This window comes from Perca fluviatilis, chromosome 13 (genome assembly GCF_010015445.1).
Source record: "Perca fluviatilis chromosome 13, GENO_Pfluv_1.0, whole genome shotgun sequence".
NCBI classification, from domain to species: Eukaryota; Metazoa; Chordata; class Actinopteri; order Perciformes; family Percidae; genus Perca; species Perca fluviatilis.
This window is the reverse complement of record NC_053124.1, coordinates 37763647-37835735: the sequence shown is the minus strand read 5'-3', so window position 1 is coordinate 37835735 and position 72089 is coordinate 37763647. Positions and strand designations below refer to the sequence as shown.

Here is a 72089-nt window from a genome sequence, read left to right as displayed (position 1 = left end):
TGGCAGGCTTATCATTATAGAAATAGAGTGTTTTTGGAACTTTAGTGTGAAAGATTATAATGTTTTTAACTTTTGGAAATTCCTGCAGCCTTACCTTTGAAGCTTAGTGCGAGGAACTGCACGGAGAAGGAGACGCTTGTGCTCCAGGCTGCTGCATGTCCGCTGCTGTGAGGTTGAGGAGTGTTGATTGGCTGTTAGCAGCGGGGTTGAGTGTTGATTGGCTGTTAGCTGCGGGGTTGAGTGTTGATTTGCTATTACTCGTACAATATCTATCCAGTTAGACGGTGTTGTGGGCGGGACATTAAGTCAGACTCAGGGGAAGAGAGAAGCCGGAGCAGAGGGACAGACACAGAGCTGTAGCCGACCCAACGTAGAACACTTTTTAATTCATTAACTTTATCGGTTATCAGGCAAATAAAACGTTGATACAGATAATCTGCAAACTGCCAAAAAACAGGGCCGATAATCAGTCAGTCACTAGTTTTCAGTAAGATTTGTTATGGGTTAAATAAATTGGCTTTAATTTAATCCTTAATTCTGTGGTGTCCCTTCTTTTGTCTTGAATTTGAGCTGGTTCATGACACAGTTAGGTTTGGGTATTGTTTGGATTTTTACGATTGCAATGCCTAACCGGTACTTTTAAAGCGATTCCGATTCCTAAACCGATTCTTGTAAGTAATCTGTTTACTAGCGATCACATGCAGTGAACGGTTAATATGCTTTTACGTCCATTTTGGTGAGCCCAGAGGGAGAACATGGCATTTTGAAAGTAGCCTACATTGATGGTAGCTAGCTAACGGTAGACTACAGAGAAAGTGTGATATTTTTACAAACGTTTCAGAGCGACAGAGGGAAAATATTTCAGTCGACACATTAAGTGGAACCGAAATGATCAACCGAAATTTGCGTTATAATCCAGTCCGATTCCTGCTGGTTGCGTAGGAACCGGTTCCATAGTGGAACCGGGTTTCGGTACCCATCCCTAGACACAGTCATGTCTAAAAAGCTTGTATTGTGGCTAGTCCTGATGTCAGCGGTAGTTGTATAAACCAGGGGTGTCACACAGGAAATGAGAATCACATCAAGAACCAGACATGCATAGTTTATTAACAAGTTATCGCATGTCTCATATAGTCTTCTCACTTACAGCTTGGTCGACCTAATGCCCTAAAAAAGTCAGCAAAAAAGTTTCTTAGCCATTGTAGAATTTAGCTAATCAAACAAAACAAAGATTTCATTTTTATAAGCAATTACCACAAAGCTGAATCCCAGCAGCCTGTTTCACAGCCTGAATATGAGACTCTTTGCTTCTGGGGGAATTTATCAGAGTCTCAAAGTCGGCAAATCTGCCTAAATCTGCTCTGAGTGTTGTGTAATTACAGTATGAAAAACAGTTTCCTGTCTTTTTGGTTTGGCGCACAACTAGTTGGCCCGTCCTTATCACAGTGAAATCAGCTAATTAGCAAAGTATTGTTGAGACTCCAATTAACGGCTGTCTGTCTGTGTTTCAGCTTTACCTCCAGACGTTCTTAAAGTGATTGTTGGTGAAGAGGAGCAGCATGGGTGTAGCTCCAGTGTGGACCAGCAGGAGCCAGAGCCCCCCCCACACATTAAAGAGGAACAGGAGGAACTGTGGTGCAGTCAGGAGGGAGAGCAGCTTCAAGGGCTGGAGGAGGCTGATATCACCAAGTTCCCATTCACTCCTGTCCCTGTGAAGAGTGAAGATGATGAAGAGGAAGCTCAGTCCTCACAGCTTCATCAGAGACAAACTCAACACATGGAAACAGAAGCTGATGGAGAGGACTGTGGAGGACCAGAACCAGCCAGGAACTCACATCCACTTTTACAACCAGAGACTGATGACAGTGTTGATAGTGATTTTTGGAAGGAGACAAGCCAGCGATCATTTAGCTGCTCTAACTGTGGGAAAACATTTGCCTGCAAGGCAGATCTGAAGACACACATGAAATGTCACACAGGAGAAAAAGCTTACAGCTGCTCAGTCTGTAAGAAATCTTTTACGCAGAGTGGAGGTTTACAGAAACACGTGAGAGTTCACACAGGAGAGAAACAATTCAGCTGCTCGTCTTGTGGTAAAATATATAGTCTGAAGGGACAACTGTCAGAACACATGAGAACTCACACAGGAGAAAGACCTTACAGCTGTTCAGTGTGTCAGAAAGCTTTTGCACGGAGACGATGTTTAAAGAAACACATGATGATCCACACGGGAGAGAAACCATTCAGCTGCTCAGTTTGTAAGAAATCTTTTAGGCAGAGTTGGAGTTTACAGAAACACATGAGAGTTCACACAGGAGAGAAACCATTCAGCTGCTCTGAGTGTGGTAAAGATTTTTCACAGAAACTAAGTTTACGGATACACATGACCCACCACACAGGAGAGAAACAATACAGCTGCGTTGTTTGTGAGCAAAGATTCCTCTGGTCCAGCAGCCTTAAAGTTCATCATTGTGTTGGTCGTCAGTCCTCACAGCTTCATCAGAGACAGACTCAACACATGGAAACAGAAGCTGATGGAGAGGACTGTGGAGGACCAGAACCAGCCAGGAACTCACATCCACATTCACTTTTACAACCAGAGACTGAAGACCAGACTGGAGACTCTTCTGAACCTGAGACTGATGACAGTGCTGATTGGAAGGAGACCAGAGAACCTCAGTCAGCTTTAAACTCTCTGAAACATGATTCAAGATGTAAGAAAACATTCAGCTGCTCTGAGTGTGGGAGAAGATTTGGCTTCAAGTCACATCTGAAGAAACACATGATGACTCACACAGGAGAGCAACCTTTCAGCTGCTCTGTCTGTAAGAAATATTTTATACAGAAAGGAGATTTGCGGAACCACATGAGAACTCACACAGGAGAAAGACCTTTCAGCTGCTCAGTTTGTAAGAAAGCTTTTTCATTGCATGGAAACGTACGGTCACATATGAGAATCCACACAGGAGAGAAACCTTTCAGCTGCTCTGAGTGTGGTAAAGCTTTCACTGAAAATGGAACCCTGAAGAAACACATGATAACTCACACAGGAGAAAAACCTTTCAGCTGCTCAGTTTGTTCTAAGCGATTTGGCTACAACTCAGCGCTGAAGGAACATATGAAAATCCACACAGGAGACAAACCTTTTAGCTGCTCTGTCTGTAAGAAATCTTTTACACACAGTGGAGCTTTAAAGATGCACATTAGAATCCACACAGGAGAAAAACCTTTCAGCTGCTCAGTTTGTAATAAATCTTTTATGCAGGGTCGAGATTTACAGAAACACATGAGAATCCACACAGGAGAGAAACCTTTTAGCTGCTCAGTCTGTAAAAAATCTTTTACACAGAGTGAAAATTTACGGTCACACATGAAGAGAAGAACTCACACAGGAGAGAAAAGATTCAGTTGCAGTGTTTGTGACAAAAGATTTGCCTGGCGTTCTGATGTCAAAACGCATAAATGTGTTGGTCCGATGGAAATAGAAGCTGATGGAGAGGACTGTGGAGGACCAGAACCAGTCAGGAACTCACATCCACTTTTACAACCAGAGACTGAAGACCAGACTGGAGACTCTTCTGAACCTGAGACTGATGACAGTGCTGATTGGAAGGAGACCAGAGAACCTCAGTCAGCTTTAAACTCTCTAAAACATGATTCAACATGTAAGAAAACATTCAGCTGCTCTGAGTTAGTGGCTTGTGGCGGAGTCGCCATGGGGGGACACAATACTTTACCCCTGACTGGATAACATAACAACCCAGTATGGCTACTCAGAAGCACCTTACCGCTTGACAGAGTAAGATACATAAAAAAAAACTGAGCCGTATTGGGTCAGATTGTCTGTACATTATAAGTGACGGGACAAACGAGCCATTAATGTCTAAACAGCTGGCAACTAAAGTCAGTCCACCCCTATGTTAAATTCCCATAGAGGCAGGCAGATGTTTATTATGAAAGGCCAGTTATTTCATGGATCCAGGATACTATGCATCCTGATAAAGTTCCCTTGGCCTTTGGAATTAAAATAGCCCCCCCACATCATCACATTCCCTTCACCATACCTAGAGATTGGCATGGGGTACTTTCCATAAAATCATCTCTTAATGCAAATCAAACCAGCTATTAGGCTAACCAACATAAAACCATGCAAATCTCCATGTATGGTGAAGGGTATGTGATGATGTGGGGGGGGGGGGCTATTTTAATTCCAAAGGCCGAGGGAACTTTATCAGGATGCATTGTATCCTGGATCCATGAAATAACTGGCCTTTCAAAATAAAAGTCTTCCTGCCTCTATTGGAATTTAACATAGGGGTGGACTGACTTTTGTTGCCAGCGGTTTAGACATTAATGGCTGTGTGTTGAGTTATTTTGAGGGGACAGCACATTTACACTGTTATACCAGCTGTACACAGTGTAATTTCTTCAGTGTTGTCCCATTAAAAGATACAATGAAATATTTACAAACGTGAGGGGTGTACTCACTTTTGTGAGATAGTGTGTTTGTGCTCATCATCATATGTACATTTTATGTACTGGTGTTATTGTTGAATACATTGTGAATACATATTTCTAAAATGGTATGATGTGTTTGTTGAGTTATTGTTACACAATATTTTTTTATGACCTTTTTCAATCTTGCCCCAACAAATAACCCATATTACAAAAAAAACTGAACGAAAACAAAACTAGCAAACCCGCTTTAAAAACTAATTAAAACTAAGCTGACTAAACTATAATAACCTTGACGTGCACTCTACCAGGTGAGCTACCCAGGTGCCCAACGTAATTTTACAATTTTCTTAGAAATGGGTGTTTACATTCTTAACTTATTTGTATATAATACTTTTATAAAAGAAATTCCAGTTATGCATGCATACTGCTGTCTTTCTTATTTTCATTTGATTGTATTTGTGTTTGATATTTCACTCTGTACTCCGGTATCTCTTGTAAATGAGAGCTTGATCTCAATGTGATTTACTGATCAAATAAAAAAAAAACGTACTTATTTATGATCGTACCGTCCGTTATGTTCACATTGCACAACGATAGCATTTGTACAATCCATTGTTTTAGAAACATAATCCTTTTAACCTAATCTCACTTTTTGAATTTCTGATAAAGAAAAGTTTTGAAAATGGGTCAAATTTGAGCCGAGTACAACAGGAGGGTTAAAAAACCCTTGTGTTGTCCTCTGGTCAAACAGCCAACTACATAAGTGGATTTAAAAAAATCTAAATTTACCTGGTCACCTGCCAGAGTGGCTGGACTGACTACAAATTAAAACTATGAATAAATATTGAATACATATGCTTTGATTAAATATACTAAAAACATGTTAAACGTGCTTAAAGTCATACTTCTCAAAAGTAGACTGAAGCACTTTACAAGTGTATTTTGGTATGCATTAAAGAACAAAGTAGAGTGAATATAATAACACTAAAAGTTTACTTATTTGACAACAGTGTACTTATACAACATAAAACTAAATAGCAATATAAGAGAGTATTATATATTTGTGTTAATACACTAAAATAATGCAAATAACATGCTTACATTTGATCATATTTTGTAAAAGCATAATTACCCAAGTATTCAAAGTATACTTTTGACTAGTACATTGCTCCTTCGGTTTTAATAAATCCTCCTGTTGTCCTCCTGGGTAAAAAAAAAACCACTTCAAAATAAATTCAGACATTTTTTGATGCTTTTTTCCACATTTTTTTTTTTTTTTTTTTTTTGCTTTTTAAAACATTGTTACCTTGTTGTTTGTTGCTTTTTTTCAAAGCTTTATTCTGCTGTTTTCTAGGCTTTCAATGCCTTTAGTCGCTTTTTTCAATGTTTTTGACAATTTTAATGGTGAAGAGCGCTGCGTTGCACCATCCATGTTATTTTTCGGCAATTTTGTTGAAAGAAACCCACATTTCTGATATAGAAAACTTTGAAAAGGGGTCAGAGTCGACCCGAGGACAACAGGAGGGTTAAATATCTGATTCTAGCAGCATTACAGCTGTAACATTATTCATTTTTACACAGAAGTTTTAGTTTTTAGGTAAGGAAGTGCTAAATACTGGCCTACAGATGGCGCCCTTGTCTTATTTTGTGTGCTCCTGTACCTCTTGGCTTGCCGTAATAAAGATTAAAAGACAAAGTGGTAGAAATAGGGAGGGAATGGAGTATCGGGGGAATATTTGAAATAGGAGAAAGTAAAACTGAGACGAAAAGGTCATTATTTAAATGTTTAAACGTCCCGTGATATGGTGGTCTTTGGATGCTTTTATATAGACCTTAGTGGTCCCCTAATACTGTATCTGAAGTCTCTTTTATATAGACCTTAGTGGTCCCCTAATACTGTATCTGAAGTCTCTTTTATATAGACCTTAGTGGTCCCCTAATACTGTATCTGCAGTCTCTTTTATATAGACCTTAGTGGTCCCCTAATACTGTATCTGAAGTCTCTTTTATATAGACCTTAGTGGTCCCCTAATACTGTATCTGAAGTCTCTTTTATATAGACCTTAGTGGTCCCCTAATACTGTATCTGAAGTCTCTTTTATATAGACCTTAGTGGTCCCCTAATACTGTATCTGAAGTCTCTTTTATATAGACCTTAGTGGTCCCCTAATACTGTATCTGAAGTCTCTTTTATATAGACCTTAGTGGTCCCCTAATACTGTATCTGAAGTCTTTTTTATATAGACCTTAGTGGTCCCCTAATACTGTATCTGAAGTCTCTTTTATATAGACCTTAGTGGTCCCCTAATACTGTATCTGCAGTCTCTTTTATATAGACCTTAGTGGTCCCCTAATACTGTATCTGAAGTCTCTTTTATATAGACCTTAGTGGTCCCCTAATACTGTATCTGAAGTCTCTTTTATATAGACCTTAGTGGTCCCCTAATACTGTATCTGAAGTCTCTTTTATATGGACCTTAGTGGTCCCCTAATACTGTATCTGAAGTCTCTTTTATATGGACCTTAGTGGTCCCCTAATACTGTATCTGAAGTCTCTTTTATATAGACCTTAGTGGTCCCCTAATACTGTATCTGAAGTCTCTTTCCCGAAATTCAGCCTTGGTGCAGAATTCCAGCCACTAGAGCCAGTCCCACTATGACCTTTCCTTAGGATGTGCCATTTCTGTGTCTGTAGCTATTGAGGAGGAGAGAGAGAGAGGGGGGGCAAGGTGGAGGGTGGGGGTGTGGCCTTTCACCAACTGCCACTTTGCTCGTTTGAAAGCCATGATGTCTCTCTCTCTCATGGGTGGGCCAAATTCTCTGGGCGGGCAAAGCAGAGAAAGGGGAGGTAACCTTGCTCCTTATGACCTCATAAGGAGAAGATTCCTGATTGGTCCATCTGAGCTTTCATTTTCTCAAAGGCAGAGCAGGATACCCAGGGCTCAGACTGATCTCATGAAGTGGCGTATGTACGACACGCCAATTCGTATGCCATTTAGGCGTGTTATCAAGACGCATAATCGCTTTTTAGCGTGTTTATCAACGCAATTCGCCCGCAATTGACCTACATTACGAGTGAATATTTGCCATAGCGAGTAGTATAAAGAGACGTAGGTCCGTGTAGGGAGGTTGGTTGGGGTGGTGGATGGGTAAAACACAGGACTTTCACCCAAGAGAGCCGGGTTCGCGTGTGGCCATTTTTTTGTTTTTGTTTTTAAGCGTTCCCTAATGTTTCTTTCCTAAACCCAACCGTTTAGTGTTTACTTAAGCGGGTTTTTGTCGTTATTTTCCGTGTTTTTGTCGCTTTTTTGTGTTACTAAAGCCTTTCCCAATGTTCTTTTCCTAAACCCTATGTTTACATCTGCTGTATACAGCGTAGACATACACGTGGATAGCTCAAAATGCGTACAGATAACACGCCATTTGGCTTTAGGAAAGTGGTGTGTATGTTTAGGCAAAGTCATGATGCCATGTTGCAGGGCTCTGTTTACACCTATCACCATTTCTAGCCACTGGGGGACCATAGGCAGTCTGGGGGAACTCATATTAATGTTAAAAAACCTCATAAAGTAACATTTTCATGCCATGGGACCTTTAATGTTGTTAGAGTAGTTGGCGGCATACACCTTAAAACATGGTGTGTAGCCTGCCATTAACCCCCCTGTTCACCCTCCCACATTCAAAAAGCTTCTATATCAGAAATTTAGATTTTCTTTCAACCAAATTGTCAAAAAATAACGTGGATGGTTCCCTACAACCATTACTCTTCACAAGTAAAATAAAAGATCAGCTCAGTGCTTTTATTGGATTTGGGTGTTTTATTCAGTTTTATAGCATTTGAAGAGAAAAATATGATAAAAGAACGTTAAAAAAGTGACAAATGTTGGAAGTAGCTTCAAAAACGTGGGGAAAAAACAAGATAAAAAAGCGCAGGAAAAATGTGACAAAAACATCGGTAAGAAGTGACAAAAAAACTTATAATTAACTTTGCGGAAAAGCGACAGAAGTGTCAAAAAAGACGACCACGCATTGTTTATCAGATCACCGCAACAATTTGTAGTTAGCTGGATCATCATTTTCCATAATAGACCATATACTGACCTACCCAGGACAGCATCGTAGCTCTGCTCGGGTCCTGCAGGTCACACAATGTGTACAGTAACGTACAGTAGGTTAAAGATAGCAGTTAGATAACATTAAATGCTAACTTACACAGCTTTACTTAACGCAACGATACAACAAACGTCTAGTAACCATGCTAGTAGTCTAACTAGTATGTCCAGACCTTCCTCCACAGCGCTGCGCAGGAAGATCTGGCCAGTTCACACAGCATTCCTGGATGGGAGAAAAACGTGCTCAGGTTTATTGGCATTTCTTCAAACCAATCACAATCGTCTTGGGCGGTGCTAAGCGTCGGACGGAGCCACTGTGCCTCTGTAAAATAGCGTCCGGAAGGAAGTTGTTTTAGTGGAACATGTTTACGTTCAAGAGTTGTTTTAACATTAATTAGAAAAAAAAATACTTTTTTAGATAAACGACCTAGCCTCTGTCTCCCTCAAACTGTAGGTGCATCCCATAGCCCTTTAATTGCCTCCTCGACTCATCCACTTGCCTCCCTTCCTCGCTTCTTAGTCCCTCCTACCGAGGAGGCACGGGAGGGACGAGATGAAATCATGGGAGGAGAGAGGCAAAGGGAAATGAGACGTCCTTTCCTCTGAAACCTTCGTCAGCTGTTTGGGCGGAGTAAGCAACATAAATAAAACTAAATACATAATATTTGGACATCGGAATTTCACGAATTTTAGACATATTATGTTAGATAATATTGAAATTGAAACAGATTTCTGTGAGTTGTCACAGATCACAAAATATGCTGGAAACCACATGTTAATCATATTAAAACTAAAATACCAAAGTCCATTGCAATTCTAAGCAAAACCAAAGGTATTCTTAATACAAATTCATTATATTTATCATGTCAATCTCTCATACTGCCATATGTAACTTATGGTCTGGAAGTTTGGGGGAAAACATATAAAACAATCACAAATCCAATTGACTAATTACTTCAAAAGAGACCAATCATAAATGAGGCAAATTATCGTGAACCGACAAATCAGTCAATAAATCGATTATTCGCATGATAAATACAAATGAGCTCGATAATTTTTCCGGCCGTGATAATTTCCATTTGCATGCTTGTTTTTTTTTTCCTCTTCCGCCAAGGTATCAAAAATATAGGGCAGACGCACAACAGGGTTTCTGCTATGTACATGTAGGGCGAACGCTGCTCCTTCAGCTGTTTATGAAAAGTCATAAAGTCTACCTGATGTCATCACTGGTCTCATCTCTACTTGATGTCATCACTGGTCTCATCTCTACCTGATGTCATCACTGGTCTCATCTCTACTTGATGTCATCACTGGTCTCATCTCTACCTGATGTCATCACTGGTCTCATCTCTACCTGATGTCATCGCTGACCTCATGTCTGTCTCATTCACTCCTTGCCTGTGTTCTTCTCCACTAAGACATATTGTCAAACAAACATTATGTAATAGATTTTCCATATTGGTTTTTCCATATTAATAATACAGAATGAATGAAGAAATGAATCTGTATATACAAATATGGAGAGCCACTTAGCACAGACCTTTAAAGAGAGAGAGAGAGAGAGAGAGATGTGACCCTGTAATTACAGCTTCCATGTCATCCAACAGATGTAACTATAGGCCTAGCCTGTATGTCTGACAGCTAATGGTAAAATAAAATCTATTAATGATTCCATGGTAAACCAGAGTTATAGCATTAGTTATGTTTCCCAGATTATTGTCATTTATTGAACATGCTACCCTATATTTTCCAGTTTTCAGCTCAGCAATTCTAAGCTAGCTGTAAACCCCCATTTGGCTGCTACATTCCCAGTGTTAGCAAACGCTAGCTAGTCTGCTAACATGAATATTTACAAGCCTCCAAGCACAGACGTCACACTTTAAATCCTACCTGTTGCCTTTCACCATCCACTTATTTAAATGCTGTTGCATCCCTTGACATATCTCCTTTTCCCTCTTTCTTTTTCTATTTTTAGCCCCCGACAGCTTTTTTGCTTTATAAGAAATGATTTTATTTAGAAATGATTTAGAAACGCACAAAAGCAGCTACATATAGAAAACACCAAAACAAATTATATATTTATCTTTTTTTTTTACCATCGCTTTGGCGCCCCCACGGTGCTGCCCTATGCGCCGCATATAGCACATACCCACTTTTTGCGCCACTGTGTAAAAGCAATGTTTTGTTTTGTATGTTGCTTGTTATCGGTGCATTGACTGTTGTGAGTTACAGCCGGCTAAAAAAAACTAAACAATAAATAAATGTTCACCTTCAGACAAACAACATAATCAGATGAAATTACACTGCAAGACCAAAACTTGTATCTTCTGTTTGACACATTAAAAGGAAAGGGTTCATTGTTTTCTCAGAGCTCTGGGAATTTAATAAAGTATTTGTCTTTCTTCAAAAGTGTGTTTTAATCATTTATATTCCTGCGTGTTTTCCAGAGGAAGTCTGGAACACTTCCGGACTTTTATTTTGAAGCTCAGCAACTAATCTGCACCGGAAGCTGTAGTCTTTGCTGCGGCTGCCTTCACATTTTAAACAAGATGGCGTCTAGTAGAAACGTGTGTTAGCAGAGTGTCTTTGTTGTGTAGAGAAAGAGGTAACGTGTAAAGTCCAGATGCTGAGAGCGTTGGTGGAGCAGCGACTAACTGCGGCTGCTGAAGAGATATTTGGGCTGTTTGAAAGAACGATAGCAGAGTACGAGGAGGAACTTTGTCGTTCAAAAGAGGAGAACGAGCGACAACGGGAGCTACTGGACGCTGTTTACAACCCTCAGCTTCGGCTACACAGAGCAGGTTTGGTCATTAAACCTTCAGTTGATCTTTCTCTCCTTCCTGTGATCTCTTCTCTCAGCAACGATATGACGATAGGACGTATGGAAATAAACATTTGTTCATAAGCTCTATTAGAATCTTCGCTCTTTAACAGGCCGTTGCCAAACCCACCAGACTCCATGTAAATAATCAGGACTTTTATCATCGTAAAACACACTGCATTCAAAGTGGACAGAAACACAATAAAACTATCAAAAGCCGTCTTGGTTTGTCTTTCTAAGGTTCCAACAATCACCACTCTGGTTTGGTTGAAATTAATCCTTAATTCACCGATTTACATGTGGAGATATGCTGGCTCCATACACGCTAAAAGTGCTGATTATTTACATGGAGTCTGGTGGGTTTGGTGATGATGATTTCGGGGCTGTTTTCTAGATAAACAAAGGTTCTTATTTAATAGGTATTCCCTTAGGACTGTATAGGTGATTGTTACATAGTAGTGATGTTCACCTTGGAACACAACAGCACAATATTGTAAACCACTGAGGCTTAGAGTGGGTGTGTGTGTGTGTGTGTGTGTGTGTGTGTGTGTGTGTGTGTGTGTGTGTGTGTGTGTGTGTGTGTTGTGTAAAAGCGTGTGTGTGTGTGTCTAAAACAAGAACAAATACAAGATACAAAAACATAATGACAATTCAAGTCATCTTAACCGGTACTTGGACATAGTCTGTCTAAATCTCCAGTTAGCTTGTATCACTGACTTCATGTAGGGCCCTATGAAGTCTTATAGCTTTTTTAGAATCTCATTTTCATACTGGCCACCGAGCTAAACAACTTTTCTGGGGGGAACCCTGTAATCTCTAAGCTTTAGTTTACATTAACTTCTGTCTGTGTTTCAGCTTTGCCTCCAGACGACAAAAGCCAGATTGTTATTAAAGAGGAGCAGCAGGAGTGTAGCTCCAGTGTAGACCAGCAGGAGCCAGAGCCCCCCCCACACATTAAAGAGGACCAGGAGGAAATGTGGAGCAGTCAGGAGGGAGAGCAGCTTCAAGGGCTGGAGGAGGCTGATATCACCAAGTTCCCATTCACTCCTGTCCCTGTGAAGAGTGAAGATGATGAAGAGGAAGGTAGGAACAAAGTTAACAGGGTTTTTTAGGGGAAATAAAGGAGGAAAAAATCTGCAGAAGTCAAGAGCATAGAAGTTCAAAAGCCGTCTTGTTTCGTCTTTCCACGGTTGCAACAATCACCACTGTGGTTTGGTTGAAATAAACCCTTAATTCACCGATTTACATGTGGAGATATGCTATGCTTAATTCTAGAGGTGGACCGATATGGGTTTTTCTCTGGCTGATGCCGATCTTTAGAAATCAGGGTCAGCCGATAAATGCTGCTGATTTATTTTGGCCGATATGTACTTGTTTTTAAACCTCTATTTGAAAGATAAAATGTAATACTAATATACACAAAATTTCTTAACAAAAACATTTATTGAACACTTCACCAATCTGCACTTGTATACTTAAATTAAAAATGTATAATGTAAAAACATATATTGTATAAATTATGTATAAAAATATATTAAATGAACGAAACAGGTAAGAAGAAAATACTTTGTTAAATAAACTTTTCAACGAAACAAAATAAAGTTTAGTGCGCTTAGCAGCATTTATCAAACTTCTGAGAACACAAAGCTGGAAACTTTCATAAATAAAATAAAAGTATTGCAGTATTATTATTACAAATATATTATATTATTAAAAATGGTTTGATCCATACAGAAAGTGACCTCTTATTAACCTCAACACTGTTTCCTCCTAACTCCTGTTGAATCACATAAGACTAGGGCTATCTAAAGTAAATTCTTGTTCACTTTGTTAGATCATTGTTCATTTGTTGAAGTGTTTTATCTGTGTTTTGGGGATCCTGCTGTTACATGTCATGTTGCACTCATTTAGATCTCTAAGTTATAATTTAAAACTCGTCCAGCCAATTTAATAAAATGAAGGGTTTTATTCGTTGCTCGAGTCCGTAAATGCAGTTAATGGATACAGGCACGGAGAGCTGAAGGCTCTGTTAGCAACGGTTAGCTGCGTTAGCGGTTAGCTCCAGTCAGCTCCGGTTAGCTCCGTTATAAAGATATGGAGTGAAGGACACTGCCACGGATAGGGGTAACAACCGAACTCTGACGTTCGGGGAGCTTTCACAGCGGTGTGGCCGCGGTGTTTCTACGGTTTTATAAGTACAGTTAATCCCAAGGCTGGAACACCAGCAACATGCTACTACTAACGATAGCCTCTGAGCCTGAAGTGCATTGCTGTTGAGGCTGTCATGCATGCAGCGCATGACTTCACAAGGGGAGGGGCTGGAGGCAGCTGGTCTGGGTGCGCTGTAAAAAATGTTGCCTATTCATGTTTTTAACTCTAGGCTGCCCGCAGCTGCGCCTGCCTATTAATTGGCTTGATATACTCGGATATCGGCCGATGCCGATTATGTAAAAAATGATTAATAATCGGTCGACGTCTACTTAATTCACCCATTTACATGTGGAAATATGCTGTTTCTATACACGTTAAAAGTACTGATTATTTACATGGGGTCTGGTGGGTTTGCTGAAGGTGATTTCGGGGCTGTTTTCTAGATAAACAAAGGTTCTTATTTAATAGGTATTCCCTTAGGACTGTATAGGTGATGGTTACATAGTAATGATGTTTGCCTTGGAGCACAACAGCACAGTATTGTAACCACTGAGGCTTAGTGTGTGTGTGTGTGTGTGTGTCTGTGTGTGTGCATTTGTGTGTGTGTCCATAACAAGAACAAATACAAGATACAAAAACATGATGACAAGGGAGAAACACGTGACCAGCACCCGCTATGGTTGCAAGCGACTGAGCTCCGGCACTCACCTCTGTATTTCATTAAATAACCAGGTCTATTACTTTTTCTTCGGCGCCAAATTGTTTTGTCTGTTATCACGGTGACTCTGTGAAACGCCTACAGGCACGAAAATGCAGGTCTCGTTGTCGCCTAAACTATCTACTCGTTCAGAGAAATTTGCTAGCGTGTCGGCAGCTAATGGAGTAGTGGCTAACGGAGCAACTGATGTGAAAACGTTCTCTAATATGGGGGAATTAATCAACCGGGTCTTGGAGAAGCAGCTAAGTGTGCTTAAATCAGTGATCTACAGCGCAGTGAAGGGAGTGCTGGCCGAAATTAATGCCTCCCAGCAACACATCTGGGCAGAACCAGAGATGCAGGAAATCATGGTATGTGAACCGGACCAATCTGACTGCGTCACATTTAAGTTTTGGAACCAACCGTTGAAGGGACGTCTAACCAGACTGTAAGAAATGATGAATGCTGGTTACTCAGTCTACAATCTATACTTTTGAGGACACTTAATCGGGCTGAAAAAAAGGGAACATGATGAATCCTGAGGATGCGCTATGTAAGTTTCGTAACTAAGCTTTAAAGGGACACTTAACCAGACTGAAAATACATGATAAATACTGGTTGGTGATCCTAAGGATACTGTATGTAAATTTCGGAGCCGAGCTTTAAAGGGACACTTAACCAGACAGAAAATACATGATAAATGCTGGCTGGTCAGTTTACAGTCCGTTTGTTAACATTTAAGCTAGACTGAAAGAACATGAGGGACAAGGTCTGTTCAGCTCATAGTCTGCTTATTGCTCCAACTAGATTGGTCTGTTTTTCACATAGCTTAGTCCAGAAATTGTTCGAAGGGGTTTATAATATTGTTCATGTTTAACATAAGAATTCACTAGACCTGTTTCAATTAACCTGTGACTTAAGACAGGAGGTGTAGTTTTGAGATGGAGTTTTGCGCAAACTGCATTTGATGTGGTCACGCAAATAGGGGAGGGGGTCTACGGTCTCAGAGGGTTAGGGGAATTATTTAACTTTTTATATTTTTGCCACACCTTGCACAGAGCTAACAGTTCACCCTTTGCTACAGATTTGCCATCAAAATCCAGTAGGGTACTACTCACTAGTGACGACACCAAAACCAAGGGCTCCATCGTGTTGCTGTCGCGGAAATGCACACTTACCATAGACAAAAGCAGTAAAGACTTTTCAGGCAGGATATCTTATATATGTACCACGACAAGGAGTAGGGAAATAGCATTTGTCTCGGTATATGCACCGGCTACATGTGATGAAAGTTTCTTCCCATGCCTAACCAATGAATTGCTTTATCTCAATGAATATTCACTAATTATAGGGGGAGACACGAATGCAGTACTAGATTTAAATCAGGATAGATCAGGGGTCAACCACACAAAAGCCCAAAAACGCATATCGGACATGTTTAAAGCAGTTGTGGAATCCCACCATCTTAAAGATATATGGAAGATGCACAATCGTACTAGAAAGGATTACACCTTCTTTTGCACACATCACCTCACCCACTCCCGCATTGACTATATTTTGTGCTCCAGTGAGCTTAAGGCAATGTTCCACACGATAGCAATAGAACCAGCAATTCTGTCTGATCACAATGTGCTGATAACCACATTCCGTTGTGATATGTTAGGAGAAAGATGTAGGAGATGGCAATTTAATAATTCCCTTCTCCAAAACACAGATTTTGATGGAGAGTTTAGAGCCAAGCTGGCGGAGTTTATATCAATCAATACTGACTCAGTTTTGGACTCTGCGTACATTTGGCAAGCCACTAATAGATTTATTAGAGATTTCACATCTTCCTTTGCGGTCAATTTGAAGAAAAAGAGAGCGGCAAGGATTGCGGAGTTGGAAGAACGTTGCAAATCATTAGAGCAGTCTCTAAATACGTGTTTTTCTAAATCTACGCATACTCTTTTAGTCACAAATCGAGCAGAGCTAAATGATTTGCTAAGGAGAGCTGAATTCATAATGCCCAGAGTGAGGCAAGATACTATTTTAATGGTTGCAAACCAAGCAAATTGCTTGCTCTGAAATTTTAAAACAAAGCAAATGCAGAGCTGCTATCAACAGCATCCTCACAGGCAGAGGTATCTCAACCAATCCTAAAGATACCACCGCTACTTTCCAGTCCTTTTATTCAAAGTTGCATGAATCCTCCTGCAATCCGGATCCGACACAGTGCCAAAAGTTCCTGAAAGAGCTAAACCTGCCTCTTCTTGACCCAGAGAAGGCAGAAGAACTGGGTCAACCTATAACATTAGAGGAACTTAAATCGGTGTTAAAAACAGCTAAGAAAGGGAAAACACGGGGGTTGGACGGAATTCCATCAGAACTTCTTCTACAGTACTTTGACCTACTAGGACCTACCATTTTACAAACTTTAACCTCGGCCATAGAGAGGGGCACCTTTCATCAACAAACCAACACTGCATTAATTCCGGTCATACAGACATATAGTTATGCCTGAGCTCTCTACAGCAAGGATTAACAAAGCCAAGTCATTGACTATAGACCTATGGAGAAACGCAGCAGCACAGGTGTCGGTCCTGGTGACCTCAACACCACAATAATTAGAAGAGAGCAACTAGGCAAGGTGTGATTTTTGTTTTCTTGTATTTTGGTTTGTTTTGTTTTCCTCAAGACCGCAGAGGGTGGGTGGTGGGTGAGGGTTTTGGTTCCTGTTCAGTTGTATTTGTTTGTTCTGTATGGTGTGTGTGTGTGTTCAAAGACATACAAATAAAAAAATGTATCATAAAAAAATAACATGACAATTCAAGTCATCTTAACCGGTACTTAGACGTAGTCATATATTAAAATCTCCAATTAGCTTGTAGCACTGACTTCATGTAGGGCCCTATGGAGTCTTCTAGCTTTTTTAGAGTCTCATTTTCACACTGGCCACTGAGCTAAACAACTTTTCTGGAGGAACCCCTGCAATCTCTAAACCTTAGCTGACATTAACTTCTGTCTGTGTTTCAGCTTTGCCTCCAGACGACAAAAGCCAGATTGTTATTAAAGAGGAGCAGCAGGAGTGTAGCTCCAGTGTGGACCAGCAGGAGCCAGAGCCCCCCCCACACATTAAAGAGGAACAGGAGGAACTGTGGAGCAGTCAGGAGGGAGAGCAGCTTCAAGGGCTGGAGGAGGCTGATATCACCAAGTTCCCATTCACTCCTGTCCCTGTGAAGAGTGAAGATGATGAAGAGAGAGGTAGGAATAACGTTAACAGGATTTTTAGGGGAAATAAAGGGGGGGGGAAATCTGCAGAAGTCAAGAGCATAGAAGTTCAAGAGAACCTGGTTCATTTTATTTTAGAAGTAGGGATCCTTTCACACTAGTCTTGCACGTCCAGACCTTCCTCCACAGCGCTGCAGAGGAAGGTCTGGCTAGTCCACACAGCATTCCTGGATGGGAGAAAAAAGTGCTCTGGTTTATTGGCATTTCTTTAAACCAATCACAATAGTCTTGGGCGGCACGAAGAGCCACGGTGCCTCTGTTAAATAGTCTCGTGAAGGAACTTGTTTTCGTGTGTGTGTGTGTGTGTGTGTGTGTGTGTGTGTGTGTGTGTGTGTGTGTGTGTGTGTGTGTGTGTGTGTGTGTGTGTGTGTGTGTGTGTGTGTGTGTGTGTGTGTGTGTGTGTGTGTGTGTGTGTCAGGAAAAACATCAACAAAGGGATACAAAAGTTTAAAAAATGTCAGAAGAAAACTAAATGTCAAAGAAGCGACATACATTTGAGGGTCGGGGGGGGGGAAGCGACAAGATTTGAAAAATCAACATACTGTCACTAAAATGTTAGAGATTATTGATCCAGGAGATCTAAAAACTGCACAAATGATGTTTGAAGCACGCAGCCTAACGATAGATGAATTACGACAAGAACGCCAAAGAAAGCGACACAAATTTATAAAAGCGACAAAACCATTGTAGCCTCAGAAACTTGAACTCACTTCCACCCTGAAAGAAACATTTGTAAAACCAGAAAGGCGGTTTTCTTCCAGCTCTCACAGGTCTAAAGCTGCAACTATTATTTAAACTGAGCCCGCAGTGGATCAGAGTGTTTCCCTGGAGACAACTACTGCACATTCTCGCTTCATAAATCTCCAATGTTCATGAAAATAAAACCGATTTAAATTGTTGATCTCTTTGAAGAAACAGCGTGGTAAATATTTAAATGCTTTATGTGAGCTGTTGCAGTCGGTGCGAATAGAGAAACTTTAAACATCAGTTGTATCACATCAATCTGTGTAAAAATAAACCACAGTTTCAGATAAAGTACACGCTGGAGACGGTCCGATACCATTTCATACCCTAGGGGTTTTGCATCAAGGATACCTTAAACTTCAGCAAGAAAACATCCTGAGCACTTCGTCACTCACTGTTTCAGAGCCAATGATGGTGTACAGAGCAGATATGATGGAACAAATTTCTCGCCCCCACACGCACCGGCGCCATGAGGGGTATTGTTTACATGTCTTTTGACATGTTAGAAGCTAGAGCAAGCTAGATCTGGACATGAGTGATGGAGAATCAGATCAGGGACAGATCAATGACCTGTCCTCTACATCTGAGGACGAGGAGGGCGCAGCTTGCCCGTATCATCGCAGCTCGCCCGTATCCTCGCTGACGGTTGACAGTTACAGTCCAGCGATACACATCCTACTTAGACGTAACTCGTGTTAACGTTAGCAGTTTCTGGCGTAAGCTTACTGCACTAGCTAAACACTATAACTATTTTATTCTTTAGTGTCGGCTTAACCATTAAGGGACGTAAATGTCTTACTGGGAACACGCACTGAGAGCGCAGTCACAGCCTGTATGAGTGTGTATGAAATAGCCTAAAGCTGATAAACTGAATTTGAAATAGTTACTTTGTCAAGTCGTATTTATTATTTTCAAAAACGGATAAAAATGGACAACTCAACTGTTTTAAGAAATGCCACATTTGCGAGTGCTGACCCTGTTGCGACAGTGGGTAAAGCCTATGTAATTTGGCTATTTTTAGCCTACTTTATGAAAATTAATCACCCCCTCGCAAATTACAATTTACTTGCACCCTTAGTCATTTTAAGTTGGCAGGATGTGGAATGAAGCAATCTGAGGACCGTGGTTGAATCGGATCAAAGGGTGATTTTCTCCACCTTCAAGGTCAGTTGGTCAGAGCAGCTTCATGAGCTGAGCCCAGTTAGCGCTGCGACAGTTCTAATCAGGAAAATGGATAACTTCTTTGTCGGGACTATGCATGACAGGGCTGCAGCACTTTGCAGTTAAGGCGGCCGCCTAAGCAACGCACACCTGCCAACTTAACTACGTTGTCAAAAAAAGAAACATTTATTTGAGCGATATCCGCTGTGTTACTCTGTCCTGTTTTCTCCCTTTCGTTCCAAACCACACAGTTGACAACCTGCAGGTGGAGGCGGTGGAGACAGGTTCCGACATACACGCCGCTGTGGACTTGTGTCAGTCTCGCAACCGTTTCAGGAAATACGACGCACAGAACATTAACCGGTAAAAGCCTACAGCTGTCCGTGGACACGGAGTGCGGAAAGTGCGTTAGAGCCTCCCGGACGGTGAACTGAGACTCCGTTTCCTGCTTGTCGGTCAATGGTTGGTGATCGGTTAACATTTAATTTCATTGTGCTTTCTTTTGGAAGCTTGGCTGCCAAAAATCGGCACTTACTAGCTAATTAATTAGCCTAAGGTAAACGCTGTCTAACAGTTAACAGAAGTGACGTGGTGGCTGGCGTCTGGTGTGTGCGCCAGTGTTTGTGTGTGTGTCGGCCAGCCCCCCGCTAAGCTCCGACATGCAGAAAGCAGAGGAACAGAATAAAGTAGTTGCACCTTTGCCAAAATGAAGACTGAAAAACAGAACTATTTTGGTACAAACATTTACTCGCCATGTGGCAGATAGCCATATAGATAGATATAATTTATTAATTATATATTATTTAAATGTAATATTTTATGTTAAATAAATAATTGTTAAATGTAGTACAGTCTGTAGTCTATCGCACAAACAAGGTACTATCAGTTTTTAATTTTTTAATGGCTTTTAACTGCTCTTTGATGTTTTATGTAAAGCACTTTGAATTGCCCTGTTACTGAAATGTGCTATACAAAAAAAGCTGCCTTGCCTATCTGACTTAATGGGTTGGAGGAAAGCATACTGTGCTGTGTGAAGTTAACTAGTTATAATGGCTTGCCTGTGACCGATAAAACTCATTTCATAGTCTCTAAGGTGGAGGATGTTGTAACTGCCGCTTTAGACGTGTTGATTCTGGTAAGGTCCCACTGTATGTGACACTACGCTGCATCCTGAGATCTGGGGAAAACTTTACTTCCGGCTCGAAGGACCAATTATTGAATAGGTATTCACTTAGGACTGTATAGGTGATGGTTACATATAGGGATGTACTGTTTGGGGAAAGAAATAACACAGATTGCCCCATTAAGTTGCAATAAAAACAGCCATCCATGTCATTTACATAGGAGAATGTCAAAATTGTCCAAATACAACAGTCTTACTAGAAATAGAAAGGTACAGCTAAACTAGCATTAGCATTAGGAAGCCACATGGTGATTAGATTAGCTCTGCATCAACAAAAGTCTCACCAAAACACAGTGAAAGACTCAAATAATGTCCAGATCAGACAATAATGACAGGTTTTACTCACTGTTCATCAGAGACGCACACAACTTGAACCATTTGAATGCAGTAAAGTCCATTTTGCACTCTGTTATTCTGACAAGTCTCTTGTTATGCGTCTTAATGTTGCTATATGTACCTTTCAGTTTGTGTTAATTCTAGCTGACGCTTTGGACACAAGTGGTAGTGTTTTTACCACATCTGCTGTCGTAAAGGTCTTTTCTTCACAGTGCTTTATTGCCCACTGTATTACTGAGTTAGCGTTACCAGGAGGTCATATAGTCACGATGAAGGTTTTTGCTCAGAGAGAAAATCATTAATTTACCATAAGAGAATACGTTACAGATGCATTGCTTACAGTAACTTAGCCTACTTATCTGATATCCTATTCGGGGTGGGTTTGGAATCCTATACAATACCGTAATTGTCTCCATCTGTTCAAAGCCCCACCGAAGTTGACTCGCCTTTCGTCACTTTCATTAAGATAAGATACAGTTCCACAACATTTCTCTGTATGTGTTTCCTGCAGATGTTGAGCAGCTGTTGGTGGTTAAAGAAGAGGTTCCCCCTGAGCAGCAGGAGTGTAGCTCCAGTGTGGACCAGCAGGAGCCAGAGCCCCCCCCACACATTAAAGAGGAACAGGAGGAACTGTGTATTACTCAGGAGGGAGAGCAGCTTCAAGGGCTGGAGGAGGCTGATATCACCAAGTTCCCATTCACTCCTGTCCCTGTGAAGAGTGAAGATGATGAAGAGGAAGCTCAGTCCTCACAGCTTCATCAGAGACAAACTCAACACATGGAAACAGAAGCTGATGGAGAGGACTGTGGAGGACCAGAACCAGTCAGGAACTCACATCCACATCCACTTTTACAACCAGAGACTGAAGACCAGACTGGAGACTCTTCTGATCCTGAGACTGATGACAGTGCTGATTGGAAGGAGACCAGAGAACCTCAGTCAGCTTTAAACTCTCTGAAACATGATTCAAGATGTAAGAAACCATTCAGCTGCTCGGAGTGTGGGACAAGATTTGGCCAAAAAGGAAATCTGAATAGACACATGATTACTCACACAGGAGAGAAACCTTTTAGCTGCTCAGTTTGTAATGAATCTTTTACACGGAGTGAAAATGTACGGTCACACATGAGAACTCACACAGGAGAAAAACCTTTTAGCTGCTCAGTTTGTAAAAAATCATTTACACAGAGTGGAGATTTAATAAAACACATGAGAACTCACACAGGAGAAAAACCTTTCAGCTGCTCAGTCTGTAAAAAATCTTTTACAGAAAGAGGAAGTTTACGGTCACACATGGTAGTCCACACAGGAGAAAAACTTTTCAGCTGCTCAGTCTGTAAGAAATCTTTCACAGAAAGAGGAAGTTTACGGTCACACATGGTAGTCCACACAGGAGAAAAACCTTTCAGCTGCTCAGTCTGTAAGAAATCTTTTACACAGAGAGGAAGTTTACAGTCACACATGGTAGTCCACACAGGAGAAAAACCTTTCAGCTGCTCAGTTTGTAAGAAATCTTTTACACAGAGAGGAAGTTTACGGTCACACATGGCAGTAGTCCACATAGGAGAGAAAAGATTCAGCTGCAGTGTTTGTAACAAAACATTTTCCCGGCGTTCTCGTGTCAAAACACATAAATGTGTTGGTCCGATGGAAACAGAAGCTGATGGAGTGGACTGTGGAAGACCAGAACCAGCCAGGAACTCACATCCACATCCAGTTTTACAACCAGAGACTGAAGACCAGACTGGAGACTCTTCTGATCCTGAGACTGGTGACATGGAATAACGTTTGTGCCTTTTAAGTCCAGGCAAGACTTCTCAAGTGTCAAACAAAAATCTTTTTGTATCAACATCTAGATAGAAGACATTAGATTGTGTGGTAGGAAAAAAAGTACACTCTTATTTTAACCCTCCTGTTTTCATCGTGTCAAATTTTCAAAAAGTTTCGATATGGGAAATTTGGCTTTCTTTCAACCAAATTTATAAAAACAAATAACGTGGGTGGTTAGGGTGACAACGCTCTTCACAAGTAAAATAAATTATTAGTTTACTACTTTCATTGAATTTGGGTGTTATATTAAATTTTATAGCATTTGAAAAAGAAATTATAAAAGAATGTTGAAAAAAGTGACAAAAACACCATTGGAAAAAAGGTTTCAATTTAAAATTTTGACCCAGAAAAAGTTGCGGGAAGACAACACAAGGGTTAAATATTTTATAAGCTTTTGTTTTGTAATGTCTGTCATATAATCAATTATAATCAAGAAATCAGACAAATGTAACCACCCGATATTTTATATGACACATACATATATTCACTTCTTTCTAAGTAACGCATGTTTAGCAAGATTCACTATTAATCATGTATCAATAAATAAAGTAAAGAAATATAATTGTTTGATATGACCGGTGTGGTACACCAGGACATGCTGAGTACCCTTCAGGATGAAATAAAGTGAAATCATTTGAAGTAAACCATCTGTTGACTAGCATGTACGTTAGTCGTTATTGTCTGGGTCACAACGACTTAACTGTTCTTAAGAAAAGGAAGATGAGGACAGCTGGTAGTAAAAATATCACCAGTTCAGGTCCATCTAAAGATGTAACGAACATGAGGTAACCGAGACCCGGTGCTAATACGGCACCAGTGCCTTAACGACCGTTATCTACCGGACCGAATGGAAACTCTGATTTCGGTGCCTTATTTAGACGCCTCCACTTCTCTCTGATGCTCCGAAAACTGACGTTAGAGTCAACTGAAACATCGCCGCACGGGCTGCTAGTTACAGTAACACTACACTCGACAGCAGGTAACGTTAGCCTACCGTTAGCTACCAGTAAACACGGTTAAAATGCTGACCGCTAAACTGTGTAAAAGTGTGTCTGTATTTCACTGTAGAGGATTCCAAAAACAGTCTATAGCTGCCGTTGTCTGAAAATCAGCACGGATGTTGTGTTGACTTGAAATTTGCCTCGCCAGCCTTGTGCTGCATTTGAAGTTGTTGTAAAATACCCTTTTCCCATCCAGTGGTTGTTTTTGTCGTTAAACAGGAATTTACTGGTGAAATAAGTTATTGTTATAAGTTACTGTTATTATATTTCTAATAAATCATTTAATTTTGAGCCAACTGTTGTTTTGGGCTCCTTTAGATCAACTATCATATATATATATATATATATATATATATATATATATATATATATATATATATATATATATATATATATATATATATATATATATATATATATAATGTATATGATAGTGGGGGGAATGACCTTTTTCAGCCCTTCTCAGTTTGCAGGTATGAATTGTATTGACATGGCTTTAGTTAAAAACATTGTACATAGTATAGTGAAACCCCTGACTCATATATTTAATCAGTCATTTCTAAATCAAATGAAAGTTGCGAAGGTCATTCCAATCTACAAAAATGGAGATAAGCACTCTTTCTCAAACTACAGACCAACGTCTCTCCTTCCACAGACCTCAAAAATATTAGAAAAGCTTTTTATCCATAGATTTGATCATTTTATAGAAAAACACAATCTACTGAGTGAACATCAATATGGCTTCAGATCAAACCGGTCCACTACAATGGCAGTGATGGAGCTAATAGAACAAATATCTACAGCTATGGATAATAAGGAATTCACTGTAGGCGTTTTCGTAGATCTAAAAAAAAAAAACCTTTGACACAATTAATCATAAATTGTTAATGACCAAAGTGGAAAAATGTGGGATTAAATTAAACAAGAAGTCTGATTTATTGAGGGTTACATGTGGGGTCCCACAAGGCTCAGTTCTGGGTCCAAAATTGTTTCTTTTGTACATAAATGACATTTGCAATGTGTCTAAAATATTAAATTTGGTTTTGTTTGCTGATGACACCAACTTGTTTTGTTCTGGCAAAAACCTTGAGCAACTTTTGGATGCATTGGAAACTGAACTAGACTCTTTAAAACGATGGTTTAATCTTAACAAGTTGTCACTGAAAATAAATAAAATTAAATATATAATATTTGGACATCGGAATTTCAAGAATTTTAGACCTATTATGTTAGATAATACTGAAATAGAAAGAGTATATGAAAACAGATTTCTGGGACTTGTCATAGATGACAAAATATGCTGGAAACCACATGTTAATCAAATTAAAAGTAAAATAAAGTCCATAGCAATTCTGAACAAATCCAAAGACATTCTTAATACAAATTCATTACATTTATTAAATCAATCTTTCATACTGCCATATTTAATTTATGGAAGTTTGAGGGAAAACATAAACGATCACAAATCCAATTTTCTTACTTCAAAAGAGAGCAATCAGAATAATAAATGGGTCAAATTATCGTGAACCGACAAATCAGTTATTTATAAACTTACAGGTACTTCAATTTAGGTAACTTGTCAACCTTACAATCGTACGTACCACTAATGTACAAAGTAGTGGTGTCACGATTCTCCAAATTCTCGCCATTTTTAGACTAGACTTGTATGTAACATAATATCTGATCTAATATCTTTGTTCGCAATGTACCACATTACATTGTCAAATTTAAAACATTTATTAACAACATAATGTAACAACATATATTCAGTCAATTGGAAACTTGACAATTTGTCAATAACAAAAAAGTTCACCGACAATCCTGAGGGCAGACGCTTCGCACCACAGAGTTTGGTGTTTGAAACCCCCAACGTCGTCTTCCAGGCAGCGCTGCCTGGCACTAGGATTAGGCAATTGTTATGGTTGAAGACGACGGTCGCAGCGCTGCCTTGAAGGCTTATTTGGGGGCATACAAATATCATTGTATGCTATTTGTACCCCTGTGCATTTACCTTGGCATATATTTACACACAGTTATCCATACTACTCATGTATTATACCTTTTTGGAATATTATCGTTATCATTATTTCGCATACTTCAGAGACGCTGATACACTTGCGCGGGCCGGGATATTTTTTTTACAGTGTGGTATGGGAAGATTCATGGAAATTCATTAGGGAACTCATCACTGATTGGCTCGCCCTGACACTCTTACCCTAACCATAACCAGTCCCACTCCTCTTGCCTAAACCTAACCAACCCAACCAGAGCAGGCAACGATTAGCCTACTAGCCATTCAGGGATGATTCCCCTAATGAATATTCATGAGTCTTCCCCTACCACCCTGCAAAAAAAACTATTTGCGTTTGCGGGCCCTGACTTGCGCAATGGCATGCAAATTATACAATACAAAATTAAAAAAACAAGATTAGCTCAGACCATAGCTCAGTGTTCTAATCACTCACCTAGCAGTTCTTGTGGAATGTTGTACAACTATTTACAATTTGGTGTCTTCAAGCCTCAGTTGCTAGGTAACCATACTGTATACAAAAAATAGGACGTCGGCACAAAAAAAGTCTAATAAAGCGATATTAACAGCCAACAGCAGGGGGCGCAAATATAATCACTTACTGTATATGCTACGTCTAAAAGAAACTGAGGAAGAAGAGTAGGCCTACTAGTCTGGCTATCACCAATCCACAGCCTGGTCATGATGAGGGACAGGCAGCAGCAGAGTTAATTTCACATCAGCAATAGGTACTGGTAAGTGCCAGGAGCAGGACACATTATAATAGGCTGCCTTTATCCCTACCTCATTTCTGTTTAATTTGAAACATTAAACGCATTAGAAATTAATCGCGGGTTGACCGCGATTTCACTTGGTTGTATATGAGAGGTTGTAGTGAGCTCACTTTTTCTGCTAGGATGAAGATTATGGTATTGAATTAAACGGGAAAACATCAGGCATGCATTGGTACCACTCTAAACGTGCTAACAAACAGGGAAGGGGGCTAAATAATTCACCAAATGTAACCAAAAGTTTAAAGCGCCCATATTATGCTCATTTTCAGGTTCATAACTGTATTTTAAGGTTGTACCAGAATAGGTTTACATGCAGGGTTCTAAATTAGCACCGTTTACCAGCCAAATGCTGGTGAAATATGCAAGTGGCTGGTAGATTTCCTTCACTCACCAGCCAAAAAACCCAATGGTAATCTATTGAATGGCTGGTAATATTTGAACATTCATTAGCCATTTGGCTGGTAGACAAAAATATTAATTTTGAAGCCTGTTTACATGGTTTAATTTTCCAAAAACACCATATTTTTGTTGTACTGCACAGCTCTCTCTCACTGCTGCAGATCCTCTTTTCACCTGGTTTCTGTTTTAGCTACAGAGTGAGACCTCTTTTCATCTTCTTCTTCACTACTATCTTTGATTGCACTCGCACATGCTCAGTAGCTCAGATGTAGAGCATGTCAGCTAGCTAACTCTAGAGACAGTAAAAGAAAGCCTGTTTCTCCAACTTTGGTCAGTTACAAGGCAGGATTAGCTGGGAGACTTCTAAATGAGGGAGCACATGGAAGTAGTTCTTTTGTAGATTATGGTGAACTTGTGTGTGTTGTAGCGGTGCTTTGCTATTGAGAACGACGTAGCATGCTAGCGTTAGCATTAGCGTTAGCATGCTAATGCTAACGGTTAGCATGCTAACGAGCTAACGGTTGTGGTTAGCCAGCTCATTTCGGACTGTGACGTCACAGCCGATTTTGAACACCTCACTAGGAGACTGAAGGCAGGACACATTCAGAAACCGTATCTCACTCAAAACACCATGGATGGATTTTTTTCAAAGTTTGTATGTGTGTGGAAGCACCAGAGACACAAAAGAACACCCCAAATCACAGAAAAAGTGATTTTTTCATAATATGGGCACTTTAACCAAAAAAATCCTAGCTTGCACTTTCTGTCTGTCTTCCATCAGAGTGCAGTTTTTCCTCGTCTTTCATATTGGCTATTGTGGAACTGGCAAAGACCTGGTGGTTGTTTGTGAAAGCATCACAGACAAAATTGATGGGGCCTGGTCATTTTCATCATTTCACAGCCTTAATATGAATCAAAAGTGTAATATGACATTGACAAAATATTAAATAGGTTATTCAATGCTAATTGAATAACCACTGTTTTTTTTTGCCACTGTTCATCACATCCCTAACCGGCCCGTCAGACACCGCCTACCAAGAGTCTGGGTCTGCCGAGGTTTCTTCCTAAAAGGGAGTTTTTCCTCCCCACTGTCGCGATAGCCACTGCTAATGCTTGCTCTTGAGGGAATTACTGGAATTGTTGGGGCTTTGGAAATTATAAAGTGTGGTCTAGATCTACTCTATCTTTAAAGTGTCTCGAGATAACTCTTGTTAAGATTTGATACTATAAATAAAATTGAATTGAATTGAATTGTTTAACACATATCAACACATGTTATATCAATAATAGCTAATAACCTATCTTTAAAATCATTTGTTTATTCAGGTTGAAGATAGTTGCAGCATAAAAGATGAGAGTGAGAGATGAGAGGTCAGGGAAGTGCCAGGATGTCCCAGGGTGCTCTACATCACAATATTTCACACGGCCCAAGTCAGATAGTCACAGCCTGGAACTATTTTTTACTTACCACCCTCAGCAAAAGCCTAAACACCTGTCTCTACAGAGAGTGTTTAGTTGTTAAGATGGTACCAACAGCAAATGGCTAATAAACACAACCCTAATTATCATCATTGGTTTTGAGATGTTACTTGCTGTGAATACCTTGTCTGATAGGCTACAGTAGTGTGGCATAGTATCAGGACTTCCTGGCTAGTGTCTGTCGCACACGGCTAGGGGCGAATGGCCGGAGGATGGGCCTATTTGGGAGAAAGTCCAGGGCTATTTTGTAGCTCCAGTCCGTCCCTGTACCGGGGGTGCAAATAGACACTCCGTATTTATTTTTTCTCTAAGGGATGCCAGGAAAAGCTGGCCTCCTTTGAGCGTTCGTAGCATTTTACTGGCCTCTAGACAGAGTACAGACAGGACTGCACCATGCACGCAGTGTGACAGAGGGGCGCTGTTTTGCTCTACCAGCAGAAGAAAATTATAATGGTATGTTTTGATAAGGGAAATTGCAAAATCAGTAAAAGACACAACTGTAAATTTATAATTCCTGCAGTTAAAAATATAAAACACAATTTAAAATATAAAAATATATTTTAAATTATAACATTTATTATAAAATGTATTTTTGAAATTTTATTTGAAAATAAAAATGTATTATATATTTTAAATTATGTTTTATATTTTTATGGGGAGGCCAGGCTTCCTTTGGCCTCCTAGAAAAAACTCTGAAAATGTAATGAAGTGTTTGTCTTTTCTTCAGAAGTGTGTTTTAACCCTTGTGTTGTCCTTCGGGTCCCAGTGACCCAAAGGACAACACAAGGATTATGTACTTCCATTTACTTTGTTGAGAATTGCTCTCTAAACAAGGGTCAATACAGCACCTTAGTTCTTGTTTGTACAGCATTTTGGTCAGCTTAAACTGTGTTTAAATGTGTTCTAGAAATAAACTTTACTTACTTAACAAGAAACAGGGTTTAGAGAGCAATTCTCAACAAAGTAAAGGGAAGTACATAATCCTTGTGTTGTCCTTCGGGTCACTGGGACCCGAAGGACCACACAAGGGTTAATCATTTATACTCCTGTGTGTTTTTCAGAGGAAATCTGGTAACACTTACGGACTTTTATTTTGAAGCTCAGCCAGTGATATGGACCGGAAGCTTTAGTCTTCACTGCGACTAACTTCACACTTTGAACAAGATGGCGTCTAGCAGAAAGGTGTGTTAGCAGAGTGTCTTTGTTGTGTAGAGAAAGAGGTAAAATGTGTAAAGTCCAGATGCTGAGAGCGTTGGTGGAGCAGCGACTAACTGCGGCTGCTGAAGAGATATTTGGGCTGTTTGAAAGAACGATAGCAGAGTACGAGGAGGAACTTTGTCGTTCAAAAGAGGAGAACGAGCGACAACGGGAGCTACTGGACGCTGTTTACAACCCTCAGCTTCGGCTACACAGAGCAGGTTTGTTCATTAAACCTTCAGTTGATCTTTCTCTCCTTCCTGGGATCTCTTCTCTCAGCAACCATATGATGATAGGACGTATGGAAATAAGCATTTTTTCATAAGCTCTATTGTAATCTTCGCTCTTTAATAGGCCTTCGCCAAACTCCACCAGACTCCATGTAAATAATCAGTACTTTTATCATCGTAAAACACACTGTATTCAAAGTGGACAGAAACACAATAAAACTATCAAAAGCCGTCTTGGTTCATCTTTCCACTGTTCCAACAATCACCACTCTGGTTTGGTTGAAATTAATCCTTAATTCACCGATTTACATGTGAAGATATGCTGGCTCTATACACGCTAAAAGTGCTGATTATTTACATGGAGTCTGGTGGGTTTGGTGATGGTGATTTCGGGGCTGTTTTCTAGATAAACAAAGGTTCTTATTTAATAGGTGTTCCCTTAGGACTGTATAGGTGATGGTTACATAGTAGTGATGTTCACCTTGGAACACAACAGCACAGTATTGTAACCACTGAGGCTTAGAGAGAGAGAGAGCGTGTGTGCGTGTGCGTGTGTGTGTGTGTGTGTGTGTGTGTGTGTGTGTGTGTGTGTGTGTGTGTGTGTGTGTGTGTGTGTGTGTGTGTGTGTGTGTGTGAGAGACCGGGAAAAATGCCGATTTGGTTGTCTGTGGAGAGCGAGTTCCCCCAGATCTCCACTAAGGCTATGAAAGTCCTGATCCCCTCCACCTGCTTTTGTGAGTGTGGGTTTTCCGCACTGACCCTGATTAAAAACAAATACAGATCAAGGCTGCAGGTGGAGGACGACTTGCGTTTATTTCTCTCTGCAGCGCAGCACCGCATCGAACACCTCTGCGCATCAAAAGCCTCATTGTTCCACTTATATGGATGATTAAATTGAAACTCAAAATTGTGTTGTCTTGAATGCATGAATTGGTTGGGCCATAGGGTTGATGCCGCTCTTGTAGCGCAAATTACTTGAATGCCGCATTTTGTTTGTTTAAATCTGACGTTTTATGTGGCTAAAATCGTTAAAAAAATGTGGTGAAAATATGTGAATCTGTTCGATCTGATAACATGCCTTCAATGCAGTTGACTGTTAAATGCAAATGCGGCGTCAGCTGATTTGGGGCTTCAGCCCTGAATGTTTTGAGTGTAGCCCCAAATGTATTTTGAAAAGTTGACTGTCTGTGCGTCGCTTTTAGTGTCCACTCTCTCTGTACAAGTAGAGATGAGCGCCGCGGCTTCCGTGGTGTGCGCAGCTTCAAGTTTATAAAGGAGGCGCTGTGGGCATGCTGCGGCAGATGTGACGCGTTTGTGCTCCTTGTATTTCTGCCGTAGTTTCGGTTTTCCACCTCTGATGTAGAGCAGCGTACAGCCTAGGGCTGGGCAATATATCGATATTATATCGATATCGTGATATGAGACTAGATATCGTCTTAGAATTTGGATATCGTAATATCGTGATATGACATAAGTGTCTTTCCCTGGTTTTAAAGGCTGCATTACAGTAAAGTGATGTACTTTTCTGAACTTACAAGGCTGTTCTATCTGTTCTATTATTTGCCTTTTCCCCACTTAGACATTATGTCCACATTACTGATGATTATTTGTGTGAAGATATTTTGTTAAAGCACCAATTGTCAACCCTAGAATATCGCCGCAATATCGATATCGAGGTATTTGGTCAAGAATATCGTGATATCGGATTGACTCCATATCGCCCAGCCCTAATACAGCCACTTCAAAACTTTGTGTCATTCAGAGACCAGAGTCTCAAATTGTGCTCTGTGTCTGTCAGAAGTTATAAGATCTAGAGCAATCACATAATGCACAGCAGACTATGGTGCAGGTTAGGGATGGGCATTCAATTAAATTTTCTTCGTAGATCGTCGGGAGAATTAACGATTGACTATCGATTAATCATTAATATTTTTATATTAAAATTTATTTAACTTTTTATGCAATGAAAATACAAAAATACAGTGTGTTTTTCCTCAATGAGATCTTAATTACAAGAAGAACAACTTGTGGCAGTTAAACTGGAGGTTATAGATATAGATTATAGATGCGCTGCAGAACCTGCAGCTTCGAGCCGGCGTTCTTAAACAGAATGTAACTCAAAACGATCCAAGGCACGGGACAAAGCCTAATAAAAAAATAACCCGTAGGCTAACTCACATACAACGTCTGCACCAGTCTACTGGTTTTTGTTGAGAAAGAGAAGCATGTTGACATGATCTGTGGTCAGACGCGGCCGCTACCTGGTGACAGTCAGTCCAGCTGCCGAAAACAGCCGGGTTGCCTATAGCCTATTATCACTTTATTTTTCTCAAAATATCATGACTCCTCCAAATCACAAAGAACACATATACTGTATTTTAAATGTGCACGAAATATTACAGTCCATGGGTTTCTTAATTCATTAAAATGAATTAATGTATCATTGAGGTGAATAATTGTCATATGCACATTTAAGGAGGTTTCTTCCCCGACAAAAGATGCAAAAGAGAAGGGAAGAGTAAATTATTCCTATAGGCTAAATGTGTGCCGACTCAGATATAATTAGCAAAGTCGATCCAAAGGAGAATAAATAGTTGAAAGCAATACAGAATGCCTGAGAGCCTTACTGCAATATTTTCCATTTAGGTTTTTATATTTGGATTGTAATCTATGTTACCCTTTACAAAAAGATATTTTCAGCATATATTGATTTAGAAAAAGGTAGAAATTAGTGCCTAAAAATTCACCAGAATGCAGGAAATTAAGTTTGTAACGCTAAACAAAATTAAGTTTCCACACAGACCTGCAAACAAAATATTGGCCTTTGGGTTGCCAGGCCAGTTACAATTAGGCCAAATGTTGATGCCAGCTAAATAAAATCTACAATATTAAAACAAATTACATTTTATCAATTGTTGTTGTTGTTGTTGTTGTTGTTGAAACTCATCATTGCCTGGAACACACAAAAGATGGCATTTACTGCAGAGGCGTGTGTGGGTTAGGGCAGGCGGACGGGATTTTGGGGAAGGGGGGGGGGGCTTGGCTGTCCTTACCTACTCTAAGGGGAGGCTCACATTCACCCAATTTGAAACCCCTGATCTAGGCAGCATCAGAGATAATATCTAGGCAGCATCAGAGATAATATCTAGGCAGCATCAGAGATAATATCTAGGCAGCATCAGAGATAATATCTAGGCAGCATCAGAGATAATATCTAGGCGGCATCAGAGATAATATCTAGGCGGCATCAGAGATAATATCTAGGCAGCATCAGAGATAATATCTAGGCAGCATCAGAGATAATATCTAGGCGGCATCAGAGATAATATCTAGGCAGCATCAGAGATAATATCTAGGCAGCATCAGAGATAATATCTAGGCAGCATCAGAGATAATATCTAGGCGGCATCAGAGATAATATCTAGGCAGCATCAGAGATAATATCTAGGCGGCATCAGAGATAATATCTAGGCGGTATCAGAGATAATATCTAGGCAGCATCAGAGATAATATCTAGGCAGCATCAGAGATAATATCTAGGCAGCATCAGAGATAATATCCAGGGCGTATCAGAGATAATATCTAGGCGTACCAGAGATAATATCTAGGGCGTATCAGAGATAATATCTAGGCAGCATCAGAGATAATATCTAGGCAGCATCAGAGATAATATCTAGGCGGCATCAGAGATAATATCTAGGCGGTATCAGAGATAATATCTAGGCAGCATCAGAGATAATATCTAGGCAGCATCAGAGATAATATCTAGGCAGCATCAGAGATAATATCTAGGCGGTATCAGAGATAATATCTAGGCGGCATCAGAGATAATATCTAGGCGGTATCAGAGATAATATCTAGGCAGCATCAGAGATAATATCTAGGCAGCATCAGAGATAATATCTAGGCAGCATCAGAGATAATATCTAGGCGGCATCAGAGATAATATCTAGGCGGTATCAGAGATAATATCTAGGCAGCATCAGAGATAATATCTAGGCAGCATCAGAGATAATATCTAGGCAGCATCAGAGATAATATCTAGGCGGTATCAGAGATAATATCTAGGCAGCATCAGAGATAATATCTAGGCGGTATCAGAGATAATATCTAGGCAGCATCAGAGATAATATCTAGGCAGCATCAGAGATAATATCTAGGCAGCATCAGAGATAATATCTAGGCAGCATCAGAGATAATATCTAGGCAGCATCAGAGATAATATCTAGGCAGCATCAGAGATAATATCTAGGCGGTATCAGAACTTAGTCGTGATGACTGAATGTATGACACCGGTTTAAATCTGCCTCTACATGCAGCCTCTCAGATTGTCTGTTCTGTTTCCTGCAGCGATTAAAGAAGACGAGCCGGAGGCCCCCCCACACATTAAAGAGGAAGAGGAGGAACTGTTCCCATTCAGCCCTGTCCCCGTGCAGAGTGAAGATGATGAAGAGAAAGGTAGGAACGACGTTAACAGGGATTTTAGGGGAAAACACAGAAGTTCAAGAGAAGCTGGTTTATTGTGTAGTATGAGGCTACATTTACATTGCTACGTTTTGGTTTAAAAAGTATTATCTTCTGCTATGTTTCCCCTCTCATTCCCCCTGCTCTGCCGTTTCCCCTCTCATTCCCCCTTTTATGGTGTTTCCCCCTCTCATTCCCCCTGCTCTGTCGTTTCCCCTCTCATTCCCCCTGCTCTGACGTTTTCCCCTCTCATTCCCCCTTTTATGGTGTTTCCCCTCTCATTCCCCCTGCTCTGGTGTTTCCCCCTCTCATTCCCCCTTCTCTGGCGATTCTGAGCCCCTAAACCGGAGACATTGACCCGTTGTGGTTTGGAATCTGCAGGGTTGTGTTTCAGTCTCAACGGCTCCAAACGGAGACTTTTGGCACCACTGACGCCAACGTTTCTCCTCCTGATTGGGTCTTATCGGTCACAACGTCTCGTTCTCTGGGCTAAAGCTACGAACGTTACAATGGCAACTACGAGCATGGTCTCCACTATCGCTGAAAATGTCTAACTTGTTGTTCTAACTTTCATTTTATGTTACATCAGATTACGGTTTAAAATGAAACGTTTTGCTCCACAGCTACACTCTAAGAAATAGATCTGTAGAATAACAGAGAAAGTTGTGGCAGCTCGTTACCCGGACTTTGTCCCATAGTTAAAAACCGAAACGTTGTGTGTAGATACAGTTAGAATACAGAACATCTTCTGTTATTTAAAAGTCTATCAGACACAGCTGCTCAGTTAGTAAAGTTCTGAAAATGAAATCTGTTCTTTAATAAATTGAAAGCTTTCTTCCCCCTGCTTCAGCGCTTTTTTATGCTTTGATGTTTGACGCTTATTTTGACGCTTTAAAGGCTTTTTTGATGTATGACGCTTTGTGCCATTATGCAAATAAACAGAAATACAACTGTGAAACACAGATACTTCTTAGAGTGTATGATTAACACACACACACACGCACACACACATACATATACACACACACAGTGCGTTTCCATGCATTTCCAGTTGTTCTCTGTTAACAGGTTAGAGGCACAGAGACTTCTGGATCGAAGGACCAATTATTGGTGGTGGTCCGCTTATAGATTTGTATAGGATGTTGTAACTGCCTCTTTGGAGGTGTTGATCCTGGTAAGGCCCCACTGTATGTGAAACTAGGCTGCATCCTGAGATCGGGGGAAAACTTCACTTCCAGCTCAGAGGACCAATTATTATTGAATAGGTATTAACTTAGGACTGTATAGGTGATGGTTACAGTTAGGGGTGTACTGCTTGGGGAAAGAAATAACACAGGTTGGTCCATTAATTTGCAATAAAAACAGACATCCATGTCATTTACATAGGAGAATGTCAACATTGTCCAAATACTACAGTCTTACTCTTAACTAGAAATTTACAGCTAACCTAGCATTAGCATTAAGAAGCCACATGGTGATTCGATTAGCTCTGCATCAACAAAAGTCTCACAAAAACACAGTGAAAGACTCAAATAATGTCCAGATCAGACAAAAATGACAGGTTTTACTCACTGTTCATCAGAGACACACACAACTTGAACCATTTGAATGAAGTAAATTCCACTTCGCACTCTGTTATTCTGACAAGTCTCTTGTTGTGCCTCTTAATGTGGCTACATGTAACTTTCAGTTTGTGTTAATTCTAGTTGCCGCTTTGGACACAAGTGGTAGTGTTTTTACCACATCTGCTGTCGTAAAGGTCTTTTCTTTCCGGGGCTTTATTGCCCACTGTATTACTGAGTTAGTGTTAACGAGAGGTCATATAGTTGCGATCAATGTTTTGCTCAGAAAGAAAATTATTCATTTGCAATAAGAGAATACGTTACAGATGCATCGCTGCATTTCAACTGTTGCTTACGGTAACTTAGCCTACTTACCTGAGGGCCTATTCGGGGTATTTATGGAATCCGATACAATCCCGTAATTGTCTCCATCTGTTGAAAGCCCCACTGAAGTTGACTCGCGTTTTCATCTGTCGTCACGTTCCCTTTTAGCTTTTAGTTGTTCTTCATTTAATTTCCTTCTTTTCTGTGATGGTCCTGCCCCAGTATCAGTCATCACTACAGCAGATAACTTCTCAAATAACATTAAAATACAACTACACTTAGCCCATAAAAATATATCTTCTGCTACCTTTCACCTGGCTGGATACACTAACACAGGCGTTTCCGGTGTTATAAAGAAGTCTGTGACCCTTCAGAATGTGTTACTGTTGTTGTCTGTGTACGGTGCGGTCTACCTGCCATAAATCATTCTGTGACTATGCTGGAAAAATTTAACCTGAGCAATGGCACTAATATAAAAACTACCTAAATATAGAGTCTCGTTTGCTGTTACAGCTCATTTCAGATAATAATATGAAAAATGACAGTTACAGAAAAACTAAAAAGTTACATAGTCACTTTAATTACCGACTGCGCCACTTTGCGCTTAACGGCACAGTTGCATGATTTCACCACAACCTCTTGCCCTAATATGTCAGTCAACAGCCTTTCCAACAGTTTTCGCTGGCTGAAAAGGAAGACTAGTAGTGTAGATGTAACCTAAGTAACTGACTGAACAACCAGTATATCTTTATAACAATTACAATCCAGGTGATAAGATACAGTTCCACAACATTTCCCTGTATGTGTTTCCTACAGATGTTGAGCAGCTGTTGGTGGTTAAAGAAGAGGTTCCCCCTGAGCAGCAGGAGTGTATCTCCAGTGTGGACCAGCAGGAGCCAGAGCCCCCCCCACACATTAAAGAGGAACAGGAGGAACTGTGGAGCAGTCAGGAGGGAGAGCAGCTTCAAGGGCTGGAGGAGGCTGATATCACCAAGTTCCCATTCACTCCTGTCCCTGTGAAGAGTGAAGATGATGAAGAGGAAGCTCAGTCCTCACAGCTTCATCAGAGACAAACTCAACACATGGAAACAGAAGCTGATGGAGAGGACTGTGGAGGACCAGAACCAGCCAGGAGCTCACATCCACTTTTACAACCAGAGACTGAAGACCAGACTGGAGACTCTTCTGATCCTGAGAATGATGACAGTGCTGATTGGAAGGAGACCAGAGAACCTCAGTCAGCTTTAAACTCTCTGAAACATGATTCAAGATGTAAGAAAACATTCAGCTGCTCTGAGTGTGGGAGAAGATTTGGCTTCAAGTCACGTCTGAAGATGCATATGAGAATCCACACAGGAGAAAAACCGTTTAGCTGCAGTGTTTGTAATAAATCGTTTACACGAAGTGGACATTTACAAAAACACATTAGAATCCACACAGGAGAAAAACCTTTCAGCTGCTCTGAGTGTGGTAGAGCTTTCACTGTAAGTGGAACCCTGAAGAGACACATGAGGACTCATTCTGGAGAAAAATCTTTCAGCTGCTCGGTCTGTAAGAAATGTTTTTCACAGAGTGGATCTTTACAGAAACACATGAGAATCCACACAGGAGAGAAGCCTTATAGCTGCTCAGTCTGTAAGAAATATTTTACACATAATGGAGATTTACGTTCACACATGAGAATCCACACAGGAGAAAAGCCTTTTAGCTGCTCAGTTTGCAATAAATATTTTACACGGAGAGGAGATTTACAGAAACACATGAGAATCCACACAGGAGAGAAGCCTTTCAGCTGCTCAGTTTGTAATAAATCTTTTACACAGAGAGGAAGTTTACGGTCACACATGGCAGTCCACACAGGAGAAAGAAGATACAGTTGCAGTGTTTGTAACAAAAGATTTGCCTGGCGTTCTGATGTCAAAACACATAAATGTGTTGGTCAGATGGAAACAGAAGCTGATGGAGAGGACTGTGGAGGACCAGAACCAGCCAGGAACTCACATCCACTTTTACAACCAGAGACTGAAGACCAGACTGGAGACTCTTCTGAACCTGAGACTGGTGACATGGAATAATGTTTGTGCATTTAAGTCCAAGCTAAACTTCTCAAGTATTAAACAAAAATCTTTATGTATTAACATCTTTGAATTGAATTGAATTGAATTGAAAACTTTATTGAACAACAATGAACAAGAGGTGTTCAAAAGGATAAAAACACAATAAAGCCCAAAGACTTGTTTCCATTGTGGTCCTTATCTAGATAGAATACATTATATTGTGTGGTAGCAAAAAGTACACTCTTATTTTAATATTTTATTAGATATTGTTTTGTCTTGTAATGTCTGTCTTATAATCAATTATAATCAAGAAAGCAGAAAAATGTAACCACCCAATATTTTATAGGGCCCACACATATATTCACTTCTTTCTTAGGAACATATTTTTAGCAAGATTCACTATTAATCATGTATCAATATGGGAGTTTATTCAATACATTTTGGGTTCATGTTTTAATTTTGTGTATCATGTTTAGGCACAATTTAGGCCCAGCAGTCTCTGAGAGGAGACTTTTCTCTCTGTGTCAGGTAGACAGGAAGTGCAGGTTGAAAGCTATCTTTAGTTTAAACAAGGGAGATGTGATGGAGGTAGCATAGGGAAGTTAGCCTAGCAAGGTGTTTCCTGTCAGGGAGCGGAGGAGTTTTCTCTTTGAAGCAAAGCTGAGATGGACATATTATGATCTCTATAAAACTATAAAAACTCACTTGTGCATTGCTATGTTCCAAGATAATATGATCTGTGAGACCAACATGATTAAGGTCTTTTGACACGTATAGTGTCTCCTATGCCACGAATTAGGCCATGGTAAAGCTTAAACAATAAATAAATATAATTGTTTGATATGACCGGTGTGGTACACCAGGACATGCTGAGTACCCTCCAGGATGAAACAAAGTGAAATTATTTGAAGTAAACCATCTGTTGACTAGCATGTACGTTAATAGTTATTGTCTGGGTCACAACGACCTAGGTGTACTTAAGAAAAGGAAGATGAGAGGACTGTTAGAAGTAAAAAATATCACCAGTTCAGGTCCATCTAAAGATGTAACAAACATGAGATAACTGTGGGCGTGAATGTGTCCAACTGACACCGCCCAAAACGCTGTATAAGAAGAGAGTCATATGAAACTTAGATTCAGTTGTCTATTGGACTATCGCCGGTGGTCAGTTGATGTGTCCGAGGCATCTCAGTTTGTTTGTTAAAATGTAACAAATAAATCTGCATGGAGTGAATATCAGCAGTCTCTGGAGTCTTCATGGTGTCCTCGCATAGAAACAAAATGGATAGAAAGGCCATTGGACTGTTTGCTGTGGTCATTTGATGGGTACACAACAAAATGTTGATTGTTGTAAGTTGTCCACTGACATTACCCGTCAGTGGGGCCTTAAACTGTGTCGAAGCTCGCTGGGAGGAGAGACGCTCGATGCAGGTCGGAGGGAATGAAGAGGAACAGTTAGACCCAGCGACAACGGGTCAGCGGACCGCTAAAGTTAGACCCAAAGGCAGTGAGTCAGCGGACCGCTAACGTTAGGCACAGCGGCAGTGGGTTGGAGTTGGTTGAAGTGGTAAATAAGTTCAAGAATAAGAAATCTACTAATAGTAATTGTATTGACGTGGCTTTAGTTAAAAACATTGTACATAGTATAGTGAAACCCCTGACTCATATATTTAATCAGTCATTTCTAAATCAAATGAAAGTTGCGAAGGTCATTCCAATCTACAAAAATGGAGATAAGCACTCTTTCTCAAACTACAGACCAACGTCTCTCCTTCCACAGACCTCAAAAATATTAGAAAAGCTTTTTATCCATAGATTTGGTCATTTCATAGAAAAACACAATCTACTGAGTGAACATCAATATGGCTTCAGATCAAACCGGTCCACTACAATGGCAGTGATGGAGCTAATAGAACAAATATCTACAGCTATGGATAATAAGGAATTCACTGTAGGCGTTTTCATAGATTGAAAAAAAAGCCTTTGATACAATTAACCATAAACTGTTAATGACCAAACTGGAAAAATGTGGGGTTAAATTAAACAAGAAGTCTGATTTATTGAGGGTTACATGTGGGGTCCCACAAGGCTCAGTTCTGGGTCCAAGATTGTTTCTTTTGTACGTAAATGACATTTGTAATGTGTCTAAAATATAAAATTGGGTTTTGTTTGCTGATGACACCAACTTGTTTTGTTCTGGCAAAAACCTTGAGCCGCTTTTGGATGCAGTGGAAACTGAACTAGACTCTTTAAAACGATGGTTTAATCTTAACAAGCTGTCACTGAACATAAATAAAACTAAATACATAATATTTGGACATCAGAATTTCAAGAATTTTAGACATATTATGTTAGATAATATTGAAATAGAAAGAGTATATGAAAACTGATTTCTGGGAGCCATATTTAACTTATGGAAGTTTGGGGGAAAATATTTGAAACAATCACAAATCCAATTTTCTTACTTCAAAAGAGAGCAATCAGAATCATAAATGGGGCAAATTATCGTGAACCGACAAATCAGTTATTTATAAACTTACAGGTACTTCAATTTAGTGAACTTGTCAACCTTACAATAGCACCACTAATGTACAAAGTAGTGGTGTCACGATTCTCCAAATTCTAGATTTGATTACATTTTCGATTCTAATGTCGATTTTTACTTTTTTTTAAAGCACAGGTTGCTATGCCATTTTTAGACTAGACTTGTATGTAATATAATATCTGACTTTTGTTCACAATATACCACATTACATTGTCAAATTTAAAACATGTATTAACAACATAATGTAACAATAACATATATTCAGTCAATTGGAAACTTGACAATTTGTCAAAGTAAAAAGAAAAAAAACGTTTACCGACAATCCTGAGGGCAGACGCTTTGCACCACAGAGTTTGGTGTTTGAAGCCCCCAACGTCGTCTTCCAGGCGGCACTAGGATTAGCAATGGTTATGGTAGAAGACGACGGTCGCAGCGCTGCCTTGAAGGCCTAGTTGGGGGCTTAAAACACCATCGAGCCAGCACAGCAGCTGAGCAGACAGATAGCAAAGAGGGCAACTCGGCGGACGGCAGTCCGCTAACTTGTTGGTAACAATGGTAAACACACAGAATATAGTACATGCACATAGCAGAGCTTGTGTAACAGACAATAAAGCATTATCTTATCTTATCTTATCTTATATAAAACAGAAATGTGAATACCAAATGGTACACAAAACGAATGGGATTTTTCGTGTTGTACTGGGTTATATAGTGTATACTTAGTTTCTGTAACTTTCATCTTCGTATGAAAGACTATAATTCATGTAAAATGGGTAGGTGTAATAAACTCAGGCTTCAGCCTACACCTTTTCGGTCCTGTTTGTTTCTTATATATATATATATATATATATATATATATATATATATATATATATATATATAGCTTTTAGTGCATTAAGAGTGCTGTTGACTTTTCATCACATTTTATGGAGTACCAGAGCAAAGCCTTGGACTTCAGCAGCCTTAAAAATAAAATGTATTTATTTCTGATATATATTTTTATGGGGAGGGCAACCTTTGGCCTCCTAGAGAAAACGCCACTGCTACTATCATCTTTAATTTGGTTCATTGTTTTATCAGAGCTCTGAAAATTGAATGAAGTGTTTGTCTTTTCTTCAAACGTGTGTTTTAATCATTTATATTCCTGTGTGTTTCTCAGAGGAAATCTGGAAACACTTCCGGACTTTTATTTTGAAGCGTAGCAAATTATCTGCACCGGAAGCTGTAGTATTCACTGCAGCTAACTTCACACTTTGAACAAGATGGCGTCTAGCAGAAAGGAGTGTTAGCAGAGTGTCTTAGTTGTGTAGAGAAAGAGGTAAAATGTGTAAAGTCCAGATGCTGAGAGCGTTGGTGGAGCAGCGACTAACTGCGGCTGCTGAAGAGATATTTGGGCTGTTTGAAAGAACGATAGCAGAGTACGAGGAGGAACTTTGTCGTTCAAAAGAGGAGAACGAGCGACAACGGGAGCTACTGGACGCTGTTTACAACCCTCAGCTTCGGCTACACAGAGCAGGTTTGGTCATTAAACCTTCAGTTGATCTTTCTCTCCTTCCTGGGATCTCTTCTCTCAGCAACGATAGGACGAATGGAAATAAGCATTTGTTCATAAGATCTATTGTAATCTTTGCTCTTTGAAGGGGTGATAGAATGATTATATAGGGTATTTCACACTGTTCCTTATGGTCTCCTAATGGGGTATGTAACATTGGTTGGGCTGAAAATGGCCTGGTTGATATTTTATTGGCCCTTATGCATCCCTGTGTTTTGGTCCTATTTGTAACAAGAGCTTTTCTTCCAAATATGTTATGCTCATGAATATTTAGATGAGCTGCGCGCTGATTGGTTTAGCGAATCCCCATACACACACTAGAGACACAACAGAATCTCATATTCCAGACACTGCAATGTTTCATTACCAAATTCGAAAATTAATGGCTAATTGCAAATTCGGTAAGACGTTTCGGACTTTAGGAGCTCCACACAGTCTGACACCACCTGAGACCACCTGCTGACAGCACCACGGGCCAGGTCAGTACTTGGATCTTCTCCCATGCGTGCTCGGTTCCGCCGAGGTGGGGTGGATTTTTTGAACCTGCGCCCGCTGGATCGTGCGGCGCCTCCAGCCAGTGAGGATCAAACTCTTCGCCTTGCTTTGTTTAATGCTAGATCGCTAGCCAACAAGACTTTTCTCCTCAATGACTTCTTCACTTCTCGTGAGTTGGATTTTTTGTTCTTAACAGAAACCTGGCTTCATGATGGCGAGCTCACGCCATTTTCTGAACTTCTTCCTCCCCGATGTGGCTTCCTCAGCTCCCCTCGGACCACAGGTAAAGGTGGAGGATTAGCCGCTGTGTTTAAGTGTGCTTTTCCATGTCGGGAGATTCCGTTTGACAGCTGTTCCAGCTTTGAGCTGCAGCTGTTTGAGACACATCTTCCAGTTACTGTTTTATGTGCTGTGGTTTATCGACCTCCGAAGTTTAATAAGGATTTTATTCAGGACTTTGCAGACTTTGTGGCTCGAATTGCTTTGAAATATGATCGCTTTTTGATCGTTGGTGATTTTAATATACATGTGTGCTGCGAATCCAGACCGATGTCTAAGGATTTTCTTAATCTTATTGACTCTTTTAGTCTCACGCAGTCTGTCACTGGCCCGACGCACGAAAAAGGACATACTTTGGACCTTGTGCTGTCATATGGCTTAGATGTTGCCATTAGTGAAATATGCGGCACATGCATTTCAGATCATCTGCCTGTTTTATTTACTATTGTTGTCCCCTGCTCGGACACTTTGTCTGTTTCCCCCGCACGTTGTGTCCGTGCAATTAACCCTCAAACTGCCTCACAGTTTTCTGCTGCTTTTAAAAACTCAGTGCTTTATAATCCTGGTGATTTTCTTAATGTGGAGGAACTCGCCAACATCTTCAACTCTACTTGTACAGAGATACTGGACTCTGTTGCCCCATTGAGGGAGGAACGCACAAAAACTCTTAAAGAACCTTGGCTGAATGACAACACCCGCTCTCTCAGACGGGCCTGCAGAACAGCTGAGAGAAAGTGGAAGAAGGACAAACTTCAAGTAACATCCAGAGGCCTCAAGTTCTTTTTAAAGTGTTTAACTCACTTATTAACCCTTGTGAAACTGACTGTGCTGTGCCATCCACATTGTTGTGTGAAAACTTCCTGAAACACTTCATAGATAAAATTGCCGGCCTGAGCTTTTCATCCCCTGCTTTTACCAGTGACCCCTCTGTTACCTCTTTATGCCCAGCTGTCTTCCAGCAGTTTGAGCCAGTTTCACTCCACCTTCTCTCTGACATAGTCAAGCAGCTTCGTCCGGCTAATTGCTTGCAGGATAGTATCCCTGCACGCTTACTTAAAGATGTTTTTAACACTGTTGGGCCCAGTATTTTATCCTTGGTTAACTCATCTCTTAGCTCAGGGTGTGTTCCAGCTGCTTTTAAACATGCTGTTGTGCAACCACTTTTAAAAAAGAAAAATTTGGATCCGTTAGTTTTGTCTAATTTTAGACCTATTTCAAAACTACCGTTTTTATCTAAAGTATTGGAGAAGGTTGTTTTTAATCAACTTCAATCATTTTTAGATGATTTTAGTATTCATGAAAAGTTCCAGTCTGGTTTCAAGCCTCGTCACAGTACTGAAACTGCCCTTCTAAGAGTCTACCATACCTTCTTAGCGGTCGACTCAGGAAACTCCGCTGTTTTAGTGCTTTTAGACTTGACTGCGGCCTTTGACACTGTTAACCACTCTATTCTTTTATCCCGACTCAAACAAAGTGTTGGCATTACGGGCATTGCCTTAAAATGGTTTGAATCCTACTTGACAGATAGGAGTTTTTCAGTCCACATTGGTAACTGCTCTTCATCTGCTGCCCCTCTTTCCTGTGGGGTCCCCCAAGGTTCCATTTTGGGACCCATGCTATTTTCTTTGTACATGCTGCCCTTAGGGTCCATTTTGAAAAAACACAACATTTCTTTCCATTGTTTTGCAGATGATGTACAAATCTATTTGCCTGTAACAAACAATGAGAAGGACACTATCCAGCCGTTGTTAAACTGCTTGAGTGATCTCAAAATATGGTTGGATCAGAATTTTCTCTGTCTTAATGACAATAAGACCGAAGTTGTTGTGTTTGGTCGTGCTGAACATTTCAGTGCCTGTGTAGATGCTCTTGGTACTTTAGGTTCCCAAATTCATCCTTTTACCAGAAATCTGGGAGTGATTTTTGACAGTGCTTTTAAATTTGACAAACAGATTAGTTCTGTTGTTAAAACTAGCTTCTTCCAGCTGAGACTTTTGGCTAAGGTCAAGCCTTACCTGCAACGCAAAGACTTTGAGAGAGTCATACATGCATTTATTACGTCCCGTTTGGACTACTGTAACTCACTGTATGTTGGATTGGATCAGTCATCCCTTTGCGTCGGTTGCGTTAGTCCAGAACGCAGTAGCTCGACTCTTTAACCGGGACTAAAAAGCGTGACCATATTACACCGGTTTTGGCCACGCTCCACTGGCTTCCTGTTTGTTTCAGGATTGAATTTAAAATTGTATTAATTGTTTTTAAGATCTTAAATGGGTTCTCGCCGTCTTACTTATCAGAGCTCTTACATGTCCACACGCCTGTCAGAGCACTGAGGTCGTCCAATCAGATGCTCCTCGATGTGCCCAGATCCAGGTTAAAAACCAAAGGTGACCGAGCCTTTTCAGTGGCTGCTCCAAACCTCTGGAATAGTTTACCCATTCATGTAAGAACAGCTCGGACCATTGGAACGTTCAAGTCCTTGCTTAAGACCCATTACTACGCATTGGCTTTTAATTCAAGTTGAGCTTTGATATCTTGACATTATTCTTTTTCTACTGTTGTATATTGTGCCTTGTTTGTGTTTATTGTTTCGTTGCTTTTGGAGCATGTTAAGCACTTTGGTCAACTGAGGTTGTTTTTAAACGTGCTATATAAATAAAATTGAACTGAACTGAACTGACGAGAAAGCAGCAGCCTGCTGGGCTCCATACCCAGGGCAAAGTCACCCTTTGTGGATCACTGCACTACCGGGGCTCCGCGGCCGGCTGCCGGCATAACTATAATATATTTACAGTTTGAATTTCGTCACAACACTTATATGACAGCTACCCCAAGGTCTTACAAAGCTAACAAAAGCTAACAGTCTGATTTGAATTTAAGGCATTTTTTATGAACGTGAGGGGACTTTTTAGGAGGAGGAGCAGCTAGCTAGCTATGTGTCCCGTTCAATACAATGGGAAAATATCGCGGCTAGCTAGCTACACTTTCGGCATAACTATAGTATATTTACAGTTTGAATTTCGTCACGCCACTTATATAACCTCTACCCCAAGGTCTTATACAGCTAACAATGGTGTCAGATTTCAATTTAATGAATTTTTGTGAACACTAGGGGTTTCTTTAGCTGCGACTGTCCCTTCAATCCTATGTGTACAGATTGCGGCTAGTTAGCTTCATTTTCGGCGTAATTAGAGTATATTTACAGTTTGCTAGCTAGCTCTAATTGATAGAGCTCCATCCAGACTCGCGGACAAGAGGCGTTTATTTTACCGATCGTTTGTTTAAATAACTCAACACATTATAATTAAACACATTATAAGGTTAACTGGAACCTGTGGTAAGAGATTACTGGCGTAACAAGCTCGCTGACCGCGCTCTCACTCACACACACCGGCCATTTAGCAGGAAGAGGGGAGCTGCAGGCCCCGGAGCTCTGTCCAGCCAGTGGCGTTTGGTAGTCCACCAACCCAAAAAACGGTGACTTTGCGCGGGTATGGAGTGCTGTGGGCTGCCAGCCGCGACGGAGCTCAATCTACCTCACAGCAGGCCGGGGTCTGTGAAGGAAGGCAGGCCAGGTGGTGAGACAGCTACACAGGCAGCACCAGCATCTGAACTCCGACACACAGTCGGACAAAATTTGCAATTACACATCCATTTCCGTAAAACGGCCCATATTTGACCTCTACATAGTTGATTTCTCGCATAAAGAAGTCTCAGAAGTGAATTTAATGGTAAAATAGCAGCTGAACAGTGTATACAATTTCTGAGATCTGCACGACCTAGATTCAGAAGACTACCTGATCTGATCAGGTCAGTTGTGTAGCTATGTTATGTAAATGTTGGGGCGTGACAAAGAGAGAGATTAGAGCCAAATGAGGAGGAGCCGCTGAGTTGACGTCAACTAGGCGGCTCGTTGAGACTTGCCCGTTTTTCAGAGGCAGTTTCAAATTTTGAGATTTGCAGAAGAAAGAGATGTCAATCGGATTTTGAGGTTCTCTGTATGTCCTAGTTACCCACTAAACTGTCATTATTCAACTATGACAAGGTAAAATCGGGTTTGCATTCTATCACCCCTTTAACAGGCCTTTGCCAAACCCACTAGACTCCATGTAAATAATCAGTACTTTTATCATCGTAAAACACACTGCATTCAAAGTGGACAGAAACCAATTTGCATCATTGCCTGGAACACACAAAAGATGGCATTTACTGCAGAGGCGTGTGTGGGTTAGGGCAGGCGGATAGGATTTTGGGGAAGGGGGGAGGGGGCTCGGCTGTCCTTACCTACTCTAAGGGGAGGCTCACATTCACCCAATTTGAAACCCCCTGATCTAGGCAGCATCAGAGATAATATCTAGGCAGCATCAGAGATAATATCTAGGCGGTATCAGAACTTAGTCGTGATGACTGAATGTTTGACATCGGTTTAAATCTGCCTCTACATGCAGCCTCTCAGATTGTCTGTTCTGTTTCCTGCAGCGATTAAAGAAGACGAGCCGGAGGCCCCCCCACACATTAAAGAGGAAGAGGAGGAACTGTTCCCATTCAGCCCTGTCCCCGTGCAGAGTGAAGATGATGAAGAGAAAGGTAGGAACGACGTTAACAGGGATTTTAGGGGAAAACACAGAAGTTCAAGAGTAGCTGGTTTATTGTGTAGTATGAGGCTACATTTATATTGCTATGTTTTGGTTTAAAAAGTATTATCTTCTGCTATGTTCCCCCCTCTCATTCCCCCTGCTCTGGTGTTTCCCCCCTGCTCTGGCGTTTCCCCCTCTCATTCCCCCTGCTCTGGTGTCCCCTCCCCCCCCCTTTTCCTCCCCCTGCTCTGGTGTTTCCCCTCTCATTCCCCCTGCTCTGGTGTTTTCCCCTCTCATTCCCCCTGCTCTGGTGTTTCCCCCTCTCATTCCCCCTCCTCTGGTGTTTCCCCCTCTCACTCCCCCTGCTCTGGTGTTTCCCCCTCTCATTCCCCTGCTCTGGTGTCCCCCCACCCCCCTTTTCACTCCCCCTGCTCTGGTGTTTCCCCCTCTCATTCCCCCTGCTCTGGTGTTTCCCCCTCTCATTCCCCCTGCTCTGGTGTTTAACCCTCTCATTCCCCTGCTCTGGTGTTTAACCCTCTCATTCCCCCTGCTCTGGTGTCCCCCCCACCCCTTTTTCCTCCCCCTGCTCTGGTGTTTCCCCTCTCATTCCCCCTGCTCTGGTGTCCCACCCCCCTCTTTCCTCCCCCTGCTCTGGTGTTTTCCCCTCTCATTCCCCCTGCTCTGGCGTTTCCCCTTCTCATTCCCCCTGCTCTGGTGTTTCCCCCTCTCATTCCCCCTGCTCTGGTGTCCCCCCCCCCTCTTTCACTCCCCCTGCTCTGGTGTTTCCCCCTCTCATTCCCTCTGCTCTGGCGTTTCCCCTTCTCATTCCCCCTGCTCTGATGTTTCCAGTGGCGTATCCAGGACATTTTTACTGGGGTGGCCAAGATGGGACACAAAGCTAGTGTGGGGTGGCATAGGGAAGTTTAATGCGTATACGTACGCAGCCGACACCGGTTCGAATCCTGGTCCTTTGCTGAATGTCACATCCCCTCTCTCTCCCATGATTTCCTGTCTCGTAACTGTCAAATAAAGGTATCTATGCTGTTAAAAGTCATTTTATTATTACATTTTCACCTATCACAGTCCTCAAATATCTCTGGTTATTTTAACATGACTATTTTTAGTATCAGTAATTATGTTTAGGATAGAGCACAAATTTTCAAAGAGCTATTTCCTTGTAGTGGATTAAAGTCCAAGTCTCTTCACAAGTTAGATTAGAGTAGCAAAATCCAACTGCTCTTAACTCATCCTATAGAATAACATTTATCATTCATCAGCTCGTCATCTGTGTCACCTGTATTGTTACCTGTGTTTCCTTTACTAATTGAGGCGCCATCTTGGGGTTACATTAAAAACACAGCAATCCAGGCAACGGAACAAACCAAAATGCTTAAAGAAAGGACCTTATTAAAAAGTGTATCTGTAAGCAAAAGATAAACTAAGCTTGTAAGGAATAAAACTGAAATATTTGTTGTTCTTTACATGCTTAGTTTATGTTATTATTTTTAGCTTAAATATAATTTGTTGGAGATACTGGAATTTGAATTTTTTGGTTTGTTCTTTGCCAGGTGTGTTTTTATTTAACCACAAGATGGCACTTAAATTAGTAAAGCAAACATAGGTAACAATACAGGTAACACAGATGATGGCCTGATGACTGAATAATGTCATTCTATAGGATGCCTTGTGATGTAAATGTGCAACAAGTGGTTTTCAACCCAGACAGTATTCATGTCCAAGGCCCTGATGAAGGTATAAATTGAAATGTTGGCTTTGATTCAGATTTTGATACATTAGAAAGTTTATTTAAATCAAACAGTTAAGACTTAGAGTCATGGATGGTTAAGATGCTGGGGTGTTTGGCAAAGAGAAGTGTCAACATGCAAAACAATAGGCAGAGTTTTGGCTTTGGGAGTACTCCAGCCATGGATGTTGTTTATACCACTCGCTGTTGAAGGACCTCTTCCTGTTGCCTAGCATGGTTCACGGAAATACCTTAAAGTTGAGGCTGTGTAGGACCTGCTGCTCTGGACTGTGAAACGTCTGTAAATTATAAATAATCATGATCAGTCCTTATTTCAGTTTTTATGAAGTTTCATTCAAAATGATTAGTTTCAAAGTGAGTTTGTGGTCAGTATAACAACTTCCATGTTTTTTAAATGGAAGGCACTCATAATGCCGTGTAAACTGAAAGATAAAATGTCACAACATACCGTGAGGTCCAGGTGGGGCAGCATGTACAACATGAGGAGCCTCTCTGTCATCGGTGTCACCATCACTTTGCTCATTTGAGTACCTGAAGTCGTAAAAACAATAACCATGGCTCTTTTCTTTTTTGAAGAAAAAGCTCTGAATATCTCTGCTTCTCTTCATAACTATTCTCTTAACCCTGGGGGAAATGTAATTCAATCAATCAGTCAATTCACTTTGAAGTAATAGTTACAAACATCAAGCAGATCATTGTCAAATTGGGTTAGAATCAGTGTGCTAAATAGAGGTGTTCGTGGGGCTCTGGAACCCCTTAAATAACAGCTTTGACTCCATTAAAAATCTCAAAAAGAAAGGAGGATCTACCAAGGTTTATTTTTACATAACTACCACTCACTCTTAATAACACAATTAACACATATTGCATCTGAAGCATTTGTTGCATTTGAATGCAATTTGCTCTGCCTCTGCCTATTTAAACGTCTAAAAATATGTTAACTGTGAAGATGAGAAAAAGTCTTTAAACAGCCCTAAAATAACAGCAAATAAATAAGTCACAGCTTGTTCTTGTGTTATAGCTACTTAAATCTAGACTGTCACACTATATTTCACCCACTGTTTGGCCAAAAATATAAAATTAGCTCTATTGAACACACACATCTGCAAACAAACACCCTCAGTCTGGAACCAGTATTTCGTTATAACAATCACAATCCAGGTGATAAGATACAGTTACACAACATTTCTCTGTATGTGTTTCCTGCAGATGTTGAGCAGCTGTTGGTGGATAAAGAAGAGGTTCCCCCTGACCAGCAGGAGTGTAGCTCCAGTGTGGACCAGCAGGAGCCAGAGACCCCCCCACACATTAAAGAGGAACAGGAGGAACTGTGGAGCAGTCAGGAGGGAGAGCAGCTTCAAGGGCTGGAGGAGGCTGATATCACCAAGTTCCCATTCACTCCTGTCCCTGTGAAGAGTGAAGATGATGAAGAGGAAGCTCAGTCCTCACAGCTTCATCAGAGACAAACTCAACACATGGAAACAGAAGCTGATGGAGAGGACTGTGGAGGACCAGAACCAGCCAGGAACTCACATCCACTTTTACAACCAGAGACTGGAGACCAGACTGGAGACTCTTCTGAACCTGAGACTGATGACAGTGCTGATTGGAAGGACACCAGAGAACCTCAGTCAGCTTTAAACTCTCTGAAACATGATTCAAGATGTAAGAAAACATTCAGCTGCTCTGAGTGTGGGAAAAGATTTGGCTTCATGTCACGTCTGAAGATACATATGAGAATCCACACAGGAGAAAAACCTTTTAGCTGCTCAGTTTGTAATACATCGTTTACACATAGTGGAAGTTTACAAAAACACATTAGAATCCACACAGGAGAAAAGCCTTTCAGCTGCTCTGAGTGTGGTAAAGCTTTCACTGAAAGTGGAACCCTGAAGAGACACATGATAACTCACACAGGAGAAAAACCTTTCAGCTGCTCAGTCTGTAAGAAATATTTTTCGCAGAGTGGATCTTTACAGGAACACATGATAATCCACACAAGAGAAAAGCCTTTTAGCTGCTCAGGTTGTAATAAATCTTTTACACGGAAAGCAGATTTACAGAAACACACGAGAATCCACACAGGAGAGAAGCCTTTCAGCTGCTCAGTCTGTAAGAAATCTTTTACACAGAGAGGAGGTTTACGGTCACACATGGCAGTCCACACAGGAGAAAGAAGATACAGCTGCAGTGTTTGTAACAGAAGATTTGCCTGGCGTTCTGATGTCCTAACACATAAATGTGTTGGTCAGACTGGAGACTCTTCTAAACCTGAGACTGGTGACATGGAATAACGTTTGTGCATTCAAGTCCAAGCTAAACTTCTCAAGTATTAAACAAAAATCTGTATGTATCAACATCTAGATAGAAGACATTGTATTGTGTGGTAGCAATAATTATAATCAAGAAAGAAGAAAAATGTAACCACAGGATATTTTATAGGGCCCACACATATGTTCACTTCTTTCTTAGTAACGTATGTTTAGCAAGATTCACTATTAATCATGTATCAATATGGGAGTTTATTCAATACACATTGTGTTCATGTTTTAATTTTGTGTATCATGTTTAAGCACAATTTAGGCCCAGCAGTCTCTGAGAGGAGACTTTTCTCTCTGTGTCAGGTAGACAGGAAGTGCAGGTTGAAAGCTATCTTTAGTTTAAACAAGGGAGATGTGAGGGAGGTAGCATAGGGAAGTTAGCCTAGCACGGTGTTTCCTGTCAGGGAGCGGAGGAGTTTTCTCTTTGAAGCAAAGCTGAAATGGACATATTATGATCTCTATAAAACTATAAAAACTCACTTGTGCACTGCTATGGTCCAAGGTAATATGATCAGTGACACCAACATGATTAAGGTCTTTTGACATGTATAGTGTCTCCTATGCCACTAATTAGGCCATGGTAAAGTTATTAAAGTAAAGAAATATAATGGATTGATATGACCAGTGTGGTACACCAGGACATGCTGAGTACCCTAAAGTGAAATCATTTGAAGTAAACCATCTGTTGACTAGCATGTCCGTTAGTAGTTATTGTCTGGGTCACAATGACCTAGGTGTACTTAAGGAAAGGAAGACGAGAGGACTGTTGGAAGTAAAAATATCACCAGTTCAGGTCCATCTAAAGATGTAACAAACATGAGGTACTGAATGTGTCCAACTGACACCACCCAAAACGCTGTATAAGTAGAGAGTCATATAAAACTTTTCAGTTGTCTATTCGTATGGCTATAGTCAATGATCAGTTGATGTGTCCGAGGCATCTCAGTTTGTTTGTTAAAATGTAACAAATAAATCTGCATGGAGTGAATATCAACAGTCTCTGGAGTCTTCATGGTGTCCTTGCATAGAAATAAAATGGATAGAAAGGCCATTGGACTGTTTGCTGTGGTCATGTGATGGGTACACAACAAAATGGAGATTGTTGTTAGTTGTCCAGTGACAATATGCGTCAGTGGGGCAGTAAACTGTGTCGAAGCTCGCTGGGAGGAGAACCTCCTGATGCAGCTCGGGAGACGTTCTCGGAGGGAATGAGGAGGAACCGTTAGACCCACTGAAAATGGGTCAGAAGAACTGCTAACGTTAGACCCGGCGACAACGGGTCAGTGGACCGCTAACATTAGACCCAGCAGCAGTGGGTCAGCAGACCGCTAACATTAGACCCAGCAGCAGTGGGTCAGCAGACCGCTAACATTAGACCCAGCAGCAGTGTGTAAGCAGACCGCTAACATTAGACCCAGCAGCAGTGGGTCAGCAGACCGCTAACGTTAGACCCAGCAGCAGTGGGTCAGCAGACCGCTAACATTAGACCCAGCAGCAGTGGGTCAGCAGACCGCTAACATTAGACCCAGCAGCAGTGGGTCAGCAGACCGCTAACGTTAGACCCAGCTGCAGTGGGCTGGCATGCAACTCCCTAAATTTGTCATTTTGAAGAGGGCATTAGCTGTTCTTCTCAAAGCCCAGGAACATTAAATGTCAAAAGGGAGGTAGGGAGAGTTAGAAAATAATAAAGTATGTTATTGTCCACCATGACAAGTTGTCTGTTTAACTTCAGACAGTGAGCTGGATTACCTTTACGCTTTTGCCCAAGGAAAGTATATTTGTAATTTATTTTCACCATATGACCTGTGAGCTATCATCCAGTAGAAACTATTTTAATTCAATAGCTGTTAATTTATTTGATCTGCTGCACTTTGGATCAATAGACTGAGATTAAAAATGATGTCTAATGGATGTTTGTTAGGTTTAATTGATGCTTTTAACTTAAGCTGCAGATCATCTTGCCTTTGCTGTCTCACAGAACGGTCTAATAACGTGAGAATGAAATGCTTTCCTTCAGAATGAGATTTTCATCCTTTGAAACCTGTTGTGTACTTTTCAAAGAATGAGTGCTTAAGGTCGTTGTTTCACTAAATTAATATCACATGTACTGATTGGATGCTCTATATGTAATAAGTATTTATAAAATTAAATGTCTAAATTTAGCATCCACGGTCCACGTAGAATCTAAAGATACTATGTTGCACAGGCTCTGTATTCTGCAGACCACTCTACCTCTATCTCCTTTTAAAAACTCACTCACCCCTCCCCTCCATGAAGTACAGCTGAGCTGACGCTGTACAGACTATATCCCAACATAGGTCCACTGCACAGGGAACTCCAAAAACCAGCGATGAAAAAAGTAGGCCTGTCTAAATATCTGTCTAAGTGCCACAAAGTAACAGACTATGCAAAATCTTTCTTTTCCGACAGTATGTGACAAATTCTAAAAAGTTACAGACTATTCCTTTCTTTATAATAGGCATACATAAATCACAATCATACTAGGCTAAAAACAGGCTACCATCTGGGCCTGCACGGCGGCAGGTAAAAGACGCAGAGATGTAAGACACCGTGTCTCTACTTTGCGATGATTTCGGTACACCAAATGTAGATTTGCGCTCTGGAGTTCGGCTGATAAACTCCGCCATGAGACCCTGAATATCCAGATCATCCAAAATGAGACACTTCACCGGAGACAAAGTACCGGCGCGCTGTAATAGCTCAGCGGGCTCTCTCTGTCACTTTTTGGACGTTTTCTGTGTTGGACACTGTATGGAAGCTGGGGGGCTCAGGGCTCGGTGGATAAACGCACTGTTTTAGGAGAATAACTGATGTTGCATCTCCATACTGTATGAGCACATAGGGAGCGCAGGACCTTGTGTGCAATACACCCCAAAACTGGAAGTGCAATAACTATATGTATATAGTGCCACCTCATCGTGTTTATTTATCTTGATTGTTATATTTAACTATTTAAATTTGTTTCATTATTGAGAGCTGATAAACTGTGTTTCGTTGTTGAAAACAATGACAATAAAGATCTATTCTATTCTAAGTGAACGTGAACAAAGATTATGAGCGATCCTTTCGCCCCATTTATTTACATAATACACATGAGCTACATTATGATACATAGTTATAGCTACATCACTGAAAATATTCCCATCACGGTCCAAGAAAAAATTACGACTTTACAAGTCTATGGCCCATGAAGTTAGGTACCTCACTTTTAATCTCAGGGTCATTTTGTGTCTCAGTTTGTCAACCTATTGGCGAGCTACTGGACACCTGCTCAAGAGCTACTTGTTGGAGACCCCTGGTTTAGAGGATCTTTGCTTTTACATCTTTAATTACAATTATCAAAGTGTTTTCAATCTGTCGTTTCTCAATATGCAACCACACAACCCTAAGCAGAAAACACCGTCAACATCAATGGATCAAGTTACTATTCCATCATTTCCTAAAGGAAACAATATGTTCATGTCTTCATTCTGTTACTGATATTTTAACTAGATATCTGATTCTAGCAGTGTTACAGCTGTAACATTATTTATTTAAACACAGAGGAGCTTAAATGTTTAAGTGTAAGGTATTTTAATGTGTTACCTCTCAGTTGAATATTAACCCTTGTGTTGTCCTCCTTCTGTTTTGTCTGTAAAGTATACATTATCTCCCCATTCTGTGTTACAGCTTCTTGGCCAACTTCATTCCAACCTATTACCACTAGCGTTACACGTATTTTCTCTAATTCATGGTCAAAAAACCTCAATAGTATTAACTTACCTAATTTAAATGCCTAATTTCTGAGTTAAAACACAGCACAAATTATGAGTTATGAGGATGTGGAGTGGATCACAGAATGGTATATATCAATTTTTAGTCAAACTGTTTTGAAACCATTTCAATTTCTTTTCAAATGCTATAAAGTTGAATAAAACCAGCACAAATCAATGAGAGTAATGATCCAATCCTTCATTTTACATGCAAAAAGCGTTGTATGGAACCATCCATGTCATTTTTAGACAATTTGGTTTTAAGTAACCTATATTTCTGATACAGAAACTTTGAAAACGGGTCAAATTTGACCCGAGGACAACAGGAGGGTTAAGAGGAAGTTACAGTAAACCATAAAGCTTTTATTGTGAAGGGGAAAAGCGGAAGTGGATAAAGTGTAGTATTGCCTGTGTTGTGGTTGAATAAAGTGAGACCAGTGCCGTCTTGATTCCGGCTTTGGACGCCCGTGTTTCTTTATTTTATAGTCAAACCTGAGTCTAGGCAACAGAAGAAACCCTCGGTTACATTAGTAAACAAACATCTGACTGGAAGTTGTTGGTACGACCCGTAATAGCGTCCGTCCCTGGAACTAACGTTAACTGTTTGTGTGTCACATCGTGATGAGGACGGAGGAGTAAACATACAGTATATATATAAAATAAAGAACAATTACAACATGACTAAAGCTTGTGTTATCCTCCTTCTGTTTTGTCTGTAAAGTATAAATTATCACCCCATTCTGTGTTACAACTTCATTCCAACCTATTATCACTAGTGTTAGACTTATTTTCTGGAATTCATGGTCAATAAACCTCATTAATATTAGCATATGACCTACTTTCTGAGTTTAAGAAAAAGCACAAATTATGAATTAATTTGACTAAAAATTAAAATCAGAGAAAGTGGAGTGGATATATATATATATATATATATATATCCACATTAGTATTGTTTTTTGTTTGTTTGTTTTCTTGTCTGTTCATTTTGTGTTTTGTTTGTGGAAGTAAAAGCAACAATGTTTTTGTTTTGTATGTTGCTTATTATCAGTGCATTGACTGTTGTGAGTTACAGATGGCTGAAAAAATAAACAATAAATAAATAAATAAATAAATGTTCAGCTTCAGACAAACAACAAAATCAGATGAAATTACACTGCAAGACCAAAACTTGTATCTTCTGTTTGACACATTAAAGGGAAAGGGAAACAAACTACCATCATCTTTAATTTGGTTAATTGATTTCTCAGAACTCTGAAAACGTAATAAACTATTTGTCTTTCTTCAAAAGTGTGTTTTAATCATTTATATTCCTTTTTTTCCAGAGGAAGTCTGGAACACTTCCGGAGTTTTATTTTGAAATTCGGCAACTATTTTGCACCGGAAGCTGTAATCTTACTGCGACTAACTTCACACTTTGAACAAGATGTCATCTAGCAGAAAGGAGCGTTAGCAGAGTGTCTTTGTTGTGTTGAGAAAGAGGTAAAATGTGTAAAGTCCAGATGCTGAGAGCGTTGGTGGAGCAGCGACTAACTGCGGCTGCTGAAGAGATATTTGGGCTGTTTGAAAGAACGATAGCAGAGTACGAGGAGGAACTTTGTCGTTCAAAAGAGGAGAACGAGCGACAACGGGAGCTACTGGACGCTGTTTTCAACCCTCAGCTTCGGCTACACAGAGCAGGTTTGGTCATTAAACCTTCAGCTGATCTTTCTCTCCTTCCTGTGATAAGAGGACTGTACTACGAAGCCGGATTTGGCGTTAACGAGCTAATTTAAGGTTCAACCCAGGGTATTCTGTACCACGACGGTGGATTAGTTCTTACTGGTGTTCTAGCCCTGCTGGTTTCTACACTAACTGGTTTCCGTATGTTGTGTTTACCTAACAGCTGCCGATGTGGTCCGCCTGTGTCACCAGATTCGTCACACAATCACAAACACATTACTGCCGATTTTAAAATCGTTTCCCAGATCTACTGTCGCAAAAATGTTTGTCTAAGTAATCACCACATCACAGCCACCTACAAAAAAAAAAAAGATCTAAAAACAATATAATAATCATTCAAGTTCGGGTCGAGCTGGTTTCGATCTTGTGGCATAAATATAATAGTTAACACCTGAGTCGGCAGCTCTACACAGTGAGCTATCAAAGCTCTGAATGAAGCTGCTTCCAGTCACCTATCTATCAGCTACGTCATCACCAAGGTAACAATTTGATTTGAGTTGATCTAAAACAACTGGTTACCTGGGCTTAGTTGAGGAAATACCCGATGATAGTTTTCACGTGTCTTTCCTCACATCTACGGCCATATGGACTACTACTACTTCACCACAGCCACCTACTAAGCTACACATTGGGACTGATACATATGTTTTAACAGTAACGATAACTTGTGGTCTAATATTGTCGATATACACAATTGTTACCACCGAGTCACAGAAAAGTGGTAATACACGACTCAGTTTGAATGCATGGTCTTCATGATTTACAGTCATCGTCTCTCCTTCTGTGTAACCTATATGGTATGGCATATAGTAGCCTAATATATACCTCAGAATTTGCAAAATAACGGCTTGTAGTAATACAGTGTTAACCTACTTGAGTTTGGCTGCGAATTAACCAAGCATGTTAATGTGTCTCTAATCGAATCATTTCATCCAAACTGATGTAAAGTTGTTCTGAAATCTAACTCCGACACAGCAAAGTAGCTATTAGTATTTTTTAATGAGCTTATTCATCTTTAGTGATAGGAGTTTCTCTCTGGGTTTAACCCAGTGCGCCCCTTGTGGACAAAATAAAACACCAGCAATTAGGCTACAATATGAGAAACATCACATTCATAGCATTAATTACCTATTACAAGCCACTTCCAAAAACTAATAGCCTATAGGCTACATAATGTGATTGTGGACATTAAGCTATAGCCTACATTTAAAAAGTGTTGATAGAGAAATCACAACAGATATGTCGGGTATTTTAAGATACGCCGAAGGGAGGCTATTATATTACAATAGACACGAGGAAATGATATAGGCCTATTATTGTTTCAGATCAACCCAAAACAAAATGTTGCTTTGATGTTAGCAATCACTGGGAGGCGATTAAGGCATATATACAGATCAACTTTCTTTTTCGCCTTTCTTGCAATTGTACTGATTCGTTATGAATGCGTTTTTGGAAGTGGCTTGTAATGGGTAATTAATGCTATGAATGTGATGTTTCTCACACACTTTTTTGTTAAGTACATAATTCCATATGTGTTCATTCATAGTTTTGATGCCTTCAGTGAGAATCTACAATGTAAATAGTCATGAAAATAAAGAAACACACTGAAGGAGAAGGTGTGTCCAAACTTTTGGCCTGTACTGTATGTCCACATTACTGGTGATTATTTATCAAAAATCTCATTGTGTAAATATTTTGAGAAAGCACCAATAGTCAACACTACAATATCGTTGCAGTATATTGATATTGAGTCAAAATTATTTTGGTCAAAAATATCGTGATATTTGATTTTCTCCATTTCACCCAGCCCAATCTACAATATTTAAAAAAAATTACATTTTATCAGTTGTTGTTGTTGTTGTTGTTGTTGAAACTCATCATTGCCTGGAACACACAAAAGATGGCATTTACTGCAGAGGCGTGTGTGGGTTAGGGCAGGCGGATGGGATTTTGGGGAAGGGGGGGGGGGGGCTTGGCTGTCCTTACCTACTCTAAGGGGAGGCTCACATTCACCCAATTTGAAACCCCTGATCTAGGCAGCATCAGAGATAATATCTAGGCAGCATCAGAGATAATATCTAGGCGGCATCAGAGATAATATCTAGGCAGCATCAGAGATAATATCTAGGCGGTATCAGAACTTAGTCGTGATGACTGAATGTTTGACATCGGTTTAAATCTGCCTCTACATGCAGCCTCTCAGATTGTCTGTTCTGTTTCCTGCAGCGATTAAAGAAGACGAGCCGGAGGCCCCCCCACACATTAAAGAGGAAGAGGAGGAACTGTTCCCATTCAGCCCTGTCCCCGTGCAGAGTGAAGATGATGAAGAGAAAGGTAGGAACGACGTTAACAGGGATTTTAGGGGAAAACACGGAAGTTCAAGAGAAGCTGGTTTATTGTGTAGTATGAGGCTACATTTACATTGCTACGTTTTGGTTTAAAAAGTATTATCTTCTGCTATGTCTCCCCCTCTCATTCCCCCTGCTCTGGTGTTTCCTCCTCTCATTCCCCCTGCTCTGGCGTTTCCCCTCTCATTCCCCCTGCTCTGGTGTTTCCCCCTCTCATTTCCCCTGCTCTGGTGTTTCCTCCTCTCATTCCCCCTGCTCTGGTGTTTCCCCCTCTCATTCCCCCTTTTATGGTGTTTCCCCTCTCATTCCCCCTTTTATGGTGTTTCCCCTCTCATTCCCCCTTCTCTGGCAATTCCGAGCTCCTAAACCGGAGACATTGACCCGTTGTGGTTTGGAATCTGCAGGGTTGTGTTTCAGTCTCAACGGCTCCAAACGGAGACTTTTGGCACCACTGACGCCAACGTTTCTCCTCCTGATTGGGTCTTATCGGTCACAACGTCTCGTTCTCTGGGCTAAAGCTACGAACGTTACAATGGCAACTACGAGCATGGTCTCCACTATCGCTGAAAATGTCTAACTTGTTGTTCTAACTTTCATTTTATGTTACATCAGATTACGGTTTAAAATGAAACGTTTTGCTCCACAGCTACACTCTAAGAAATAGATCTGTAGAATAACAGAGAAAAAAGTTTGCACGTCGTTACCCGGACTTTGTCCCATAGTTAAAAACCGAAACGTTGTGTGTAGATACAGTTAGAATACAGAACATCTTCTGTTATTTAAAAGTCTATCAGACACAGCTGCTCAGTTAGTAAAGTTCTGAAAATGAAATCTGTTCTTTAATAAATTGAAAGCTTTTTTCCCCCTGCTTCAGGGCTTTTTTATGCTTTGATGTTTGACGCTTATTTTGACGCTTTAAAGGCTTTTTTGACATACGATTCTTGGTGCCATTATACAAATAAACAGAAATACAACTGTGAAACATGTTCTATGGACAATTCTGTTAAAATATACTGTCGTACAATTGTTAATACACAGATACTGCTTACATAGAGTCACTTTAATTACCGACTGCGCCACTTTGTGCTCAACGGCACGGTTGCATTATTCATATAACAATAATATGTCAGTCAACAGCCTTTCCAACAGTTTTCCAAGGCTGATCACAATCCAAGTGATGAGATACAGTTCCACAACATTTGTATGTTTCCTGCAGATGTTGAGCAGCTGTTGGTGGTTAAAGAAGAGGTTCCTCCTGAGCAGCAGGAGTGTAGCTCCAGTGTGGACCAGCAGGAGCCAGAGCCCCCCCCACACATTAAAGAGGAACAGGAGGAACTGTGGAGCAGTCAGGAGGGAGAGCAGCTTCAAGGGCTGGAGGAGGCTGATATCACCAAGTTCCCATTCACTCCTGTCCCTGTGAAGAGTGAAGATGATGAAGAGGAAGCTCAGTCCTCACAGCTTCATCAGAGACAAACTCAACACATGGAAACAGAAGCTGATGGAGAGGACTGTGGAGGACCAGAACCAGCCAGGAACTCACATCCACTTTTACAACCAGAGACTGAAGACCAGACTGGAGACTCTTCTGATCCTGAGACTGATGACAGTGCTGATTGGAAGGAGACCAGAGAACCTCAGTCAGCTTTAAACTCTCTGAAACATGATTCAACATGTAAGAAAACGTTCAGCTGCTCTGAGTGTGGGAGAAGATTTGGCCGCAAGTCACATTTGAAGATACACATAATGACTCGCACGGGAGAAAAACCTTTTAGCTGCTCAGTTTGTAATAAATCTTTTACATGGAGTGGAGATTTACAGAGTCACACGAGAATCCACACAGGAGAAAGAAGATACAGCTGCAGTGTTTGTAACAAGAGATTTGTGTGGCGTTCTGATGTCAAAACACATAAATGTGTTGGTCCGATGGAAACAGAAGCTGATTGGAAGGAGACCAGAGAACCTCAGTCAGCTTTAAACTCTCTGAAACATGATTCAAGATGTAAGAAAACTTTCAGCTGCTCTGAGTGTGGGAGAAGATTTGGCCGCAAGACACATCTGAAGAGACACATGATGATTCACACAGGAGAGAAACCTTTCAGCTGCTCAGTCTGTACGAAATCTTTTACACAGAGGGCAGATTTACGGTCACACATGGCCGTGCACACAGGAGAGAAGCCTTTCAGCTGCTCACTTTGTGATAAAAGATTTGTCCATAAGAAAGATCTGAAGACACACATGATGACCCACACAGGGAAAAGACCTTTTAGCTGCTCTGTTTGTAATAAATCTTTTACACGGAGTGGATATTTACAACAACACATGAGAATCCACACAGGAGAAAAACCGTTCATCTGCTCAGTTTGTAATAAATCTTTCACACAGAGAGGAGGTTTACAGTCACACATGTCAGTCCACACAGGAGAGAAAAGATTCAGCTGCAGTGTTTGTAACAAAAGATTTTCCCGGCGTTCTGATGTCAAAACACATAAATGTGTTGGTCCGATGGAAACAGAAGCTGATGGAGAGGACTGTGGAGGACCAGAACCAGCCAGGAACTCACATCCACTTTAACAACCAGAGACTGAAGACCAGACTGGAGACTCTTCTGATCCTGAGACTGGTGACATGGAATAATGTTTGTGCCTTTTAAGTTCGAGCAAAACTTATCAAACAATAATCTTTATGTATCAACATCTAGATAGAAGACAATTATATTGTGTGGTAGGAAAAAGTACACTCTTATTTTAAATATTTTATTAGATATTGTTTTGTCTTATAATGTCTGTCATATAATCAAGAAATCAGAAAAATGTAACCACCCAATATTTTATAGGGCCCACACATGTGTTAACTTCTTTCTAAGTAACGTATGTTTAGCAAGATTCACCCACGATTTGCTAACGTTAGACTCAGTGGCAGTGGGTCAGCAGGCCGCTAAGTTAGGTTTAATTGATGCTTTTGACTTAAGCTGCAGATCATCTTGCCTTTGCTGTCTCTCAGAACGGTCTAATAACGTGAGAATGAAATGCTTTCCTTCAGAATAAGATTTTCATCCTTTGACACCTGTTGTGCACTTTTCAAAGAATGAGCGCTTAAGGTCCTCGTTTCACAAAAATAATATCAAATGTACTGATTGGATGCTCTCTATATAGTAAGTATTTATAAAATGAAATGTCCAAATTTAGCGTGCAAAGCTTGTCCTTTTGATGACTCAATGGTATACTACCCAAAAATGTGTTTATGGGTAAATTGTTCACAAGAACACAGCATTGTTTACAAGAGCACAGATTCTACATAGATCTAGCATCTTAATTATCTCTTAAAGTTCACCAGATTGATGAAAAATGTATATCTAAGTGCAACCAATATTTTAACTTAATTATGTTATTAAAGTACGAACACACTTCACAGAAACGTTTTATTAAATTTAGTTAAAGTTACTCTGTAAAAACTTCTTTTCTCTTTCTTAAGATCCACCAGCGCTGGAAGACTTATTCAGATTACTGCAGTAAAAGTACTAATACCACACTGTAAAAATACTCTGTTACAAGTTAAAGTCCTGCAGTGAAAATGTTACTTCAGTTAAAGTCTGTGAGTATCATCAGGAGAGTGTAGTTAAAGTATTAACACATTGTAGAAAGAGTAAAGGATCCAACCAGCTGTGTGTTTAATGGTCTCATCATCTCAGCTGGACTTGTAGCCGTTATATTGTCGGCTAGTTTACTTTATAATAAAACATCAGATGTTATAAACTACATGTGTTCTGTGAGCAGGAATCTTAATGTGTAAAGTAACTAGTAACTAAAGCTGTAACAGGTGAATGTAGTGGAGTAACTAAAGTAACTAGTAACTAAAGCTGTAACAGATGAATGTAGCGGAGTAACTAAAGTAACTAGTAACTAAAGCTGTAACAGATGAATGTAGGGGAGTAACTAAAGTAACTAGTAACTAAAGCTGGAACAGACGAATGTAGGGGAGTAACTAAAGTAACTAGTAACTAAAGCTGGAACAGACGAATGTAGGGGAGTAACTAAAGTAACTAGTAACTAAAGCTGGAACAGATGAATGTAGTGGAGTAACTAAAGTAACTAGTAACTAAAGCTGTAACAGGTGAATGTAGTGGAGTAACTAAAGTAACTAGTAACTAAAGCTGTAACATGAATGTAGCGGAGTAACTAAAGTAACTAGTAACTAAAGCTGTAACAGGTGAATGTAGCGGAGTAACTAAAGTAACTAGTAACTAAAGCTGTAACAGGTGAATGTAGTGGAGTAACTAAAGTAACTAGTAACTAAAGCTGGAACAGATGAATGTAGCGGAGTAACTGAAAGTAACTAGTAACTAAAGCTGGAACAGATGAATGTAGCGGAGTAACTAAAGTAACTAGTAACTAAAGCTGGAACAGATGAATGTAGCGGAGTAACTGAAAGTAACTAGTAACTAAAGCTGGAACAGATGAATGTAGCGGAGTAACTAAAGTAACTAGTAACTAAAGCTGTAACAGGTGAATGTAGCGGAGTAACTAAAGTAACTAGTAACTAAAGCTGTAACAGATGAATGTAGTGGAGTAAAAAGTACAATATTTCTCTCTGAAATGTAGCGCAGTAGAAGTAGAAAGTGGCATGAAAAGAAAAGACTCAAGTAAAGTAAAGTAAAGTACCTCAACATCTGGTCTTAAGAACAGTACTGGAGTAAATATACTTAGTTACATTCCACCACCGGATAGAACACACATTGTGTGCTAAGAATGGCAGATAAAATAAACATGAAAGAGGAACAAACATGATCCAATATTGTTAAAGAATAGAAAAGAAATAAGATATACGTGCCGTTTAGTTTCCCTAATTCCACTATGGCCACGCCAAGTCCCGCCCCACGAAGCAGCTTGATTGGTTGGGGTTAGGCATTTGACCTTGAGTGGTTAAGGTTAGGATAGGCCGATTGGTCAGGGGATAGGACCTTTACAAATGGGGTTACATATACCAAGAAATAAATGATCTAAAAAGATGTATTGGTCTCTGAGTAGTCTGCCGTTGTTAGAACCATTATAGAAACATGTATAGGACTTTATATATTACCCTTCATCACTGACTTCATTATAGAAACATGTATAGGACTTTATATATTACCCTTCATCACTGACTTCATTATAGAAACATGTATAGGACTTTATATATTACCCTTCATCACTGACTTCATTATAGAAACATGTATAGGACTTTATATATTACCCTTCATCACTGACTTCATTATAGAAACATGTATAGGACTTTATATATTACCCTTCATCACTGACTTCATTATAGAAACATGTATAGGACTTTATATATTACCCTTCATCACTGACTTTCATTTAAAACACATCTGTAACTTCATCAGCCTTTTCTAATTATCTCAACAACTGACGTGATATATTCACCAAATGTCTTCATACAGCAATATAACAGCAACGACTGTGACATGAATAATGTTTAAAATAATAACAGTATTAAACTGAACAGCAATATGTACCTGTTGTATTTTAATGCAGGCTAATGACAATGATAACCATAAGGTAAAACCACTGCTGAGTGAACAGAAAAGGCTGTAACTGTACGTACACACAGCTGCAAAGAAGCTCTGGCCGCCCTGTCGAGGACGCTTGTCAGAAAGTACGGGGACGCTTTTTGACGCTTTGGCCGCTCTGACGTGGCAGCGTTCTTCGATCATGTTCAACCAGCCCAGTCTAACTGAAAAGCGTACAAATACCACAGGTTTCTACCTGTGAAATACGTGCAATGTGTACGCGAAATTGAAATTGTGCGTACAGCAGATACGCGGAGCGCTCCAATTACAGTAATGGAAACCACTGCGTTTATAGTATGAAAGGAGGTTGGTTGGGGTGGTGGATGGGTAAAACACAGGGCTTTCACCCAGGAGACCGGGGTTCACGTCCCGTGTTTGGCGATTTTAGGCCGTTTATTAGCGTGTTTATGTGGCGCGTTTTTGCGACTTTGTAGTGTTTTTTTGTTAAGCCTTTCCCAATGTTTCTTCCCTAAACCCAACCGTTTATTAGTGTGTTTTTGTGATTTTCTTGTGTTATTAAAGCCTTTCCCTGCATTCTTTGTCTAAACCCAACCATATCTATGTTTTTGTGTGTGATGCTGTTCTCGCGATAACACACAACGTGGTAACGCGAGCTGCGTGCATATAAAACGCACTGGTCCCCATGACTTCAGTTGGAGCGCTCCGCGTATGTAATGCACGTAGAATTTCACTTTCGCGTACACATTGCACGGTAGAAACCCGTGTTATTTGTACGCTTTTGAGTGAGATCGGGTTGGTTCAACACACAATTGAAGAAAAAGCACAAGCAGCCACAGCACGGCCAACACACTGACACTAGAAACCTTTTATAAATTACATATGTAAGGACAGAATTTGTATTGTTTGTTGGTCGCAGCGGTGTCTGTTAGCAGTTAGCTCGCTCGTTAGCCGCTGAACCGCAGCAGAATGCAGGCAGAGCGAGCAGCCGCCAGCTGTTGACCCGTGCAGCACTTCACCGTGAGCGGACTGTTTAGAAACAAGGTGACCGGCAGCCGGTAACGTTAACTGGTCCCTACACGCAAACAAAGTCATATCATAAATGATAGGGGAAACCAGCAACGGCCATTAGGAGCTTTTCCTCCATTTTCACGGAGCTAATGTTTTGGTAGGAACGAAAGTTGACATCGTATGTTTCTCCGGGATCAGCCAGCGCGAAGGACGTCTATATTCCGATTGGTTGCTGCCGTTTGTCGCTGCTTGCCGCTGAACCGCGTCATAGCTCATTACCATAAAGTTGACATAACCGAGTCAAGATTGAAATCATCCAGGATAACTGGGAAATCTCGGCTTAATCTGCTGTCTAGCTTTTGAGACACACAGCAACATAAAAAATGATCTTGTCTTCTATCCAGATATTGTTGCAAAATATATTCAACTCACAATAATAACAATAATAATTTGATAAAGTAATGCATCAAATGTAGGTTATCAAACTAAAGGCTATAAACATATATAAATAAATATACATCAATCCATCAGTTTTTCTAATAATCTTTACTGTTGAAAAAGTTACAACAGTAGATTAGATTCAACTTTGTTGTCATTGTGCAGAGTACAAGTACAAAGACAACGAAATGCAGTTTGCGTCCAACCAGAGTAATATAAATTAAATATAAATATGTGCAATGTATTAGCAGTTCCCTTATAATAGTAGTAAGAATAATATAGATATATGCAGTGTATTAACAGAATATATTATAATAGAAACAGAAAAATAAATATGGATATCCAGTATGAACCATATAGACAGATATGTGAACCAGTAAAACAGGGTTCCTGAATATAACAAAATGTATACTCATGAAAGAAATAAAAAAAAGAAGTGAAAATAGAATAACGGGGCTTTTATTTTGACAGCGGTCCCGCCGGAAGTGGTGTTTGTTGTTGTTTGCCCGTGCTCAGCAGCGGGAGCGGTGAGGAGAGAAGCCGTTAGCTGAATCCAGATCAGGGAATCCCAAACAGCGTTTCTTAGTCTGTTCATCAGAGATGGAGCGACACCGGGAACTCACGGAGGAGACCAAGCTGCGGGGAGAAGGTGAGTCTGACAGTCTAACTGCTCTCATAGTCACGCTAAGCTAACGTTAGCCTGTTAGCCGCATGCAGCTAGCTCCAGAAGCTAACCTGTTTTTATATCAGCGTGCTAACTTTATCCTCCCAGTCCTTCAGCTGCAAGAAAAACATCCGCTGTCCTAGATTCACTTCTGTACCCGATCCACCTGCAAAGCGTCTCCTAAGCAAAGAGGTTGAGACGGACCACGGAGTGAAAACAATGAAAAGTACTCTTAGAGTCTGTCAGCACACGTTTCAGTGAGATATATTCGGATCCTCTGCACTTCATCGCGACTGTACATGATCCGCGTTATAAAGACCATTACTTGGATGCGGAAATAAAGCCGGGCGCACGAGAAATGATCCAGGCCGCGATGGATGCGGAGAACCCGCGTGGAGACGGAGACGGAGCGCGCACGGAGCAGCGCCCGGCGCAGGAGATCAGAGCGCAGAAACAAAGACTTGTCTCTCTGCACCAGATGAGGGGCATGCACCCTCGTTGTCTGATATGTTCAGTGAAATCCTGCAAGAAAGTGCCTCAATCAATAATAATAACAATAGGTAAGCTATTCTGTTCTTAGGCTACTATATATATATATATATATATATATATATATATATATATATATATATGTATATATGTATGTATATGTATATATGTATATGTATATGTATATATGTGTGTGTGTATATATATATATATATATATATATATGTATATGTGTGTGTGTGTGTGTGTGTGTGTGTGTGTATATATATATATATATATATATACACACTGTATCTGACTATCAGATTGTAGCCATATTTCTGCTAGATATTTTTTTTATTAAACTTTAATATTAATTTATACAATTGCAGTGCCTTGATTTTAGTAAAGTTAGTACACAGTCATAGCCATAAATGCAATGGTACTAATAACTGGCATAATTTCTTTCGGTGTTTCGGTTTTCGGTCTTGGGTTCCTCTTTTTTGGTTCCGGCCAAGAATTTTCATTTCGGTGCATCCCTACTTTCAATAAGTTAAACAGTGGCAGTAAGCCGACAGCTACATGCAAGGTGTGTGGCACCAAGATAAATGATGCCGCATCATCAACATCGGACTTCATCAGGCATCTCCAAACGCACCTAAATAGGTCAGTCACTCACACGCTAATGTGAAAGAGACGTTACATTTAGCATATATCGTCACATGTAACAAGCTAACCATTGCAAAGTGTTGTGCTAATGCTGGGAAAAAAGCAAATTGTATATTTATAGTTGTATCCATACGATGTGACAGACTTAGGTTAATATTTCACCAGGTCCGAGGGCTAGAGGGATGTGTTAAGTAGACCCCATAAAGTTATCCTACAACTGATTTTGATACTGTACTGTCTGGATGGTAGCTACAGGACATGCTTTGAATTCATAGGATTCAACAATGCAGTGTTGGGGATAGATCAGATGGTCAGAGACTTGAGACTTGACTTGGACTTACAAAAAATGACTTGTGAACATCTCTGGTCTGTGTGTGTCTCTGTTTGTGTGTGTCTCTGTTTGTGTCCGTCTGTGTTGTTTTTTGTGTTGTTTGTGTCTTTTAGCTCATAGCTTTAGCGGCAGACTGTTGTACGTCCTGCTGTTGGAATCCCATACAGTGAAATACAGTCACACTTTTACACCGTTTAGCTGTCAGCATTTAAACCGTGTTTAATCCAGCTGCTAGCTAACTGTAGTTTAACATACAAGTTACCTGCTGCCAAATGTAACGTGTTATTACCAGGGTTCTAAATTAGCACCGTTTACCAGCCAAATGCTGGTGAAATATGCAAGTGGCTGGTAGATTTGCTTCACTCACCAGCCAAAAAACCCAATGGTAATCTATTGAATGGCTGGTAATATTTGAACATTCATTAGCCATTTGGCTGGTAGACGAAAATGTTAATTTTGAAGCCTGGTTATTACTGTTAACTAGCGTCACATGCAGCGATGCTTCTGTTGCCTCTAACGTCTGTTTTCGGAGCATCAGAGAGCATTTAAGTTGCACCGAAATCTGTGTTCCTATTCCGTCCGGTAGATACCGGTCGGTTTGGCACCGGTGCAGTATTAGCGCTGGATTTTAAACATGCACCGTTCAGATGAACAGAAAATGTAGTTGCCTGAAAATGTAGTTCTTTTTACGGCAACCCTCCATAGAGATTCATCAGCTTACTTTAAGTAACATTTGTTTTACACTATTATTACGGTTAAACTTTGCAATTGATCAGCGGTTCACATGCATTCCAAACCGTGAGTGTTCAACTATGGTCCGTTACACCGCTACTGTCATGACAATGTTGACATTCGCGAGCCTTTAACGTTCGGGTCGGCTAACTGCCGTTCACATTTAATATTACAGAGTTAACTGTCGGATAACAGTAGGGCTGAAACGAACTAGCTTACCACAATAATCATCTCATCTCAGCATCATCTCAGCATCTCAACAGAAAACATCTGAGTCTAACTTAATCCTCCATTCCACGAAGAGGACCCGACAAAAGTAAATCAGAGAGTCGTTTGGACGATGAAACTACACTAAACACAACAACTACCAAAATACGTAGTAGTGACCACAATTTGATCTAAAGAGCTGACACGTTGACTATCCCTTTCGGAAAAACAGCTGATTGTTACACACCACTCTCTCTCTCTCTCTCTTTCTCTCTCTCCACAGAGAAACAGCTGATCAACGATCTACTAGCATAAGTGTAACAGAGCTGTTTAGCATTGTAATCAAATATATACATGAAAATAGGTTAAGTATACAGGGTTTCCGCAGGTCATTAAAAAGCATGAAAAGTAATTAAATAGATTTTTTGAAAATTCAGGCATGAAAAAGCATGAACTTCGATGTTCAAAGGCATTACAAATTATGTAAACTTGATGGAATAAAAACGATTTTTCACGATTTATTTTGATTATATAAACATCTAAATCTAATTTTGATCGGAAGTATAGCAGGCGGAGCCTTTCAATTGGCTGTTTTTTACGGCTGGTGCACGAAGTCGCGACACCGGATGCTAGTAATGCAACGTGCGGTGAGTGAGAGTCTACTGTCTCTGGTGTGAGTGAGTGTACGCTGTGGCGAAAGAACGGAGGAAATATCAAATGACGGGAAAATGCAAGTTTCAGCAGAAGCATACCTGTCAAGTATCCCGTTTTGGCCGGGAAAGTCCCGTATTTTACTCTTCTTTCCCGCCGTCCTCCCGTATTAGTATTTTCCCGTAAATCTCCCGTATTTTAACCTGCGTTGTTAAAAAATAATACCCCGGGTCCGAGCGGAGTAAAAAAAAAAAAAACATTCCCAATCTGAGCTCTGTCACTAGCCTCGCGATAACTGCCATGTGCAGTAGCCTACTACAGGTACTGTAGGTGGCAGTTGTCGCGAGTTTAGTGTGTGAGGTCAGATGATGAGAGACAACGCAGGAAAAAAAAAAAAAAAAAAAAGAGACGGATGATGGACGCTACGACAGAGACGGTGCGCTGCCAAAACTTCTGAAGGCTTTACTATGTATTCCCCATAGCAATGCAAGTTGAGAAAGGGTGTTTAGCATGGTACGAAAGATTGTTCCAGAGAATAGGATGACGTTAAACAGAACTGTTTGCGCTCTACTCTCATGTAACATGAACCACTCTGGCCCAGACCACTAATACACTCCTTCAAAAACAATCTTAAAGAATGCAAAGTCTGCAACAAATTTATACAATAACTCACTAAAAGAGTAAAGAAAGGTTATGTGAAATGAAAAGAAAAACTGTAAAAGAAAAGCAATATGAAATGAAAAGAATGTGTGGAATGAAAATAAAATGTAAAGACAAGCAATGTTATAAATTGTAAATGTTTTCAGCATTCTGCATCAAGTGGTGATTTTAGCTTTCTTGTACACCTGTCTTAAAATGTAAGGGATACTGGAGCTTGGTTGGGGGGGGGTGGGACTGCTCGCGGTGGGCGCCGGAAAATTTCCCTTATTTTCAAATCCAAAACTTGACAGGTATGAGCAGAAGTGGTTGGAGGATGAACTATTCAGAACCTGGTTAAAGCCCGTCGACGGTAAACCCAGAGATGCATTTTGCAGCGTGTGCAAAAAAAACTTCAAACTTTGCACAATGGGCGTCAATGCGGTGAACTCACACATGCAGTCCGAGAGTCACAAGTCGGCGCTTAATGGCAGGCAGCAGTTAACTGTTTAGAATTTTTTTTGTCGTGACCGGCAACGCAACTTCTGCTGTCACCACCACACCTGCAGCTGCCGCTGCTACCACCACTCCTGCCGTAGGCCCCAGCGGAGCCGCTACAGTGACTGCCCCCAGCAGAGCCGGGACAGCTGGGAAGACCAGCGACCTGCGAGCGGCATTTGGCTCGAATGCGGCTTTGGAAGCGGAGGTGTTCTGGTGTCTGAACACTGCAGTGAAGCACCACTCATATGCATCCAACGAAGGTGTCTCTTGAGTTATTTCAGAAAATGTTTCCTGATTCTGACATCCAAATCTTTCACCTGTGGAAAGGACAAAACCAGCTACATTCTCAAATTTGGACTTCCCCCACATTTCAACGACAACTGATTCATTGTTGCATTTAATGACTGTAAACCGTCTTGTGAGCCATCTGACAGTTAAATTTGGATTTTCAAATATTAAAAATTGGCATTGTCAAATGCTTACAATTTGTGTGTGAAAGTATCTGCAGTTGGACATGAAATTAGTTTAAAGTGGCATGAAAAAGCATGAAATGAGATTTGCTGATACCTGCAGAAACCCTGGTATAACTAATATTTACATATAGGCCT

The 72089-nt window shown here is 40.4% G+C and overlaps 3 protein-coding genes across 3 annotated transcripts; all 3 read left to right on the top strand.

Annotated features, from left to right (window-relative positions):
- The first annotated feature begins 1765 nt into the window (after nucleotides 1-1765).
- LOC120570995 (gastrula zinc finger protein XlCGF57.1-like) lies at nucleotides 1766-11440 on the top strand. The gene is made up of 3 exons (XM_039819678.1): nucleotides 1766-2582; nucleotides 2631-3503; nucleotides 11430-11440. The coding sequence occupies exons 1-3, from the start codon at nucleotides 1778-1780 to the stop codon at nucleotides 11438-11440; spliced, it is 1689 nt and encodes a 562-aa protein (XP_039675612.1). The 5' UTR covers nucleotides 1766-1777.
- A 7344-nt stretch (nucleotides 11441-18784) lies between these two features.
- LOC120570994 (zinc finger protein 436-like) lies at nucleotides 18785-22936 on the top strand. The gene is made up of 2 exons (XM_039819677.1): nucleotides 18785-18938; nucleotides 21400-22936. Exons 1-2 carry the CDS (start codon nucleotides 18785-18787, stop codon nucleotides 22716-22718), a joined length of 1473 nt encoding a protein of 490 aa, XP_039675611.1. The 3' UTR covers nucleotides 22719-22936.
- Nucleotides 22937-29810: 6874 nt separating this feature from the next.
- Nucleotides 29811-71752, top strand: LOC120570993 (zinc finger protein 79-like; the record flags this gene model as incomplete). The annotated part of the gene is made up of 9 exons (XM_039819676.1): nucleotides 29811-29862; nucleotides 37038-37189; nucleotides 37418-38158; nucleotides 39658-39709; nucleotides 43067-43153; nucleotides 47629-47736; nucleotides 59531-59638; nucleotides 67221-67271; nucleotides 71550-71752. Coding segments are annotated over 9 exons (1554 nt in total), but the record flags the coding sequence as incomplete, so codon positions are not given.
- Between the last annotated feature and the right edge of the window lie 337 nt (nucleotides 71753-72089).

What these genes read in the sequence shown, in the direction of transcription:
- LOC120570994 (XM_039819677.1), top strand. Translation starts at nt 18,785, where the DNA reads ATGAGTGATGGAGAATCAGATCAGGGACAGATCAATGACCTGTCCTCT. An exon ending in GATACACATCCTACTTAGAC is followed by an intron (nt 18,939 to 21,399) that starts GTAACTCGTGTT and finishes ACTTTCATTAAG; the next exon opens with ATAAGATACAGTTCCACAAC.
- LOC120570995 (XM_039819678.1), top strand. Translation starts at nt 1,778, where the DNA reads ATGGAAACAGAAGCTGATGGAGAGGACTGTGGAGGACCAGAACCAGCC. An exon ending in AGCCAGGAACTCACATCCAC is followed by an intron (nt 2,583 to 2,630) that starts ATTCACTTTTAC and finishes GAGACTCTTCTG; the next exon opens with AACCTGAGACTGATGACAGT.